We start from the raw sequence: 72089 nt of genomic DNA on the forward strand, positions 1-72089 counted from the left end.
ATGCACCCCCAACAACTCAATGCTTTGATTACTCAGCTAATAATTGAAAATAGCTACATTTAACCAGGTGTGGTGGTTTAATCTCAGTGCTTGTGAGGCAGAGGTAGACAGATCTCTGTAAGTTTCAGAACAGCCTAGTCTATGTAGAGTTCTAGGACAGCCAGGGTTACATAGAGAGACTCTGTCTCAAAACAAAACAAAATATAACAAACCAGTTAAACAAACAAAAAAAGCTAAAATGGCTACATTTATTAGAACAAAGTATTGAAATGACTTGAGTTTTTCACATTTTCCTTCAAATGGAATTTCAAGCTACAAGAAGCGAAGAAGCAGATAAAAGATTAGATTGAGGGTACTGTGGACAGGTTGACAACCTGCAATGGTTTAGAAGCTGATGCCCTTCATAGCAGCACTCACTTTAACTTAAGAGATTCTAAAGACTGGTTGCAGGCCTTGGCCTTTCCATGTTGTTCTGAGCTTTGGATCTTAATCAGAGTCTCCTAGGCAAATAAAAATGCCCAAAAGAAAAAAAGAATCTATTGACTCTGGAATACTGAAATCATTGCAAGGTTTTATTTAAGGTATGGGAATTGGTTTGACATTATTTTTTATCTGTTGGAACATTTAGATTGCTTGAGAATTAATTCACGTTTTTGACATAGATTTCATTAACTTGGCCTAAAACTCAGTCTTTCTGCCTCAGGTCCCAAGGGCTTGGATTAGAGATATGTACTATCACAGTGCCTTCAAGAAGAAATCTCTGTGTCTGTTTTTGCATCCCTGTGCAGAGAGGGTTGATAGGGTGTATGGTGGCAGGAGTGAAGAGATGGGTGTTAGGGCTCCTGGAGCCATATGTTCTGCTCTGGTACATACTGCAAACATAAATTCTGATGAAGACTGGCAGGGAAAAACCAGCATTACTGTTTGTATAAAGAAGTAAAGATGAATTTAGAGTGTGATGGCTTTATACTTTTTTTTAAAAAATTTTTTGTGTGTTTGGTCTGCATGCATGTCTGTGAACCATGTGCATGCACAAAGGCAAGGGAGGCATCAAATCCCATAGAACTGGAGGTACAGATAGTTGTAAACCTCATCTTGGTGCTGGGAATTGAATCTGAGCCCTCTAGAAGAGCAGCCAGTGAGCCATCTCTTCAGCCCTGATGCTTAGTTTTAAATGCCAACTTGTCACAACCTAGAATCATCTGAGGGCTTCAGTTGAGGACTCTTCTAGATCAGGTTGGTTAGTGAGGCTTTGTCTTGATTGGTTGATGTGGGAAGACCCAGCCAGCCATTGTGGACAGCACTCGTATGAATGGTTAAGAACAGAGAGGGCTGAATACTGGGCAACAGCAAGCAGGCGGCAGGCAGCATGGGTTAATTCAGTTTTCTTTGTTCTCAGCTGTGGATTTGATATAACTAGCTGCTAGTGATGTGAGTTTCTCCCTTGTCTTCCCCTTGGGGATGGACTATAACCTGCAATTGTAAGCTGAATAAACCATTGCTCTCCTAAGCAGCTTTCGGTCAGGGTGTTTTATCACAGCATAGGCAGGAAATTAGAACAAAGGGCAGGTGAAGGTTTCCAGGTTATCTTTGCAGGAAAGTCAACAAGGCAAACAAAAATATGCTTAAAGGAGATTAAGAACAATTACAAACTACAAAGGAAGTCACCTTTAATCAGGGAACTCCATTTTGTCTGAGTAAAACAGCTACCACCTTTATCAGCTGTTATGTGCTTCCAAGGGTCCATTCCATGAGCTTGTGGACTGCTGACATTCTATCACAGAAGGGTACACAACAGGAGTTATTGGGTCCTTGCCTGCATACTTAGCCATTTGTGGGCAACTTTCCCCTAATTGCACTCTGGTGGGGAGTGTATCCGTGAGGTGAGGTGTTAGCATATATTGGTTGGAAGGCTATTGGAAAGGCCTCCATTTGGGCAGCCATGATCCATGATGAATGCAGACCTTCCCAGTGCAGCTGCTATAGAGGCACTCACATTCTTGCCCCTTAACCCCTTACCCATGCTCAGTAAGCAAGCCTAATAAACTCATGGTTCCTCATGGTGAACTGTATTCTGTCAGATCTTACAGAATGAGTCAGGCTGACCCTCATTGTTAAGGAACAGTCTGTGTTGTGATCTCACAGCTCTCATTTTATACTCAGCTTCCCTGTGTTCCGTCTCACATTCCCCTTCTCTCATGGTACCTATCTCACATCCTCACTCTTGATGTTCCTTTATCTATGTTCTGTCACACATCCCTCTCTAATGGAGGCTACTTCACATTCTTACTCTTGATGTTCCTCTCCAGGCTTTAAATGGAAACTGCTTCTGCAGTGGCTCTCGCCTGTGCGTCAGGACCCCACGCACCATCAGAAACCAGATATTTACATTATGATTCATAACAGTAGCAAAATTACAGTTATGAAGTAGCAATAGACATAATTTTATGACTGGGGGATCACCAAAATATAAGGAACTGTATTAATGGGCCACAGCATTAGGAAGGTTGAGAACCACTGCTCTAGAGGCTCAAACTCAAGTCATCAGGCTTGGCAGCAAGCACCTTCACCTCTTATGCCATCTCACTGCTCTGATAACTTTTGACAGCTGTATCCAACCCAGGACCAAATACTCTAAAGGAGGCAGACGAAAAGTCCCTCATGGCCCTTTCTACTGCAAAGGTGAGTCCTGTCCTTTGATTTCATGAGACCATGAAATTTGCACTTTCTGGTTCTGGACCATCCATGGGTAACATGATGGTTTCTAGCGGCGCTCTTACCCTGGGAGGAAAAGTCATGAAACACGGCAGAATCCACTAACAAGAGTTTTATTAAGTCAAGGAGAAAAGGATAGATGTGATCAGGCCTGCAGAAGGACACGTGTGAGAAGGGGGCGGGGGAACATGGGACCTGGTTTTAATGGCCGGCTTGCACCTGCACACACAGGCCCACGTGGCTACTCTACGCATGCATATAGATCATGTGATCACACCGGCGCCATTATGTGACCACGCAACCATGGGGCATGGGTTATGTAGGATGTATGACCCAAAAATGACTAGACGGAAATTACTAAGTGTTCCGCAGGGCATGCGACCATGGGCACGTGGTTGGAATTACTATCATCCCGGACTCTTTGTTTTCAGATGAATGGGTATGGGGCATTGTTTTTCCCAAAAAACTGCTTCCAGCTGACTTGGTGGTCATCGGTTGGCCCTTGGGAGGGATAGGGAAGGGAGCTTCTGAAGTCCTGGGATGGTGAGCTGTCTGTTATCTGCTGCCATGGAGTTGTCCATCCTTTCTGGCTCAGAACTCTTTGGCTGACAGGATACTGGTGAGACAGAAAAGGCTTAGGAAAAAGAATCATTATTTTTATTTTCTTTGAAGTGTTCCCAGACCAGGGGAGTTGGCACTTATCTGAAGTAGATCCAGCCTGTCCAGATGAATTTAAACTGGTTTCTGTAGCTTGGGAAAAAATTTGAACATGTTAAGAAGCAGCCATGAGAAAACTAGTGACCATTGTGGTGTTTTAGTACTCTGCTTAATTTTTACCTGAGATAAGCTTTATTAGTGGTAGTTTACTTAAGGCATCTGTTTCTTTTATTAGTTTAGCATTCAGGAGACACAGGTGGTCAATTGCTGAGAGTATTCAACAGCGATACACTGTTACATTAGAGTCTGTTTTTGCAGAGCCCAGACACTTTTGGGTCTGGGGGTATAAATACCTTTTGATTATTACTGTTTTTTGTTTTTTCCTTACTACCTGGATATGTCTGATGGTACTTTTGCCTCTGGCTCTGTGGTGGCCCTAATTAGGAAAGGCAAGCTTATGGGGTGATACCTCGTTCCTCTGGAATTGGTGACAAGGCAGTGGATCGTGATGTCCTCTGGAGCTTGAGAGAACAGGGCCCTGTCTGTGTTCCTGTATATAAAGAGAGATTTTTCTGGGATGGAGGTGAGATAAAAGGTTTCAGATGAGACAGGTGGACCCAGTGAGGGAAGCCCTCAAGTTTAGCAGCTGTGGGGGTTACAAGAATTATCTTGAAGGGTCCCTGCCATTTAGGGGAAAGGGGTAAAAGGTGCTGGCCTGGAGGGGAAAGAAGAACCTGATCCCCAATGTGGATTGGGGGTGAGCAAGGATTGTCATATGGCCTAGGTAAGGAATGGTCTGCAAAGCTCCATAGGATAGACCTTAGGTGACATAGCAGGGGAGTTAACAGGCTATCTGGAACAGTTGGAGGGTTGGATAGAAGACCTGTTGTTAGAACCGGCCTTCCACACATTAGTTCAAATGGAGAAATTGAAAGAGGCTTTTTAGGAAGAGCCCTGAGCCTGAAAAGAGCTAGAGGCAATAATCTTACCCAGTTTAGTAAGAATAGATTTTTAAAGACCGGTTGGTACGCTCCACCTTTCCTAAGGACTGAGGTTGGTATGAGATATGAAAATGCCAAGGAATGTTAAGAGCCTTAGCTAGTGTCTGGGAAACCTGGGAGGTGAACTCCGGACCATTGTCAGACTGAAGAGAAGCAGGAATACCAAACCGAGGAATAATTTCTTGGAGAAGGAGATCTGCAACTGTCTGAGCCTGCTTATTAGAAATAGGGTATGCCTCCACCCAATTTGAAAATGAGTCCACCATCACAAGGAGATATTTAATTTTCCTGACAGTGGGCATATGGGTAAAATTGAGCTGCCAGTCAGTCCCTGGAAGGGAACCTCTAGTCTGGTGGGTGGGAAAAGGCTGAGTTCTGTACTTGGTATTGGGATCTGTAAGTCCTCAGAGGTGGGCTGTAGGTGGGCTTTTACAAATTGAGACAGAGCAAGACTGTTAGGGTGAAAGAACTGGTGTAGATAGAACAGAATTTGTCTAGTGTCAGGGGTTCCCTGTGAGGATGTGAGCTGCACTGTATGGATTCCCTGTGGGTGAGGTGAGACTTGGCCCTGGAGGGCTGCTGTTCTGGCTGCCTGGTCAGCCCAGTTGTTTCCCTTAGAGATGATGGAGCTATTGATCTGATGAGACCAGCAGTGGACAATTCCTATAGCCTTGGGGAAGTAGGAAGCCTCCAGCATGGCCATTATTTGGCCTGAGTTAGATATGGATCCCCCTTTTGCTATGAGGAGGCCATGCTCTCTCCAAATAGCAGCATGGGACAGGAGAATATGAAAAGCATATTTGGAGTCTGTGTAAACATTTAGAGATTGCCCCTGTGCCAATTGGCATGGGTGAGAGCTAGTAGCTCAGCCTGTTGGTTAGTGATGTGTGCAGGTAATGCCTGTGCTTCTATTACCTCAGTATCTGACACTATGGCATAACCTGCTTTATGGGTCCCTTCATGTAAAAAGGAGCTGCCATCTGTGTTCCAGGTATAAGTAGCCTGAGGCAATGTGCCCTCCTATATGTGTGAAGGGTGAGTAACAGTTCCTCTAAGGTTTCAGTGCAGGAATGAGAAAGAGAATAGTCAGCATTAGGTTGAGGGAGGAGGCTTGAAATATTAAGGGGTGGACAGGTCTGGAAAGTAAGTGTGGCATCTTCTAGTAATGCCACCTGGAGAGAAAGAACCCAGTAAGGAGGTAAAGTTTGTAAGCCTTTATAATTAAGAGATGGGACAGGTTATGGTGAGAGAAGACAGTAAGAGGTGACCCAAAGTTTAGCTTCTTTGATTCCTGAATAAGGTAAAGTCTAGCTTCTTTGACAGGTATGCAAAGTAGGGTCACAGCTGATGCCCTAGGGTTCCCAGGGCAAATCCCTCCTCCTCTGCTACATAGAGGGAGAAAGGACAGGTTAGGTCTGGGAGGTGAAGCCCTGGGGCCTGGAGAAGAGCCTGTTGGAGCTTCTGGAAAGGTTTAGTAACAGGGTGAAGGAGGGGCTCGTGTGGGGAGCCCTGAGCTGCCTCGTATAAGGGGTGAGCAAGGAGAGAAAAAGATGGAACCCAAGACTGTAGGAAGCCAGCTATTCTTAGGAAAGACAGAATCTCCTGTTTAGTAGACTAGTCTCCTGTTTAGTAGGGACTGCAAGAGACTTTATTAGGTGCTTTCTATCTACAATAATAGCCTTGTGGGTTGGAGTAATGGGTTAGACCCAAATAGGTGACCTGAGGAGTGGACAGCTGAACTTTAGAAGGGAATACCCTATAACCTTAGCTGGATAAGAAATTTAGGAGAGCAGAGGTGTTAGTTTGGCTAACCTGTAAGGATGGGCTACAGAGTAAAATATCATCTACATACTGTATTAGTTTAGAGCCAGGGAGAGACAGAGAAAGTAGGTCAGAGGCCAGAGCTTGACCAAATAGGTGTGGACTGTCCCTGAATCCTTGTGGCAGACAGGTCACCTGTGTGAACTGATGAGTGTCAGGGTCAGTTCAGGTGAAAGCAAAGATATTTTGAGATTGAGGACTGAGAGGAATAGAAAAGAAGGCATCCTTGAGGTCTAGAACTGAGAATTGAGAGGTTCCTGAAGGGACAGTGGACAGGAGAGTATAAGGGTTAGGCACTATCGGATGGAGGGGGACCACTGCAGAATTGATGAGCCGGAGGTCTTGAACCAGGCGATAGGTTCCATTAGACATTTTAACTGCAAGTATGGGGATATTAAAAGGCAAAGAGGTTGGGTGGAGCAGCTTTTTCCTGAGAGGGTCAGAAATGATAGGCTTAGGTCCTCTTAGGCTCTGGAGTGAGAGAGGGTACTGAGCTTGGGTAATATATCTGGTAGGGTCCTGTAACTGGATAGTAATAGGCTGATGGTGCCTAGCGATAGAAGGGTTCTGGGTGTCCCAGACTTTTGGATCTACCTGAGAGGCTGGCAAGGGAAAGGAACTGTTAGAGTCAGTAGGGTGGGTGGCTAGGAGAAGAAGAAGAGCTGCTGGCAAGTCTGGTATGAGGCGAATGTGTGGAGCAAATGAAATGGAACCTCCTACCTTAGCTAGAAAATCCCTTCCCATTAGAGGCACAGGGCAGGTTGGCACCACTAAATGTGTGTGTGAGAGGGATGCCTCTGAAAATACAATTAAGTGGTGGGGTCTGATGAGGTAGATAAGGCTGTCCCCCAACCTAGACAATAGGTAAACGAGGAGAAGTAGGGCCCCCAAACTGTCTCAAGACAGAATAGGTAGCTCTGGTGTCCAGAAGGAAGGAGATGGCATGACCAGATATTATTATTGCTACCCTGTGTGATATGGGAGTGGCTGGGGTGGGACCCAGGCAGTGTCAGTCATCACTGAAATCAAAGCCTAGAAAGTTAGCCGGAGGGTGGTCTTCATCTGGCGTTCCTATGCTGCTAGGTGCATTAGGACAGTCAGCTGACCAATGACCCTTTTGGCAACATTTTAGGCAAGGCCCTATGGGTGCCCCCACTGGGGTTGTGGTGCAAGCCCTGGCCCAGTGGCTATCTTTTCCTGCACTTGAAACAGGGACCCAGCGGCTTTTAGGGAGCCGGTTGGACAGCATGGGCCAGCATCTGGCAGTTTCTTTTTTTGGGCTTTTTCATCTCTTCCATGGTACACCTTAAATGTCACCGCTAACACTTCTGTCTGTGGGGTCAGAGGGCCTTTCTCCAAGTGTTTAAGTTTTGCCCTTATGTCGGGGAAGCTCTGTGAGACAAAGTGTGGGTCATTAGGAGCTGCCTGCCCTTTGGGCTTTCAGGATCTAAGCTAGTATATTGAAGGAGGGCCTTAGTGAGCCATTCTAAGAAATGAGACAGATTTTTGTCCTTATCTTGAATTATCATTTTTAGTTTTTCATAGTTTACTGGTTTTAGGGAAGCCTTACAGAGGCCTGCCCAGAGACAGGTAATAAACCTATCCCTGGCTAGAGACCCGTCCTGGGTGTTATAATCCCAATGTGGGTCCTGATTAGGAACTGCCTCAGCCCCTAGAGGGTGTGCAGGGTTAGTTTGGTGAACCTCATCGGCATGCGTCCTAGCCTGCTCCCAAACCCACCTGCGCTCCTCAGGAAGTAGATTATTAGCAAGTATCATATATATGTCATGAAAGTTGAGACTATAAGATTGAGTAATATATTGAAATTGTTTCATAAAGGAAGCAGAATTAGAGGTATAAGAACCCAGTTTCTTTTCTGAGAGAGTTCTGAGAGAGAATGGGACATGGACTTTAACCAGTCCATCCACTCTGGCCATCTCTTGCAAAGAGAGTATGGTTGGTGGGTTTGAATGTCTAGGGTCAGACCCTTTAGCAGTCGGAGAGCGGGTAGCAGGAGGCGAAAAGGTTGGAGCCAGAGCTGGGCCTTTGGAAATGGCTGCTGTTGAAGAGGAGGAGGAAGCCAGAGGAGGAGCCAAACAGACAGGCACCCTGGGAGCAGGAGTGGGAGCGGAAGGTCAGATAGGCAGAGGTTCATTTGTAAGATCTAGAGCTAGAGGTTTTGGAGTCAGAGAATCCTCAGGTTCAGGTTGCATAGCTAAGAGCATATGAGCAGGAGAGAAAGAGTCCAGAAGGGATGGCTTAGAACTTACATAGAAAAAAAGCTATAATGTAGGGCAACTCTTCTTATTTGCCTGTTAGCTGGCAGAAGTTAGATAATTTCCATAAAATATCGGGGTCTAAGGCGGCCAATTTTTTGTTATTTTCTAAGGCATATTTAGGCCATCTGTACAGAGATGGACAAGCTTAGGAATCTTTAAGCAAGGCATTAAGCTGAGAGGTTTTAAAGCTTCCAGAAGACATCCTACGGGAGAGGTGGGACTGATGGGATTGGAAGCCTTATTTCCCATGTCTGCAGCAGAGAGGCAAAAAATAAAAAAATAAAAAACCAAACATGATCCCAAGCCAAGGCCCCAGGCGTCCCCAAGTCCAGGGATGGATCTGTACCAGGCACAAACCACCAGACGACTAGTCAGACGTAAGGCAGGGGCCTAAGGCATGTGAAGGCAAAGACTCCCCGGGAGTCTGACAGCACTGCTTCATCAAGCCAGAAAAATGTGTCGGCCTTACACAGCCTGAAGACACACCCGAAGACAGGGGTCCGACTGCGAGAATTATATCTCAAACTGCAGACGTCGGAGATGGCTAGAAATTTTAGCTTGGGATAGGGACCGACTATAGCCATAGTCAGGGGGTACCCCCAGTCTTAAGAACACTAGTGGGGTGCCAGACATTCAATGGTCATCCCCATGGATCCAGGAGACTGTTTACGCTGGCTGAAAAGTGGGGGACTCACCAAGTCGAAGTAGCCAGTGTTGTGTGTAGGATCCCATGGCTAGGCAAATGGACTGTGGGCTGTCATGGACAGAGCAGACTCCTGGGTACAGGTTCCCAGACACAAAGCATCCGACAGTGGCTGTTGTGCATGGCACCAATGATGGTTTCTAGCGGCGCTCTTACCCTGCGAGGAAAAGTCATAAAACACGACAGAATCCACTAACAAGAGTTTTATTAAGACAAGGAGAAAGGGATAGATGTGATCAGGCCTGTGGAAGGACATGTGTGAGAAGGGGGCGGGGGAACATGGGGCCTGCCTTTTAAGGGCCAGTTCGCACCTGTACACATAGGCCCACGTGGCTACTCCACGCATGCGCATAGATCATGTGGTCACACCCACGTGGTTATGTGACCATGCAGCCATGGGGCAAGGGTTACGTAGGACGTATGACCCGGAATGACTAGGCGGAAATGACTAAGTGTTCCACAGGGCAGGGCATGGGACCATGGGGGCGTGGTTGGAATTCCTATCCTATCTATCTTTGAGACATAACTGTATTTTGTGGTATAAGCTGGTCCCATAGTTAGATCCTTCTGGTTCATGCTTCTGAATACTAAGATTAAGACATGAACTGAACCACCAAGACTGGCTCCTTGTAAATTTTTTTTTTTTTTTTAATATTTATTTTGTATGTGCCAGAGGACAACTTTGTAGAGTTGGTCCTCTCTTTCTACCATATGGGTTGTATGGATCAAACTTAATCAGTCTTGCTGGCAAGTGCTGTTAATGAGCCATTTCACTGGCTTGAATCTAGTAGTCATTGTCTCCATTCCTCTCCAGGTCTCAGTTGGTTATTCATTCATTTACTCATTCACTCATTTATTTTACATTTTCTCCATATTAATTTTGCTTTTTTGGTGTGGTGTTGGGTATTGAAGCCAAGAGTCTCACACATGCTCTACCACTCTACATCTCTGGCAGATACTCTTTATTGATCAATTACTGAACAGGATTTGATACCAAGAGCTAATGAATGTTGTCATGTGGTTGTAGCATACCTAACAAATCTTCCTTCAAGCCACAACTTTCTAGAAACATAAAGCTGGAATATATTTTGGTTCCCTCCATCTATTTGTTACATGTACCTCCTTGTAGAATTGCTCCTTTTCTTTCTTCTTGTTTTTTTTTTTAATTTTTTTTGGTTTTTCGAGACAGAGTTTCTCTGTGTAGCCCTGGCCTGGCTGTCCTGGAACTTGGCCTGTAGCTGGCCTCAAACTCACAGAAATTCACTTCCCTCTGCTTCCCGAGTGCTGGGATTAAAGGCATGCACCACCATACCCAGCTAGAATCGTTCCTCTTAACACCTTTTACACTGTAATAAATGAGGACAGTTAAATGCTAGCTTTTAAGACTATTATTGGGGAAGGAATAGAACACCAAGGAATTCAGAAGTAAGACATTAATGTGAGGGGTGTAAGCTGATGTGTTAGAGGATCATGAAACATCCTGATGAGGGGCCTGGCCTTTACAGAAGGCCCTGGAGAGCGAAAGACTATTAATTGCAGCTGTAATTTTTAAAATAACAAGAAAGTGGCAACTGACTATTTCTCAAAAGAGGCATTAAGTCTGGTTTATTACTAAGATGTTGTACAACAAAAATAACCTTTATCTACCAACATGGTAAGTTTCAAACTCCAAAGTCAATTATAAATCGGAATATACAATATATATAATACAGTGCATATCAGATAAAAATGTTGACACAAAACCCTTAACAGCCTATGAATAAACATGACACCAAGAATACAGAAACATGAAAAAGACTGAAAGTCTCATAGCAGTTTTAAGATAAATGACTGGTGCTCGCGCGCTTTGGCAGCACACATACTAAAATTGGAAAGATAATAGTGACCGGCATGGAGTGTGGATCAAGGTTGACATAAGACACAAAAATCTTTGAAGTAAACATTCAGATGTCTACAGAAGGAAGTAGAAAAAGTTTTTTTTTGCTTTTTAAGATCATGTAGCACAGCTGGTCTAAAACAGGATCCTCTTGCCTCAGCCTGTATAGTACTGAGATTACAGGTATGCATCATCACACCAGGCTATGGAAAATTTTTTCGAAAAAGGGCCAGGAAATAAATATCTTGGGTTCTGTAGACCAAGTAGCAAAATTTAATCCAAATATTTGTTTTCAACTTTTTAAATACATAAAAACTAAACTTAGCTTGTATAAAACATGGTCCACATGCCAGCTTGCTCAGTGTTGATCAGAATACAGTCTACCTCTGGGTACGCTGCACTGTAGTAATCACATCCACGTGAGGCCCACTGAGACAAAACTGGACTTTTAATTGTACATATTCTTAGCTAAAACTGTCACTCTCAAGGTACAATGATATTACAAAGATAAACAGAGTGGTTGTACACTGCTGTGGCTGTGCTCCTATCACACACAGGGCTCTGGGTTCTGTCTTCAGCACTGAAAAAAAAAGAGTGGCTGGAAAAATAAACCTGGATGGGAGAGTGGGATGCATATTAGAGCTGCCAGTGTGACTGAAGGGAAATGCAGGAAATCATGGAGATGTGGGTAACATCTGAGATGAACACTAGAAGGCCCTTCTGAGAAATTTTAGAAATCTATTGTTTGCAGTGGGATTTATTCCTGGGCCTTGCCCATATGAAGCAAGTGTTCTACTGCTGAGCCCCAAAATGAAATGTCTTGATTTGGGGCCTAATGGCTGCAGGTGGGAAGACTTGGTAAGACAAATCCGATGTGAAGGGAGGGAAAAGTTGACAGGGACAACAGAAGAGAAAACAGCTAAGGTGGGAGTGGTAAAGGCCAGAGAGGAAGATAATCAAGATGATTTGACAGTTAAGAGCAGAAAGAAAACATAATGGCCACCAATATACATGGCCATACTTCATTGTTCTTAAAAAATGGACCACTTATAGTGATTTAAGTTTAAAGAAATTTATACACTCCTATAGACGTTCAACTTTCTGAACTGGACTATTTACATTTTGTACAAGATCAAAACCAGAAACCCTTACTATTCACATATTTATACTTGTGGACTTCTGACAACATGAAGAGTTAGCCTGAGGTCCATGACATGTTGATTCTGAAGAATGATGTTACACACACTGAGAGTTCACAACAGTTATCTTGTCCCAGAACCAAAACCATCAGTTCTCTTAATCATGATTCCATATATATTTTACCCAAAGAACCAGTATGACAGTAGAATAAGGGATTCTCAGCAACTTATGGTATGTCTTACTGTGATGTCAAGGATTTATGAAAGATTTATATCCTATCTTTACTTCTTGTCAACTCTGTAATTCCCCCTGCTTAAGGAAAAAAGTAAAGATGCTAGAGAAATTTTAGATGTTGGTAGCAGTTCACACAATTACAAAGTATAGATCCACGGGACATCCTAATAAGAGATGGTTCTGCCCACTGCACACTGGCTCACAGGGTCTATTAGGCAAAGAGAAGGATCATCTTCAACAGCACCCAACAAAAGGAGTTACTGTGTTTGCTTTGTACTTCTTTTAGGACGTCTCATATCCTTTTTCTGCTTGAAAATAGGAGAATTTAAGAAACACAAGTCTGTGAAAGGGTCCCCTCTTCTTAGTTTCCTGTAGGTAAAAAAGAAATTTTAGGCATGATTATAAATAGATCAGCATTAATTCAGCACAGGATTATCCTAAAAATATGCCAGTCTTAATCCTCAAATATGATCCATTCATGACTAAAGTCCTTCTTCAGCCCTCCCATAAGAGTTGTTATAGATGAGTCCACACAGTACTTACGAAGCGAGGGTTGGCTCTTTATAGTTTGTGATGGTGGTGCACCTGCGCTTAGGCAGAGGCACTGCTGGGCTGTCTTCGTTCCTTTTTGGAGATAGAGAAAGTTTCCTGATTTTCACTACAGGGTGCAGCAAGATATTGGTGACATCCTTTAGGCTACGACCAGGTGACTCTTGATTCTTGGGTGGGATACCTATGATACAGCGTTTATTAAATATGGACCCAAGGGATTAAAAACCACAGAAATAAAACTATGATCAATTATGTATTTTAAATACACAAAATACCTGGCACTTCATGATCTATGTTTTAAAAACTTGCTCTTGCTTTTTCTTCCTTTCAAGCCAGATAATGTAAAAACTATGGCAGATATAAAGAACTGCTAGCTACAACAGAAATGTTTACTAAAACTTAACCTTTTCCCCCAAAGGCTTAGATGTTATGAGTTGGTTTAAAGTATGAAATTGCATTTTAGTCACACTTTAATACTTAGAATCATCAAGCTTCCAGTCTCATTCTTCAACACCAAAGTTGTAACACTGTTGGAGGCCCACTGACCACAAAGGTCCTTCAATTCATTCCATTAAACATACAAGAACTTTCAATCAGTCCGTGAAGACCAGGATATAATGTGTTCCCACTGGTGCTAATGTTACAAAAATCAGATGTCTCCAACACCAGAAACATCTGATCCCTCTATCCCTGAGATCCAGGTATCTCTTCTACCATAAACACCTAGGTCCTCTAGCTCTCATCTACATCTATATTGGAAGGCAAGTACCCATGTATAGTGAGAACACGGAAAGATAATCTTTTCCAACAGTTTTTTAAGTACAGAGTACTCTCCTGTCACCATAAATATATACAACCATCCAGTATTAATAGTGTAGACTATCTCCAAGCAACAGGATTAGACCAGCTGTTATATTCTAGAATGCTTCCCAAAACATAAGTGTTTATAAACTCCTAGGGGAACTTATAAAAATACTCCAATTCTAACTCAAGGAACAGGACAGAACTTGTGATTATGGCTGTTTTCATGCAATGCAGCTGGTAGAAGTCTGGGTTCAAACTATTTCAGTGTTTGTGTTTGTTCTTTTTGAAACATTGTTTTCAAAAGAACAAGAAAGTGGTAAGAAGAGTTCATTAAGCTCCATGTTACTCAACTTCAATAATTATCAACAGTTTTCCAATCCTGCTCAATTTATTCTATCATTAAAATATTTTTATTTAAAGTAGAGCAAACAGATTTATTAAGAAAAAGAGAAACAGCTACTGAAAGCAGAGGGAATACCCATCATACATAGTTTAAAAATAGATTCTTGCAAGCTACACTGTCCAGCTGTTCAACTAGGAAACTGATTCATTGTTTTAGGCTTTAATATCCCAAGTTAAGCAAATCAAGCATGCTGACTGAGCTGTTAGAATGTGACAACATTCTGACTCTGACAGCACGGAGCTATTACCACAGGAATCAAACTTCCAAAGGAGTCTTTGTGAATAGGTGCAGGCTGATGACTAACACTGAACCATTTTTGATAAAATAAAAGCAGGGTTTCTGAGCTAAAGTTTTTAGCAAATGAGAAAAGAACTTCTTCCTCTCATAAGCTCACCTTCAGCTAGAAAAATAAGCCATGGTTCCTGTTAAATTAAATATATAGCAAATCCATTAAAATGAGAAGTTTTTTGTTGTTGTTGTTGTTTTGTTTTGTTTTGTTTTTTCATTTTCCAGGTGATCACAAGTGTAAAGAAGATCTTTTAATTCAATCCAACCACAACCTGTCCTCTCCTCAACCTGCTCAAGTCTCCTCTATTGACAGGATTCAGACTCTAAGAAGTAATACTCCTGTAAGAGTCCTATTTGCTTCTAAGTCAGAATAACACAGCCATGTTTCCATTTTCTGCCCCTACTATTTAATCAGTCTATAACTTCCCATACAGAGAACACAGATGGGAAGTATCTAGACTCCCCCCAGAGTAACAGATGGCAGGTACAGTATCTAACAGTACATCAGCATAAGCACTGCTTACCGGTAGTAGTTCTGGTTGGTGGCGCCTTCTCTCTATCTTTTTCATCCGTGTACTGGAGTCCTCTTTTAGGCCGAGGCCTGGTGATTCTGTTTGACTCTCTGGTGTGGTCTTGCAAGTGCTTGTAAGGAGGCAGGTAGAGGTCATCAGACTCATCCTCAGAGGCACTCAGTTCGAAAGTACTCTCTTCCAAGTCCCTGCTGTTGATTTTTCCATTGCAGCCATTGCTCATTTTTTGTCGGAAAGGGGAGAGGTGAACACACTCTTCGAGATTAAAATCATAAGCGTCGCTGGAACTAATAGACCCATTCAGTTTTGTGGGGTGTAAAGTCTGCTTATCTTTGCTTTTGTTGCCCTTACACCTCAATGAGGGTTTTGATTTGCATCTCTGGCTGGCTCTTCTTTTTCGTGCACATTTATGCATACTTTTCATTTGTTCAGGTTTAGATGGTAAAATGACTTCTTTAGTTTTAGCATTCTTTTCTGGGCACGTCAGTCTAGGGGATAAGTTAATTTGGTCCTTGTTCCATAGACAAATATTTTGTTCTACATTTTCAAGTTTGTGCAGAGTTACAGTTGGGTCTCTACACCCACTTCTTCTAACTTCCAAAGACTGTCCCACCCAATGACTGGCTTCACAATCCTCCAAAGCAGTGGAGCAACTTACATTACTAAAATCTTTCTTTAAGTGGCGACGGAAAGACACAGTTCTAGGTAAGACATCATTAGTAGACTCGACTTTACCTGAATCAAAATCACTCCCCAGTGTGTCTGGAGAAACAGTAGGACTTGGTTCTGAACATTTAAGAAACAAATTAGGGAAACAGTGTTATGCTTCAGAAATTTGCATTCCAAGATCATTAGAAGTTACAGTAGTTATTCAGTAGTTTCCCTATATTTACTATAAGTAAATAAAAACATAGAAACATTGAAAAAGCTCAATAACACCATCTATTTACTCATCATTGAATAACCAACAGCTTACATCAGCATTTAAAAATACTGTGGGAATGAAAAGTCATGTGTGGTAGCTCATACTTGGGAGGCAGATGCAAGAGGATCAAGCAAGGTCCAGCATGTGGCACATAGCTGTAGGACTGCCTGGGCCACAGAATGAGACACTGTCTCAGAATAACACAAGAACTGAAGTGTGGTGTCAGCCTTTAATCCCAGCACTCAGAAGGCAGAGGATCTCTGAGTTCAAAGCCAGGTCTACATATATGAGACCTTGTCTCAAAAAACAAAACAACCCCCGCCCCAACATAAGCAAATACATACTCATTATGTATATAAGAGGGGTTTTATGTGCCTCTGGTTCAAATGTTTAAAGAAAAAGGAATAGCTTCTCTGTTTAATCTGTGAGCACAGAGAAGAAGAGAACTTCAAATTCTGAAGTGAGAAAATATACCATGAAAGTATAAGTTAAATTATTTTTTGAAAGTGACTAAGATTTGGATAATTGCTAAGTAGGCCTTTCAGATAAATATCATCTGTATTTATAGGAATAGCAGGGGTTTCACCTGGTTTTGCTAACTCAAATTCCATCCATTTTGTGAAGCTTAGTACAAAGTAGTATGGTCCTGGGTGTCAAAGTTCCCTCTCAATCACTTCTGGTAAGATGCTTTACTTTCTTTGAGGCTACAGAAAATGGATTACATTCCTAGGCTACAACAGGCTTAACTAAGACAATCTATGTAAAATGCTACAGCATATAGCAGTTGACTGCAACTACAGATACAACCAAAATTTCTCCTTATAGTCTTGGCACAATGAATAGGTATGTTGCTATTGTTTTTCCTGACAGGGTCTCAACTATGTACTCTGATGGCCTTGAAATCTTGACTCCACTGCCTCACTGTGCTGGCTAGTTTTATGTCATCTTGACACAAGCTACAGTCAGCTGAGAGGAGGGAGCCTCAACTGAAAAATGCCTCCATAAGATCATGCTTTAACATGTAGGGCATTTTCTTAATTAGTGCTTGATGTGGGAGGGCCCAACCATTGTGTGTGTGGCCATCCCTGGGCTGGTGGTCCTGGGTTCAATAAGAAAGCAGGCTGAGCAAGCTATGAGGAGCAAGCCAGTAAGCAGCATTCCTCCATGACCTCTGCATTAGCTCCTGCCCTGTTTGAGTTCCTGACCTGTGTTTGATGATGAACTGTTACATGGAACTGTGAATGAAATAAACCCTTTCCTCCCCAAACTGCTTTTGGTTATGGTGTTTCATCACAGTAATAGTAACCCTAACTAGGACACTCATCCTCCTGAGTGCTGGGAATACAGGTATAAGCTACCACTCATGCTTTGGATGGATTATTTTAATCCTCTATCAGTCTATGTAAAGTAAAGTTACTCTGAGCAGAAAAACAGGCAGACTTGAAAATTAAAAAGGAAGAAAATAAAAAATTTCATTAGGTTACTTATTCACAATGATCAATATTTTTAGATTTTCTACCCAACTTACCTTTGGTTTGGAATAGCCAGTCATTTTCTTCAAGAGCAATTTGCCTTAAAGAATAACAATGAAAAACAGAAATCTCAGCAATTATGTAAACAGAAAACCCCAAATTCAATATTTTCCCAGGCTATAAGCTTGTTATATCATTTCACAATTCCAGTCCAAATCCACATACTTTGTTCCTTATCTCAGAAAACCAAATGCTGCTTACATGAGGTCTGGTCTTTAGTCTAACCTCACATCACAGAAGGAACAGTCAATCCAAACTGCCTCAAAGTTTTTAAGAATGAAGTTTGTCACTCAGCTCTTCAGGACCTGACATCACTAGGGGGACTATCATTTGGTGGTGATCCATGCTTTAATGGTATCAACTATAGATTCTCCTGCTCCCTTTGTTTTCTTTAAAACTTGTATTCTTTCCTTGCTTCATTAACAAAGTTTTCTTCCACTCAAAACCTGTTATTGACAATTTGCAATTTTAATCTTTGTAAAAGTTTTCCACTTTTTTTTCTTTTATTTTTTTTTTGGTTTTTTCCGAGACAGGGTTTCTTAGTGAAGCAGTCCTAGCTGTCCTCTCTATCTCACAGAGATCCGCCTGGCTCTGCCTCCCAAGTGCTGGGATTAAAGGTGTGTGCCCCCCCCACCCCCCCCCCGACATCCAGCAAAAGTTTTCCACTATAGGTTTGGTAATAGAGTAGAGGGAGCTATTATTTTGAACTTTAATAAAAATCTGATTACCTCACCTCATCTAACTTCATTTGTCAGATCTTAAGATCCAACCGTTTTAAAACTACTGAAGTTTAATAGTGACCTGAGGGGCTAGAAAGTTATAGTATTTATGGCTCCTTCTATAAGAAAGGGACAGACGTGAGAGGACTACAAAGCACTGTCTATGGCAGTCAGTCCACTCTTGAGGCTAACTGCCAAGATCTGGAAGCATTGTTTGTCCTCACAGCTGGGGGAGGAGTGGCTCCTGGCACAGTGGTGCAGGCCAAGAGGCCAAGAACACTGCAACATCATTGCACATGGCAGTCGCAACTCAGTACCAGTACTGCCAAGGCTGAGATCTAGGCAGAGTGAAACCTTTTTCTGTAGCCTTTCTAGTTTTTTGTTTTTTTACAAGCCAAGGCTTAGCCATGTAGCCCAGGCCATCTTTGAATGATTCTTCTCCCGTATCTGCCTCCCAAGTTTTGGATCTATAGCTATATATGTTTAGTCAAACTCACTAAATGGTGTAATTAAGAGCTGGTTAGTTCATGCTGGCAAAGAGAAAATCAATTTTCTCCAATGAAGTTTCACTGAGTATATCAACTATACTCAAAGTCAGGCCCCATGCTCAGGAGTAGTTGGCCAACACAAAACAGACTCAGTGGTATTTCTGTAGACTTCTTATTTTGCTTTGTTTGGGCATTTTTTTTGTCTTATTGGTCTTTTGACTGTTCTGATTTTCATTTTTGCATTTCTTGTTTTTTTTCCTCTCTTGAGAGAATGAACATAGAGTTGATTGAGAGTGAGGACCTAGGAGTTGGGGGAGGGGTAAATGATCAAAATATATTGCATGAAAAAAATTTTAATGAAAAAGAGTTGGGTATTTTGGTATATATAATTAAATCCCAATAGTTCATGAAAGAACTTAAAACATACATAATCAAAGAGAAGGGAAAGAGGGCATCTGGATCAGAACTGATCAATCAAACAGAGGTATTAAAATGTGATAGTTCACACTCCCCTCTCCTGATAAATTAGACAGATTTTAGGCCTGGAAAAAATATTAGTTTTAATAATGACTCCTTACCAGAATGAAAACATGACATTAAAAAATAATAAATAAATAAATAAATAAATAAATAAATCCGACTGAAAGAAAACAGTTAAAATCCTTGGTGAGTTTCTCTTAGTCATTAAAGCAACTAAACAGTAGAAAAAGAAAGTTCTAATGTTCCACACACAACAGTATTTTAATATTAAATTCTCTTAAGTATATTCCCAGTAGAAAAAGCCTCAGACTGTAAACACAAATGATGTCAATTTCCTTTTACAAATGGATCAGTAGTAATAAAAATAATAATGAACTTGGCACTAACTGTAAGGTCTTCACAGACAAGTCCCCGATGGTGTTGTCACTACTGGAGACCACTTCTGAGGGACATCCTTTCTGGTTCTGTTAATATATTAAATCAAAAGAAAACGCTATTATAATCATTTACTGCTATGAAGTATGTATATGCACTCTGCATTATGAATGTATTGCTTAATAAACATATATGCCTGCAACAATAATATACACTTGCTGACAGTCTACAGCACTGCCATGCAGTTTCAGGAGCTAGGATTCCAGGAGCTGAAACATCACACACTGCCACTGCCCTCTTATAGCTTACATTCTAGTCTATATCACACACTGCCTTTTAAATCTTATATTCTAGTGTACATCATATACTTCTTTCTAAGAGATTATATTCTAGTATACATCCCACTCTGCCTCTTAAAGCTTACATTCTAGTGTATAGAAAGAAATTTTAAAAAGGGTCTAGAAAGATAGCTCACAGGTAAGATCCCTTGCCATGCAAGCCTCAATCTCCCCTGGATCTGTGGAACCCATGGTGGAAGGAAAGAATCAGCACCTGAAAGCTGTCCTCAATCTTTACATGCACACTGTGGTAGCACATGTGCCCCTCCTCCCAATAAAGAGAGAGACATGTGTCTGATTTCCACACAATTAAAAGTGCTATGAAGGCGATCAGAGTGAATCAAGAGTAACTAAGCTGGAGAGCTCTATTACACAGTGACTCTGACCTGAAATATAAGAACTAATCAGCTATTGAGCAGGAGGAAGAAAAAGCAGTGTAAACAGCAAATACAAAAGTTGTGAAACAGGAAAAGTCATAGCTGTGTTTAAGAGAATAGGCCAATATAGTTGAAACACAGGAATTGAGAACGCAGGAGGTGTGCATACACTAGCCAGCTAGCAAAGAGCCTTGAGAGCTATGACTGTGATGGAAACGTTAGTCTAAGTGTGATGGAAACTCACTTAAATATTAAGTAAGGGAGTAAAAAGATCAGTCTGGCCAACACGAAGCATGGCTTGAGAGGGATCTAGAATGGAAAAAATTTGGAGGTCATCATAGCAAATGAAGATATGAAACTAGGTAGGACAGGGGCTGTGGCTGTGATGGTAAAGCCTGTGGGGTGGCCCCATTACTAAAACATGCATAATTCAAGGAATCTATGATATTTTCAGAGTTAAGCAACCTGCCATGGAGTTCCTGTCAAGGGTTCCATCATTCTTAACATTTAGCAGATGAGAACACTTGGAAAGAAAATTCCAACCATGTGCAAGGATTGAAGATGGGGGAGATAACGGAGTAGGTTTGGCTGGAATGAATGAGTGAGCAGGCTACTTTACTGAGATGAGTAGCAGTTAACTGGAGAAAGATCTGGGCACAGCAGTGTATTTATCTCAGCACTCTGGTGCTGAGGCAGGAGGAAAATCAATGAGATGCTAGCCAGGTTTCAGATTGAGTTCTGGGCTAGCTTGAGCTATATAGAGACCATGACCCAAACCACAATAAAAATAAATAAGTAAATAAATAGAAAAAGAATTATGGAAGAAGGCAGAAGTACACAATATGCTTGAGAATTGGAAAGTGAGGAGTTGTGCTTTGTATAAAGTCTGTTTGAGATGCTTTCTAAAATCAAGTAGCTCTGAGAGTGTATATTTGCATCTTTGTTTAAGCTTTGATATACAAATTTGAAAGTCACCAGAAGACAATTATATAACCATGGGGGGATTTCACGTCTGCCTAGGGCAACTGGTATTCACCAATAAAGAAGCTGCCAACACAGGAGACTAACATGGAACAGCAAGGAAGTAGGAAGAAAACTTAGGGTGGGTATGATGGCAAGAAAATTAAGAGATCAATGTTTTCAAGTAAAGAGACTTCTCTTGCATATCACTGCAAAGTTAAGAAACAAGGGCAAGCTGGGTAGTGGTGGCACACGCTTTTAATCCCAGCATTCGGGAGGCAGAGGTAGGCAGATTTCTGAGTTCAAGGCCACACTGGTCTACAGAGTGAGTTCCAGGACAGGCTCCAAAAATACAGAGAAACCCTGTCTCAAAAAACAAACAAAACAAGGGCAAACCAAACCTGGCAGCATGCAAGCTTTGGTGATCTAGACATAGCAATAGAGAATGGTAAGGACAGAAGCTATGTAAATAGTTTAAATGAGACAGGGTTTTACTATACAAACCAGGCTGGCCTTGAACTCACATAGATAGAGGGATTAAAGGTGTGAACACCACATCTGGCTTTTTTTTTTTTTCTTTCTCTGTTTTTTTTTTTTTTTTTTAAGTTGTGTTGTGAGGAGGAAACAAAGGGATGGAAACTTGACCAGGAGTGGTTTCATCTTGAAGGCAAAAGATAACTACAGACACTGTACAGCTAGCTGTACTAATCCAATAGAGAGACAGGGAGGAAAACAGATACTGAGGATCCACATTCTCATGAAGGTGAGATGAGATATGACGCTGAGGGGCGGGGTGTGGGGGGAGAGCTTTTAACCAGAGCAGGAGAAAATAGGGAAAGTACAAGCACACAGAGCAGGTTTGCACATTTCTGTTAGAAAAGTGAGTCGCAGATGGAACACTAAGAAGAAGAGTTCCTCATCAAATTTAATTGACTTTTGAATTTAATGAACACATACTGGTTTTATTTTTATTTTACATTTTTTATTTATTCCATATGTGTATGTATCTGTTGAATGTATACACATGTGGCCAGAAAGGGCAACAGATCCCTTCTAGCTGGAGTTTCAGGCGTTTGTGGAACATCGGCTTGTGTGGGGAGGGATCTTAACTCAACATACATTGATTTAATAACAAACAGGATAAAACTGCTGATGAAAATGAGCTCTTATGAAAGAAAGTTTTCAATTTGATATCAAATAGCTAACTTTGAAGGTAGTAACATTATTCAAGATAAAAGAGAAAAGAATATTTAGTTGTATAGTAGCAATATAATTGAAAAGATTAATTATAGGGCTAGAGACAGCTCAGTGGCTAGGAGCCAAGCACTCACTGCTTGGTCTGCAGCCCCCATATTGGTTGGCTCATAACTGCCTGATCTGAAGCCTCTGAGCTCTATGGGCACCTGCACTCATGTGTATACCCCCCCTCCACATACATAATTAAAAGTAAATCTTAAAAATATAAGAATTTGCCGGGCGGTGGAGGCGCATGCCTTTAATTCCAGCACTCAGGAGGCAGAGGCAGGTGGATCTCTGTGAGTTCGAGGCCAGCCTGGTCTACAGAGCGAGATCCAGACAGGCACCAAAACTACACAGAGAAACCCTATCTCAGAGGAAAAAAAAAGATTATAAAACACAGGAACTACTAGGAAATGTTAGTGAGCAAGTTATGTGGGTCCCAATGACTGGACTCAGTTAGCCAAGCTTTCATCAACAAGTGACTAACATCTTTACCCAGTGTCTCTGTCTCCAAATCTTCACTTTTTTTTCAAAATTAATTTTGCAGCATTGGGGATGAACGAACTCAGGACCTTATGCACTATAGACAAGTGTTCTTCCCTTAAGCTACAGACCCAGCCAAGAAAAACTTCATTTTTTGTTTTGTTTTGTTTTGTTTTTTTGAGATAGGGTTCTCTGTGTAGCTTTGCGCCTTTCCTGGAACTCACTCTGTAGTCCAGTCTAGCCTCGAACTCACAAAGATCCACCTGCTTCTGCCTCCCAAGTGCTGGGATTAAAGGTGTGCGCCACCACCGCCTGGCAAGAAAACCTTCTTATACTAAAACATCTTTTTTTTTTTTTTTTTTTAACTAAAACATCTTAAGCTGAGCATGGTGGCCCACACATTTAACCCTAGCACTTGTACGGCTGAGGCAAGTGTATCTCTGTGAGTTTGGGGCCAGGCTAGTCTACACAAGGAGTTCGAGGCCAGCCTGGTCTACTTATCAAGACCTTGTCACAAACAAACAAACATACAAACAAATAAATGAAAAAACACTTTAAGCTCTCCACTACTGAGAAATCAACCTTAAACAATGAAAAACAAGTATAGAGTGGTTCAGAACAAGTGATACACATAGATAATATGACAGAAAACAAAACAAAACAAATGCTTTCTTTTAAATGCTAAGAACATATCAGTAACTAGTAACAACATACTTAACTGAAAAGCATTGATAGCAGGCATTAAAGAGCCTACAATAATAGAATTTTCTCCCTACTGTTTGGGGTTTATGCCACTGAGTAACCACTAAATATTACTTCTTGTAATTTCAGCAAAAACTCTGGAAAGTAGGGGGCTGGAGATCTGGCTCAGCAGTAAGAGTGTGTGGTGCTCTTTGGAAGAACCCAGGTCTGGTTCCCAGCACCCATTTCAAGGGGCCTAAAACTACCTGTAACTACAGCTCCAGGAGGATCTAACGCCTCTGGCCTCTATGTGCATCCACACTAACATACATATGCCCAGATACACACAGACACATATGATTAAAAACAAAAAGAATTGTTATTTAAAAACACTGGAAAACATCAGGGAGACTCAGATGCCAATAGGCAGCCTCTAGTAAAGTGACGGAATAAGAGGAAAAAGGACTTAAAATGTTGAAGGAAAACAATCTTTAAAATGTAATCTAAATGTTAAAAATCTCTTTCAGAGATAAGGACTCACTGTATAGCTCAGATTAGCCTTTAACTTTGAGTCTTTCTGACTTAGCATTTGGAATTCTGGAATCACAAGCTCACAGGTGTGCACGACACCCAGGAAGAAATACACCTGCTAGAAAGGCAATTATTTTTCTATACTGTCTACTATGTACATATTATATGTAAGGGTACACATATGTATGTCACATGTCTATATAACACCTGAAAGTTGTCCTTTAAACTTCATACACACACACACACACACACACACACACCTGAATAAATGTAATAAATTATTTTTTAAAAAGGGATTCTCCGCCGGGCGGTGGTGGCTCACGCCTTTAATCCCAGCACTCGGGAGGCAGAGCCAGGCGGATCTCTGTGAGTTCGAGGCCAGCCTGGGCTACCAAGTGAGTTCCAGGAAAAGGCGCAAAGCTACACAGAGAAACCCTGTCTCGAAAAACCAAAAAAAAAAAAAAAAAAAAAAAAGGGATTCTCCAAAGAGAACTTAGAATACTTTCCATATCTAAAATAAAGTCTTATAAAGCTGCACTTCATACAGCAAAACTGCACAGAAAAGTTTTGTAATGAACATACCTGATCAGTTTCTTCACTTTGTTGGGAAGTTAGCTTCTGTTTCACAGTATATAGCTGACATGCAAGGTAGTAACATTCTCTTCTCAGCTGTAGGATGATATCTTGGGCTTCTCTCACTTTGGATTTTTCATTTTCCAAAGCCAAAACTAACAACCTGTTGTTATCTTGGTAATTTTTCAGCAGTGTAGAAGTGTTAGCTATAAGATAAAAATTTCAATTAAACCTAGAAGGTAAAATGGGCTAGAGAGATAGATGGCTCAATGGATAGGCGTGCTTGCTAAGCAACCAATGAGGCTCAGAGTTCAAATCCCCAGAGCCCATATAAAGAGCCAGGTGTGGCCATGCACACAGGTAACCATATCACTGTGTGTGGAGGCAGAAAGGAAGATAAGGCGTTGGAGGGTGTGGAGACAGGAGGATCTCTGGTGCTTGACTGGCTGCCAGTCTAGTTCCTGGTTCAGTAAGAGACCCTTTGCAGGGGAATAGAACAGAGAGTAATAGCAGGGCTCCTCCAGCAACACCCCTGTTCCCTCCCCCCCCCCCCCCGAAGAATGCACACATGTCACACTAACACACAAAATAAGAATGCTATAAAAAGACATCACAGAAATCTCTTACTGGGTACTTGGCATGGTGCAACAATAAAGGACTTGCGTTTGCCAATCTCTGCCAAGTTTTTATTCCTTTTCTCTTTCATTCGCTTCTTAATGTCTTCAAGACTATCTTGAAAGGACTTTTTCTGACACCTTTCCTTAACCATTTTGTCTATGAATTAAAAAAAAAATTAACATTTCTCAGATATTTTCAAATATAAAATTTAGAAATGAAAACACAGGCTTTTCAAAAAAGAAGGAATTAAGTAAAGACTAAATTGTAAACTCTTACTTCAAAAGAGGCAATTTTGATTTTTTAGCTTTAAAATATTAATAGTCAGGTGGTGTGGCATAATCCAAGCTGCTAAGGCTAAGGCACTCGATCATAAATTCATGCTTGAGTTACATAGTAAAACTCATTTCAAAAACAAATCAACAAAAATAAAAATAGACGTTAGAATCAAGCCCATCATAAGAAAAAAAATCCTATAAAATGTCATTCATGTTTCTGACATGATCTTATCTTCTGCCATTTCATAGGAAAGTAGTAAATGATTCCAGAAAATGTTAACTATTCACTTTCTAGTAAATCCTCATTGCAGGTGTACAATGTTCTATGGGAACTGCTTATATTATTCTGGGGCAGGGTATTGCAATGTGACCCAGTCTGGTTTTGAACTTAAGAGCTCTGATGTTCTCAGCCTCCTGAGTACCTGGGACATGTGTGAGCCACACACTTGGTGTACTTTTCTTACAATGTTTATGGCAAACCTTTAGTGTTTAGGATTACAGTATTAGTATATGTATACCAGTATTAGTATATGTATACCTGGGTTTCTGTTTGGCATCTTTTCTCTAATTATTAATTCAGGGCAGAGAAAGCATATACTCATATTAAAACATCAATGTGCTTCAAGCAAAACAGACATGCTTCAGCATGGTAGGCTACTTTTCGTTAAGTTTGTATCCTAGACTACAACTTCCAGATCTCACAACTGCAAACTGTTGCCACCTACAGTGTGTACACATAATTTTCACCACAATGGACTATCTTCATTCATCTCTTAGTTAAGTGTTGTCTTGAGTATTTTCTCCCGGACTTATTTTCCTCCATGCATACCGGGGGCTTTAAATACGTACTGTAGATCTCATCTTAACACTTTATTTCTACCAATTTATGTACGACAGATTGAAGGGAGAGTGTAACTACTTTTTTAAAGTACGAATGGGTTGCGTAAGACAGCCAGGCTATCACTACCAAGTTTTTAAAATTTGCATGGGAGATGTCAGAGTGCAAGACAGATTGAGTAACTGTTGGAGTCAAAGTAAATTAAAGCTTGTATGCGTGCGCGCTCAGGGAATTAAACCAGGAGCTTGTGCATGCTAGGCAAAATTCTGTCAGCGAGCCACATCACCTGCCCTTATTATATACTTTAAAAACAAAGCCCTATCTAAAGTTTTCTACCATAACTAAGCAAGCTAAAGTCGTACAAGATGTGTGCTAGAGCAAAAGCCCTGCCTACTGCGGGCTGCGCACTCCCTCGAGCCGAAGGCCTCTTCCCGTCGGGTATCCCCGGCGCTCACCACCCGTCCCTCACCGTACCTTGGCCGCTCAAGTCCCGGCGAGCTTGTTCGGCCTCCTGCTTGGCCAAGCAGGCTACAACCACCGCGGCCACATTTGAAATCCTTCGTTGCGATCGTCTATTGGCTGGCCGGAGGCCGTCACGCGATGCGCCTCTCCCGGAAACACAGAGCCCCGCCCCTGAGCGGTATCATGTGACGTGCCTGCGCGCGCAGCTTTGGCTGGGGTGGGGCGGAGGGGAAGGGGTGGGGCCACGCTGGCCTTGAGGCCTTTGCTCCGCGCAGGCTGTCGAGAGGCGGAGTCACCCGGAGCTTTGAGGTTCGATCTTGGAAGCGTTCATAACTTCCGATTTTAGGCCGGGGTGTTGACGCAGATCTGAGAGCCCAGCCCTGTGGAGACTGCGCAGGACAATGACGACTTCGAGGCAAACCTGAATTGGAGCGCTAAAGACTGAAACAGACCCCGGTATAGCTTGTCGGTGCGCCCCTGCCCTCGCCGCTCTCGTGCTCGGGGACGCCTCCTTGTGGCAAACGTCCAGCCAGCATGCCGCACACCAGTTAAGGGCAGATGTGAGAGATGGGCTGCCTCGGGAAAACGCAGGAGAGTTCTGCAAATTGATTCAAGGAAGAAACTCCAAGTGACAGCCTGATCCCGTCCCAAACATTTACTGAGGAGATTTACAACCGACTGCAGCCTACCTCCAGGACAGACATTAAAGTGCAGCAGCATTGACTGGAGCAGAGGATTGAGTTTACATAAGAAGTTAAGGAATGTTGGCTCAGGGCCAGGATCGGTTTTTAAAAGGGCTTTCTGGAGAACAATCTAAATGTCTTTATAAGTTCCTGAGAATAGTTAAGGAATTGGGTTTAGGCATGCTGGGAAAAGTGCAGCATGGCCACACATCAGTAGATGTAGTATGTTATTCTTGATCAGGAGACACAAAGAAAATGGGAGGGAGGAGGAATGTGGCAGCAGGGAACCCCACAGCAAGAAATTGGAAGCCTCAACAGTTGGGTAATCTGCTTCATAAGTCATATCCTTATTAGTAACCAAACAGAACTCTAGTTAAACCAAGAAGAGCCATCATAATTCTGAACAAAGTACCGGAGGCTTCAATTAAAACCAGTAATGTGAATAATTAGCATTGACATGTGGTCACATTCATCTGTCATATCACTTCTCAGTTCCCTGCTGAAATGATAGGAAATGTAGCACCAACTGTGAATCTATGGCCTTTGAAGGTATTTAAATCTACCCAGCCATTTTCCAACTGTCAGCAAACTTAGAAGTTCTGATGTCACAGGAAGTTACCAGGATGTCTGAAACACATTAGAGCTGAACTTGGCCTGATAATGACTGGCACATGGGAGGCAATAAGCAAGCAAGTATTGAGGGATTGAGATGAAGGAAATAAACAGTTTCGAAGTTCACTTGTGATAAACAAGATGATTATGCAGGTACTCTTAGTGTAGGACATCTTGATCTGTAAGAATCACCTAGGGAGCACATTCCTGGAATGTTAGCTTAGGAGATTCTAATTCACCTTTTCTGCTGTTTCAGGTAGCTGTTGGTGCTGGTGATCTAACACTGGGCCTTGAGTATGTGAGGCAAGCACTCCACTATTGTTTGATGTTGGGTCATGGGTGCCGTAGCAGAGAGAGCTCACCAAGATGCTAAGCCTTCATTTACTAAAGGAGCAGAGGGGTACAGCCTTCTTGGAAAAGGCTGACACCTGGTTAGCTCACTCTAGTAACTTTATTCAAACTATTACAAGCTTAATTGGGTCTGGGAAAGTTTCCAGTTACCAAAGTCATCTTGCTCTTGCTGCCCATGAGAGAAGACAATCCATACAAATCTCAGTCCTTTTTGATTATGGCTTGCCAGGTCTGCCAGGAGTGTCTTAGGGCCAAGGTCAGTGCAGCTGCAAGGTCTTACGTAGTACCAAGTGCAGACTCTCCAGAGAAACGATTCTTCAAGGTTTAAACAGTCTCATAACAATTTCTCAGCCTCTACTGGTTAACCTAAACATAGCAAAGGCTTAGCTGAAACATTACTCTCAAAGCCATACACACACACACATTTTACTTAAAGCCAGACATAAAGGTTTTCCTTTACATACCACTCCACTCCACCATGGAGCTACATCCTTAGCCAAGGTATCTGATGTTTTCAAATAGGTAATTCTGATGAAGGGTGTCCATTGACTACTGTTTAGGCAAAGCTAAAAATCAGGAACTAGCAACTTCAGGGACAAGGGCTTATCTAACTTTTTTATAGTAATTAACTTTATCTTGGTCTCAGGGCTTTGTGTATGCTGAATAAGCACCCTATGACTAGTTTATGTATGCAGCTCTTGTTTGTTTGTTTCCTTTTCTGATACTAGTGATTGAGCCTAGAGCCTCACAAAACTGGGTGGGCACTCTATCATTGAACTATGTCTCCAACTAAACTAGTACATTGTGTAAACTGCTTCATTACTGCTCCATGCTTCAGTTACTTTACCTGTAAATTGGGGGCAGGAGTGAAAGTATCCCAGCCTTCTAGGCCTGAGGAATAGTCAACGAATTCATTAGTGTGAGCTGCCTAGTCTGTCACTGTTGCTGAAAATTTTCCTGTGTCCTGGCCTGCCGGTGGTCAGGACAAATCTCTCCCACTCGAATCCCCCAAGTAAACACACAGAGGCTTATATTAATTATAACTGCATGACCATGGCTCAAGCCTTTTGCTAGCTAGCTCTTAAATCTTATATTAGCCCATAACTGTTAATCTATGTATCACCACATGTTCCGTGGCTTTACCTGCATCCCATTACATGTTGCTCCTTGGGAAGCTTACTGGCGTTTCTCCCAGCCTTCTTCCTCTCTCTCTCTCCTTGAATTTCCCGCCTGCCTCTAAGCTGCCTTGCCATAGGCCAAACAGCTTTATCTATCAACCACTCAGAGCAACACATATTCACAGCATAGAGAAAAGCATTCCCCCATCATGCCACTGGCACAGAGACAAGTTTTGTCTTTCCTCAGGTGAAAGACCCCCTGATGGCAGTCTTCCCTCAGGAGAGACCCTCGCCCAAGGAGCACACCGAAACCACGAATCAGATGCAAACTGCAAGAGGCTTTATTCAGGAACACGGGTACCCGGGGCGACACAGTCTCTCAAGAAGCTCAAGGGACTGGCGCGCCCACGGGCTGGAGCAGAGGGTTTTTATAGGGTCGGGCAGCCGAAGCTCGGGCAAGAAGCCTGGTTACAGGGTTTTGATTGGATGATGCAAATGAGGCCAGGTTCTGATTGGATGATTCAAATGAGGCCAGGTTCAAACCCAGGTCAGCTCGTGGTTTCTCCCCGAGCTCGCCACGCCTAGCTCCTGTCTAGGGTACAGGGTGTTCTTCTGACCTTTTAGTTCCTCGCTCTGGGGCCAGGTGGCTAACCATGAATGTTCTGTTTATCCCATGTCCGTTAACTGAACTCCTCAGTACCTCTCAGGCTTTATTCAAAAACAGCTGAGCTAAGCTATGTTAGGCGGGGAGGCTGGGGGTCTTTCACAGGTACTTATTTTTCTTTCCCTGGTAGGAATGAGTTTGGGTTATAGTTGACTCACTCCTTGCCCTTGGGTTCTTGAGGCAGGGCCTTAATATAAGTGAGGCTGGCTTTGAACTTGTGGTTCTTCTGCCTTAATCTTCTAAGCAAGTGTCACCAAACCTACCATCTCTCACCTCCAGCATTTAACACAACTTATTTGAGCAAGAAAAGGTAGGTCATAGAGCCAGGCAGTATTCTGCACCAAAGACAGTTCAGAATACCCCTCTTTAGTCTCTTTGTTTTGAGACAGCATCTTGATTATGTAGCCCTGTAACCCAAATTGACTCTCAGTGTACAATGTTCCTATTTTAACTTGCTAAGTGGTAGAATTACAGTCGTTTGCTGTCATGCAACATGGATCTCTTTTTTAGTTGTTTTCTGTTTTGTTTTGTTTTATTTTTGAGACGGGGTCTTGTGTAGCCCAAGATGACCTCTAATTCCTCATGTTGTAGAGAAGTCTCTCTAGGTACCTATGACTGTCTTGGATCACACTATATAGGCTAAGCTGGCCTCAAACTCATACAAATCCACTTGCCTCTGCCTCCTGAGTGCTGGGATTAAAGGTGTGCACCACAACTCGAAGTGACCTTTAATTTCTGATTTTTCTGTCTCTTCCCTCTGAGAGCTAGATTACAAGTGTGCATCACCATGCCCATCCCTTTACTAAAAATAAAAATAAATAAATAAAAATTTTTGTCTGCTATTCAACAATCAAGAAATGGGCTACCCCCCTCCACCCCTGATTAATGTTGAGGCAGAGTTTCTACACAGTCTGAGCAGACTTCAAACTCATGATCTTTCTGTTTTAGCTTCCTGAGTGTTGACATTATGGGTATGCATCATCATGCTTGGCTTAAAAGTGGTTTTTTTTTTTTTTTTTTTTTTTGTGTGTGTGTTTTTAGATAGGATCTTTCTGTGTAGCCTTGACTGTCCTGCTTTGTAGACCAGGCTGTCCTGGAATTTACCTGCCTCTGCCTCTCGAGTGCTGGGACTAAGGGCTTGTGTCACTTGCCACCCAGCATTAAAAAGTCTTTTTTTTTTTTAAAGGAAAATTCATTTGGAAATGTGGATGTGATTCAAAGGTTGAGAGCTCTTGTTGCTCTTGCAGAGAACCTGAGTTCAGTTCCTAGCACATAAGTCAGGCTGCTCACAACCACCTGTAACTCCAGCTCCAGGAAATATGATGCCCTCTTCATGGGCACCTGAGTATACCTGTGTATGGCATGTGATATACACTCAGACAAAATGTGTACATATATGAATACATAAATAAAAAGAAAAAACCTAAAAGATTCTTTAATAATTATCATGTAATGTGATGTACATTCATGTAATAGCATATAAATGTTGGAAACTGAGTGACCAAAAGTTTTAAGAAATATGTCAGAACCAAACTGCAACAAAGTTTCAAAGTGTTTTGCAATTAGGTTTTGGTACCCACTTATGTTGGCTTAGTCCTTTCTTTCACTCAGCAGTAGCAAGCTGTGGAGAACCTACTCAAGTGTACAGTAAATAAACAGTCTTCAGGAAGGTACCACTTTCAGATTGCTTGTAGGTCCCATTTGTGTGTTTTAGAAGTGTATATTAATCCCTTCAAACTCTTAACTTATTAGAACTCAGGAACCTTGCTTTATACTTTTATTTAGATGGCTGCATTTTTCAGCCTAGTGCCAAAAATGTAAACACTTAATTGAATTATATGGTCTGCTGCTGACATTTTGCTTTGTTTGTTAATTTTTTTTTTTTTGAGACAGGGTCTCATTATGTAGCCTTGGCTGACCTGAACTAGCTATAGACCTCGACCAACCAGTAGAGCTGATTGGCCTGAAACTCAGAGATCCTACTACCTCTGCCTTCTGTGTGCTGGAATTAAAGGATTGAGCAACCACACTGGGCTCCTATTTTGGCTTAAATGTGAAATCTCCCCCATAGCCTGTGTGCTTGAATACTTTGTCTCTACATGGTAATACTGTTTTAGGAGGTGGGGCCTAACTGGAGGAAGTAGGACAGTGGGGGATGGCTGTGTGAGTGACAGACCAGTACTGCTTCAGGTCTGAGCTGTCTGTGCTTCCTAGTCAGTGCCATGTACAAACAATTACTGCATGCTCCCACTGCCACAGACCCAGTCTCTCACAAGTCTTTCCTGCCATGATGAACTGACAACTTCTGAACCATGAGCTGAAATAAGTCTTTCCTCCCTAAGTTACTTCTGCTATGTATTCTATCACAGCAACATAAAAATACATAATATACTAATAAGAGCATGCTCTGTGCCAGGGTATGCTTGGGCTTATTGTGTATTAGCTTTTTTTAAATCTTCTTTATATGTCTATGATGTTCATTGTTAAGAAACTAGGTTTTTCAGATGAAAGAACTGATCTGTAGTATGGTCAATATGTTAAGTGTGAAGCCAGGTATTTGACATGCTGAGTACAGGTCTGTGTATTTACGCAACATGATATAGATATATTTATACATAAATGGGTGTGTTTGTGTGTTTATTTAATTGGGATGGTGCTTTGCTTGCATGTATGTATGTGCAACATGTCTGGTGCCTGCAGACTCAGAAGAAGGCATCAACCCCCATGGGATGGGATTTATGGATGGTTGGAAAGCCAACATGTGAGTGCTTGGAACTGAACTTGGGTTCTTTACAAGAACAGCAAGTGCTCTTTACTGTGGTCCATCTTAACAGACCTAGTGGGTGTTTTCTCTTAAATGTGGTATTTCTTTTTTTGAAGGAGATTGGGTGGATGAGGAGGTGGAAAGGGTGTAGGAGGAGGTGGGGGAGGGGAAACCATGATTAGAAGATATCGTATGAAAAATGTATTACTCAAATCAAAAGAGCTCTTATGCTTATGTGCCTAAGAAAAGCTTGCATGTTAAAACCAAGGGAAATACATGTACTCTTACATGACAAATAATTTTAAATTTACTCTTTAGAAAACACTCTCACAGGTAAAGGAAACATGTTCAGTGGTTTATTAGAGAAAATCATACATACTATTTTTATTGGGTTAGGGTTACAGTTATGGTTGCTATTATTAGGGATAGTGTAACTGTTAGTGTTTTACTATAGGCATAAGGCTGGGTTAGGGTTAGGGATATGGTTATGGTTAAGTTTAGGATGGGCTTCTATAGGCATTGCTGAATTCAGTTTAAAAATAAGTGGCCAGTTTTCCTACAAAAGATATTAAGTGGTTTCCATCAAAAAAAAAAAAAAAAAAAAAAACCCAAAAAACTCTGCATGCATGCCTAAAGTAACAAGTTCATTTAAAAAATCTACTGAAAAACACAGTATTCTTTGGAGAGTGAGAAGTTTGAGTTCCCTCTTTAGAATACACACACATAAGTGAAGGAACTATATTTTTTTGTCAGCTTAACAGCTGCACATGAATTTACTGATATTTTAATTTTTGTTTATGGCCCCATAGCACCTCAGTCAGTGCCCTTATAGCCACTCAGGCCATAGCCTGCTGAGGTTTCTGGTTTCACGGCCCTGGTTCTGCTTTGGACATGAGATGTAGGTTTAAATTAGGTCTCTGTTATTCTATTTATCAATTAATACTCAAGAATCAAAGGCTGGGGTGAAAACCTGCTAGCTCAGAGAGGCTGAGTAGCAATTAGGTCGCCTTGCTGTTTTGCCGGAGACACCACAAGAACTGCATCTCTTCCCTTGTCCCAGAACCAAGAGGAAGCCCAAACTCTAGTATCCACCCTTTTTTCCTGTGTGTCCTTTTTTTTTTGGGGGGGGGGTTCAAGACAGGGTTTCTCTGTGTAGCTTTGTGCCTCTCCTGGAACTCTCTTTGTAGACCAGGCTAGCCTCGAACTCACAGAGATCCGCCTGCCTCTGCTTCCTGAGTGCTGGGAATAAAGGCATGCACCACCACTGCCTGGCTCCTGTGTGTCCTTTCTGTTCAAATTATTGTCTTCTTTATGGGCAATTCTGCTCAGCTAGTCCCTGGTTCCACCCCTTAATCCAAGGTTTAACTTTATTGGCAAGTCTCAGGAGTGTCAGAATGCAATCAAAATATCCTACATTTCCCCTTTTGTCTAAATAAAAAAGGGAAGACTTTAATTCTAACATAGTAAAACTATGTACAGTATTTTTGTCGAATACAAGAAGAAAGCCCTGCCAAATCCTCATCTACTGGCCCCTCACTGTATTCCACTTGCACTGCTATATTGAGAATATCAAAAAGACAGATTTTTTTCTATCAGTTATTACTTGTTTCCTGTAAGAATTAAGTGAAAGTAGAAACATGGTCTGGGTTATTACAGTGCATTTAGAAGATCTAAATGATGGACATATACAACTCAGCAACAGATGATCCCATCCAAAACAGGCAAAGAACTTCAAATAATCTCCAAAGCAGACAAGTGGTCAATAAATACTTGAAGAGATCATTAGAGAAATAAAAATCAAAAACATGAGACACAATTTAGCTCCCATTAATGTGACTATTGACAAGCACCTTTGCAGGAAGAGACAGGCAGATTTCTGGGAGTTCAAGGACAGCATGGTATATACAGCAAATTCAAGGCTAGCTAAGTCAACATAATGAGACCCTGGACAGTTTTATGTCAACTTGACATAAGCTCAATTATGAAAATGCCCCCGTAAGATTGGGTTGTAGGCAAGCCTATATTTTCTTAATATGGGCTATTTGGCTATTAGCACACAGAAGCTGTGTTCCAGAGGCAGCCAAGTTGGAACACATGTGCACACGCACCAAAGAATTAATTTTAAAATGATATATAAATACTCAATATTTTAGATCAATATAGCACCTATCCCAAGAGTTATACACCAACAAGGCATCCTAAATATCTTACAAAGAAAATTTTACACACTATACCATTTATCTATTTTCAATATATATCATAAGTCCAAGCATCTACCACCACCACTACCCAATTAGTTTCCCACTAGTATACATACAGATACAAACTTGGATATGCTAGTCCATGGAAGTTGTCTTGTTTGAGGCAGTCACTGCTTCCTAGCAAGTATCCTTTCTGTACTCTTAGGATTTGTTTTCTTCAAGGAGGCCAAGGACTGTTCTTAAATGTAGATCTTGTCCTCTGCTTAGTCTCCCAATTCTGTTCTCTTCAATTTTAAAAACAAAATCTGAAGGGTTCTTCTCCTTCTCTATCATTTCCAATGTGGAAATCAACATAGATGTTACCACTGGAACATAAATTTGGTAATATGAGGGATGAGTAGAGCTATGTATAGCAATACAGCTTTAACCTCAGAACTACTGATATTCTGGGCTAGTCCATTCTTTGCTATTTTGAGTTGAGTATTTTTTGGGGACTTCCTATGAGATTGTAAAGACCATGTCCCACTAAGAAACTATTTATTTGAAAATAGTTAGTGGACTTCATAAAAAATAAAAATAAATAAAAAAATATTTCAGAATAGAAGTAAAGGTGATTCTTATATACAATGTCTCCAATAAAAACATATCCTATGGTCGAACCTGTATAGATCTCTATTATGTATCTGCCATAACATTGTCATTAGTAAATTAAATTAAAATTGTTGTATGCCGATTAATTAGTCTAGAAGATGGTCTACAAAGTGAGTTCCAGGACAATCAGGGCTACACAGAGAAACCCTGTCTCAAAAACAAAACAAAATAAAACAAAACAAAACAAAAGTTAATCTAGAAGATTATTAAATATTTTCTTAGTTTAAAAGACAGCTATTTTTTCAGTTTTAAAAAATACTATAGTGGAAATATCACTTGTTTTCAGAAAATTTAAATTCAGTCTTACAACTAATTAGCTAAATATCATTGGCAAGTTATAACATCTCACAAGTTTATAGATAAAGTCAAAGAAACACTCTTTCCCCTCATGGGATAATTTTTCACAAATTCTAAATCACTAAAACAAAATTTAGTACTTATTATCATTTAAATTTTAAACACTTCTTGCCTTTATTTTAATGAAGAGAAACTAATGAGATTCCTAAGTACAAGCACTTCACCAATGGGCTACATTCCTAACCCTTCTTTTATTTTTAAAATACACTGTAGGATAGGGTCTCATTAAATTTCCCAGGCTATCCTTGCATTTGCTTTATAATTGAACTGGAAATCCTCCTGCCTCAGAATACTAAGTAGCCTTTGTCACCAGACCCAGCTTCCATGTTCTTTCTAATTTTCTCTCTGACCACACTTTTTTATAAAATAATTTTTTTTAATTGTGTGAAATTGGCATTTGTATTCAATCAAGTCTCTTTAAGTTCTTTTGTCTTTCTAATAGGTGAACTACAACAAGAAACTAATATGTCAGTTTCCTTAGAGACTCAACACAGCTTCTCAGAGAAGGGGTAATAGCTTACTGTTTTTCTCCAGGTGGCTAAACTACCTGGGGAAACCTCAGATTCAAAGATCACAGTTTATCACTGCTCCCCAGATTCAAGTCTTCTTACTTGGCAGAAATCATAATCAGAGTTAGGAATTTAAGATTATAAACTTTGTCCACCTTACTTACATATAATGGATTGTTGGGTATATATTATATTTTAGCAAATCTGAACAAAAGTTTTCCTAAGCTATTTTACTAGGCTCCTGACTTTCTGTCCTCATGTTGTGTATGTATTCATGAACCTTTGATGGTCTGACAGGAGACAGCACAATGGAATCACTCAGATTTTCAAGGAAGATGGGAAATCATCTTCCAAATACCAGGAAAACTTTTGTAGTTTGTATTCATTCTATTAATACTGCCTTTTACAGTTGAATTAAATGATAGAACATACCAAATAACCTTATGTGAACTTTTTGATCTTCTTCAAAGAAAAAAAGCCAAAATACATACAGCATTGAACTGAATTATTAAAAATAAATGTATAAAGAATAATACACAAGAGTTCTACTTCACCAGTGCAAATTCTTAAACCTGGAAAACAAATAAAAATCATTTCTGTGTTTAAGTCAAATCTTTACATATAAACATTACCTCTCTATTTTTGTGGGGTACTGCTAAAATAATTTGATACTTTCTAACATTTAGTCAACCTCCAAATAAGTTACATAAATATTTTTCCAATCTCACCAGTGCCCTCAAAGTTGGTCTCAGTACAGTGTTTCTTCAAGACACAAAAGAGAACTCAAGGCATTGCAACCTAAATGATATTTCATAGCTTACTATTTCAAAGCTACAAAATTCTTCAGAACTGATTTTTTTAATTGGTACAAGAAATAGAGATGTAGCTTGGTGGGTAGAGGGCCCCCAAGTGTGCCAGATGGATTTGATTCCTTAGCACAGAATAGAGGCACTTAGGGCCTGTAATATAAGGCCTTTCATTTTTTTCTTTTTTTTTTAATTAAGAAATTTTTTATTCATTTAACATATATACCACATATCTCCCTCTTGCCTCCTCCCACCACCCCTAGCCTCCCTCCCTAACCCCACCCCTATTCCTTCCTCAGACATGGTAAGGCCTCCCATGTGGAGTCAGCAGGGCCTGGTACCTTTAGTTGAGGCAGGTCCAAGCCCCTCCCTCTGCATCAAGGCTGTGCAAGGTACATAGGTAGTAGACTCCAAAAAGCCAGTTCATGCACCAAAGCCCTGTCATTTAAGAGGTGGAAGCTGGAGAATCAAGACTTCAGACTAGGCCTTAGCTATCTGGAGGCCCACCCAGGGCTATAATAGACAGAAGTAGGGTTCCTTCAGTTTAAACCAGTGAAACTGAAGTGCTGTGGGATGTTCTGTATGTTAAATGTGTTGCTCTAATTGGTTAATAAATAAAACACTGATTGGCCAGTAGCCAGGCAGGAAGTATAGGTGGGACAAGCAGAGAAGAGAATTCTGGGAACAGGAAGGCTGAGTTAGAGAGACACTGCCAGCCGCCGCCATGACAAGTGAGATGTAAGGTACCGGTAAGCCATGAGCCACGTGGCAACTTATAGACTAATAAAAATGGGTTAATTGAAGATATAAGAACTAGATAACAAGAAGCCTGCTTCAGCCATACAGTTTGTAAGCAATATAAGTCTCTGTGTGCTTACTTGATTGGGTCTGAGCGACTGCAGGACTGGCGGATGAGAGAGATTTGTCCTGACCCTGGGCCAGGCAGGACTGGAGAAAACTCTAGCTACACTGAAGGATATCACATATAATTGAAATAACTTTCAGGATAATTTTCTAACAAAAGATTATTAGAGATATCTTTTTTAACCAAGGACAGATGGTCCTGTACAAATCAGGTGTAGAATATAAAGCAAAGTTTACCTATATAGAATCATGTTCCTCCACAAAGTAATTTTGAATTAACTGTATTGTCAAGGGAGCGTTGTCTATGCTACATTCTTCAACTAGCTGAAGTTTATATTCAGTCATTTTTAGCAAGTCATAATAAAAGCAAAAAAAAAAAAACTGTCTTAGGATTTCTATTGCTGTGACAAAAAAAAAATGACCAAAAAGCAAGTTGGGGAGGAAAGGGTTTATTTGGCTTACTTTCCGTATTGCTGTTCAATAGTGAAGGAAGTCGGGACAGGAACTCATACAGGGCAGGAACCTGGAGGCAGGAGCTAATAGAGAGTTTATGGAAGAGTTGTGTTTACGGGTTTGCTTCTCATGGCTTGCTCAGCCTGCTTTCTTATAGAACCCAGGACTACCAGCCCTGAGATGATACCATCCACCTTGGGCTAGACTCACCTCCATTGATTACTAATTGAAAAAGTGCCTTACACCTAGATCTCATGGAGGCATTTCCTCAACTGAGACTCATTTCTCTCTGATCATAAAACCATCAAGTACAGTAACTAAATTTGAACATGTCCCACAAAAGATTACCACATATTTTGCTGGCTTATGATATCAATAGGGCTTTATAGATGTTGTATAGAATTAAAACATGAAAGCTGGGTATAGTGGTGTTTGCCTTTAATCTCACATCTTTGTATGGGAGACAGAAGAAGGCAGATATCTGTGAGTTGAGGCCATCCTGGTTTAAATAGTGAATTCTGGGCCAATAAAGGCTACATAAAGAGACAGACCCTGTCTCAATTAAGTAAATAAATAAAAAATAAAAGCCATGTTGAATGTGAAGTAAACCAAATAAGGGTTTTCCTCAGAAACCTGAAAATGGCTGACTTTCAAATCAGAATGAAGACTTCCATACCCCCAACAAGAAGGTAAAGTTTAACTGGAAGGCTAGAGATATGTGTATCTAAGTCAAGCTGTAGCCTCACCCTTTATTATTTCTTCCCTGCAGTCTGATCCTATTATTTTTATAGGGATGGGCATTTTTCTTGCCTGTAAGTTGGTGTATTGGGATCTTGCCAGGTGCCCTTAGAGGACAGATGTGGGGATTAGGGCTCATGGGACTGGAGATTCAACAACTCATTCATCAAACAGAAATCAAGAAAGAGAGAGAAAGGGAGAGAGATTTCCTTAAGTAAATGAAAATGAAAACACAACTACACAACTCTTTGCACACAGTAGAGTCAGTCTGATGAGGAAATTTATATCTCCAATTGCCTACCTTAAAAAAATAAGAGCACAAATAATTGACTTCAGTACACAATTCAAAAATTAGGACAAATACAAACAAATCAAACACAAACCAACCAAAGCTGAAATATAAAATGCAGAAAAATTCTTTATTGAAATCCACCATGTCTTCATGATAAAAATTCTGCAGATAATAGGACTAGAGAGAACATGTTTCTATAAATAAAAGCTAGAATCTTTGGGGTTTTTGTTGGTTGGTTTTAAAATTTTTATTTATTTAATTTTATTTTTGAGACAAGGTTTCTCTTTGTGTATCCCTGACTGTCCTGGAACTCGGTTTGTAGACCAGGCTGGCCTCAAACTCATAGAAACCTGATTGCTTCTGCCACCTGAGTGCTGGAATTAAAGTTATGTAGGTAGACCTACATAAAGCTATGTCACAAACTCACCAAAGAACAAAGGAATGAACTCATGAACAAACAGACACAAGGTACCAATTCAACAGATGAAATCTAAAGATTGAGTTTTGGTGACTTCTTCTGGCAAATTAGTCTTTATGTATTTTTAATGAGGAAATGAGATGGTTCACAATGGGCCAAGCATGCTATCTACCTTCTGTCTTTTTTTTTTTGTCAAATGTCACTGGTCAATTAAAAATAAGGACAACCTTAGAATGATTTATAGGTGTCTACTAACCAGAGACTGTTTCGACTTGCCTCCCTTCTGTCAATTGGAGTGAGAAGACTGTGATAAAACAAAAGAAAAAGGTATGGGTGTGCAGCCATATTTATGTCTGGAGGAAGCCCGGGGTTACAGGAATGTTCTTTTTTTTTAAAAAAAAATAGATGGTGTAACCCTAGAAGTCATCTTGTTATGTAAGATGAAGTCAAAGAGGCTACAGAGAAACCAAAGTATAGAAGAAGAGCAATGACTGTTAGAGAGCAGGGTGGGGTGGAGGCTAAGAAGATATCTCAGCAGTTAAAAGCACTTGATATTCTTCTAGAGGATCTGGGTTTGGTTCTCACGACCCACAGAGAGGCTAGCAGCCACCTGTACTTCAATTCCAGGACAAACAATGATATAATCTGGACTCTGCCCACACCTGGCAAGCACATGGTACAACTACTCATACCATCAGGCAGAACACTCATAGACATAAAATAATAAAATAAAACTGAGGGGAGTGGAGGGAGAGAGGAAGAGAGGGAGAGAGGAAAAGAGGGAGAGAGGAAAAGAAGGAGAGAGGGAGGCAGAGAGAGAAAGAACAGAAGGGGTTTCAAACAAGTTGCAAAAATAATTCCTTAGGCAGGAAACCTGGGGTTCCTCTTTACTCAACTAGAGCTACAAAATGTGAGAATCATGTAGCCAATCAGAATTACCTGCAACCAGATAGTACAAAAATACTTTCATTTACATAGAAAGAATTGCTTGATGGGAAATGGTAAGCAAAGTTGCTCAGCATAAACATAAGAGAACTTTTTCTAAGTAGATATACAGGGAACAGGAACCAGGAAAATTTGGAACAAGTTTTTTTTTTTTTTTCAAAGTGTATCTCTTCCAATCTTTAATAACAATGATAAATATTTATAACTTAGTTTGAAATTCTATTCTACAAATAACACTGGTCTCAAAGATATGGAAGGGACAGAATTGTAGATGAATTTCTAAATAGTTTTATTAAATAAGAAACACAGAGCCAAATACAGAGGAGCAAGCCATAGAGATCAGAGCAATAGCCGCCAACTAACCATAGCTCACCACATCGCCATAGCTTCCCAAGAGATCTTCTTCCTGTCTAACCTGTACCTTTATTGCTTTCCTGTTCTACCTTCTCATTAGCTCTAAGCCCAGCTGCATCACTTCCTCATCACTGTCTATCTATACAGACCTCCAGGTCTCTATGGTTGGTACTGGGATTAAAGGCATGTGTCACCATGCTTGACTGTGTCCTTGAACACACAGAGACTCTGCTTGCCATGTGATCAGATTAAGGGCATGTGCTACCACTGCGTGACTTCTGTTTATGGCTGACTATGACCTCTGATCACCAGGCAAACTTTATTAATTAACATACAAGTAAAATATCACCACATTTCCCTTTTTTTCTAATAAAAATAAAAAATAATAAAAAGTTATAACTAATATAAGAAAAACTATATACAAAAGTACAATAACTATATACAATATATACAAACAATAAATACATCAACAATTTCTAGTCCATTTGCATTTGTCAAACTCAGAGAAAATATTCCATTATCTATCCTATTTTGGTAAATCCAAAATGTACCTGATTTACTTTCTATCCTAACTTGTATTACCAGCAGAAAACTACCTTATAATGTCTTTCAAATTTATACAGTTTACACCTCTTTAGTGAGTTTCTTTTCTGAAATTCTTAACAAGGAAAACTATATAACTATCTAATCTTCAACTAACTATAACTATCTAATCTTCAACTCCCCCAGAGACCCTAGAAGGAAATAATATTACCTAATAAAACAGGAAGTTCAAGCAAGCAGCTTCCAAAATAATGAGTTGACAGAAACAGCCAGAAGCCTGGACAGTCACCCGAGGTTTCTGTGCAATGTTGGGGCATCATCTTCAGCCTATAAGCTTAGCGTATCTGACAGATTCATTTGTGAAGTAGGATGTACACAGGCCTACAGCTCAACCTCACATTCGATGTAAGCATTCCATGTACTAGATAAACCTGAATTCCACTAGTGTCCTGTCGTGATTCAGGATTTTAATTCTGGAAATTGTTGATGTTTTTTAATTCAGCTGTCCATTCTTCTTGGCTTGTGGATGGCTTCATCTCAGCATCCCATTCTTCCCTGCATCCCATTCTTCTCAGCCTGTGGGTGGCTTCATCTCTTATTAAATGCCAGTCTATCATTGAGAGGTTAGACTCAATCAGCCTAGTTACTCTTTTAAGAATAACTATTTCAGCTACTGTTCCACTGCAACCAGAAGCCATCGGTCAATTGCCTGTTTAGCTGCCTTCAAAGAAAGAGGCACTGTACCTTTTCCAGATTGCAAAGCCACTCAGTAATGATGTCATATTGTCCAGGCCTCAGAGGATGCCTGTTGCTGAAGCCACAACCACACTTGTCTTGATTAGGATCGGTAGTCCTTTGTTTTACGTCCGGTCTGTCTTTTTGTCCTGTTTGTCAGCAGTTGATGCAAGGGCATTTTGTTGCCCAGTGGCTAACTTTTACCACAATGAAAGTTAACTCCATGTGCAGTTTCTTCAATGTCCATATCTTCTCTGAAGTAGATTGGTGCTGCCAGGAGCCAACATGTCTCACAGTCACAAAAAAAGAAAAAAATTCTAAATTATTAAAACATTTTAAATGCCATATTCTGTAGATCTCTGAAGGGTTTGAAATGACCTGTCTATCTAATATATCTCTACTCGACCTTCAAAACTTACCTAATATGACTACAAGTTCGAGTGTAATGTCTAACTACTAACTTTCATTTCTTTGTATCCTAATAGTTGGTAATAATAACATTCAAGGATTAGCAAATTACATTACATTGTTAAATGAACTAAGTATAATATCCTGAACAAGATTAGAAAAATACATACAGCATTTTCTAACAATATCAATCTCAATATGTATAATTTGTATACAATATATAACAATCCAATCCAATGTAAAGTATTTTAAACTTGTAATTGTCTTTTAAAAGTAGATTCAATAATCTACCTTTTTATCTATATCATATCTATATCCTCTCTTTTCTTTTTCTTTTCAGAGCAGATTTAATAATCTACCCTCTATTCTATAGTTTCTATATATCTTTTTTTCCAAACCAGAACCTTAAATCTAATCTCCTTTGTTTAGCCCTTTTCCTAACCATTAACAACAACGACAACTTGTTCAACCCTCCTAAACAATGAAAATTATCCCAAACCCAAAACCCATAGAAAGATAAAAAACCACCCACCCTACCCCACCTCTTTGGGAATGTGGGCATCGTGTTCTTAAAATTGCTTCCTGCTGGTTGTGGGCAAAGACATCTTTAGGGGATTCTGAAAAAAATTTTTGGTTAATTGTCAAGATCTAGAAAAGGTAGCTTTGTTGTCAAGTCTCTGCATGATGCCAAATTTCAGGGCTTATCTCAAGTCCTTGTTCAAGTAGTCTGTGAAACTGGATCATCTCAGCTAACCATCTCAAAATTGATCTGAGCAGTTTTAAGTCCAAAGCTGATCTTTGGGTGATGTTTGTCAGCTTAGTGGTATTATTATTGTCCATGTGGAATCATTGTTGTAGGGCCCCATCATCTTTCTGGAGACTTCACATTCAATGTTTGGCCTGGTTGTGATTTCCTGCAGAAACCTGATAGAGAATTGAACACAAAAACATGAATAGGCAGCTAATTGAAGCCTTTTTTTTTTCTAGAATTAGTTAGTACTCTATATGACCATTAATATCATAACAAAAGTTTAAAAAAAATATATATATATTAATGTTATAAATTTTGATATAAAATTCATACCTTAAGAAAAGTTCAAAGAATCAAAATAGAACCAAAGAATTTGAGATTAGTAGCAATAGAATAGTCACTTAATTTTTATTCATTTTCTTCTGTCCCATATCAGAAGATGGCTCTTTCTTCTGGCATGATAGAGATTTTGCATTTTCCTTTTAACAACATGCTTGAGTTTAAAGAAGTAGAGAGCCATTCTCCAACTCCAAAGTCAGCTTTAATTTTTAATTGAACTGGGACAACCAAAGGCCATTTGTGTTACGTGTCTGTAGAGAAAATAGAAACAAACATTTTGAAAGACTTAAGAAATTTTATAGATGATATACCAATAGGCCAATTTACTCTTTTTCTTGGGACATTTTTCTCTAGATGATTTGTCCTTTTTCTTCAGATGTCTCATGTGCCCAGTGTTCTTCAGATTCCTTAGCCTTCATTCTCCTGAAAGACAAAAACAAAAACCTTTCCCCAAGACTAACTTTGGGGAGGCTCCCTTTAGGCAAGTTATATATGATTAAATGAAAATACATTTGTTAGTGGTATAAGTTAGCTTAAATTGGATGGTTGATGAACTATCACCTCTTCTAAGAGATCTCTCTTGTTCAAATAGAACCTTAATCAATTTTGATGGTATCCACAGCTTATCTTCTCCTGTAGAAAAAAAAAGCAAAACCTCATCTCCAACATAGCACATATCCTGGTTTCCATTCTGAGGTCAGCACATCCTTAAAGTATATAGGCTGATTTAATTCTGTAGTTTTTTTCTACTATCCAATGTTTCTCTGCAGATGTTGTTCCTTTCTCATTGGCACTGTGATATTTCAAAGTTAATAGAGCACTATGTAATCTATTTCTGGGTTTTTTTGTTACCCCTTTCTGTTTATTTAGCATATCCTTTAGAGTTCTATTTGATCTTTCTATTACTGCTTGGCCTGTAGGATTATGCAGTATACCTGTAATATGCTTTATATTGTAATAAGCAAAAAAAAAAACTGTTTCATTTTGACAGAGACATATGCTGGAGCATTGTCAGTTTTAATTTGTGCAGGTATACCCATGACAGCCATAACTTCTAGCAAATGAGTGATTACAGAATCAGCTTTTCCAGACCTCAAAGCAGTTGCCCATTGAAATCCTGAATAAGTATCGATGGTATGGTATACATATTTCAAGTTTCCAAATTCTGCAAAGTGAAACACATCCATCGGCCAGATTTCATTCCTCTGAGTACCCTTTGGGTTACATCCTGCTGATAATGGCGTTTGATTGTAGAAGGAACAAGTAGGACATTTCCTTACAATTTCCTTGGCTTGTTGCCAGGTTACGGAAAAATCCTTTTTTAAACCTTTACTATTGACATGATGTTTTTTTTTTTATGAAATTCTGCAGCCTCCAGCACATTTCCTATCAATAATTTATCAATCTCACCATTGCCTTGTGCTAAAGGGCATGGCAGACCAGTATGGGATCGGATGTGAGTTAAATATAAGGTATGATTCCTGCTCCTGATTATATCTTGTAACTGAATAAATAGTGAAGTTAATTCTGACTCATTAGGGATAAATTCTGCAGTCTCTATATATAATACCACTCTTTCAGCATACTGAAAGTCAGTAACTATGTTGAGAGGTTCTGAAAAATCCATTAATACCAGCAGAATAGCATACAATTCTAATTTTTGAAATGAATTATAAGGACTTTGAATGACTTTACTTAAATTTTCTGATTTGTAACCCGCCTTTCCTTGTTTTTTTGCATCTGTATAAAATGTACGAACTCCAGATATGGGTGTTCCCCATAAAGTGCGAGGCAAAATCAAATCAGCTCTCTTTATAAGATCAATTCTGTTGCTTTTGGGATATTTGCTGTTAATCTCTCCCAAAAAAATTATTGCAAGCTTTCTGCCAAGGTTCACTTTCTGCTCATAATTTTTCAATGTCCTCCTTAGGGAAAGGTATGACAATTTATGCTGGATCTATTTCTGCTAATTGACAAAGTCTCAATTTTCTTTTTAAAAACAAGTCAGAGATCTTTTCCACATAAGTTTTTAATTTTTTACTCTTTATTTGGTAGAAATATCCATTTAAATATAATATCTTCCCTCTGCATTAAAATTTCTATAGGAGAATGCCTAGAGTGTAAAATAACCAAAATGCAATCAAGCTTTGGATCCACGTGATCCACATGGCCTTCCTGTACTTTCTTTTCTACCACAGCCAATTCTTTCTCAGTTTCAGGTGATAATTCTCTTGGACTATTTAAGTCCTTGTCACCTTCTAAGGTTTTGAACAAATTTCTCAGTTCATCATTTTTTAACCCAACAATAGTTCATAGATGGGAAGTATCTCTGAATAATCTTTGAAAGTCATTAAGAGTCTATAATCAATCTCTCCTAATTTGAACTTTTTAAGGTCTAATTTTTTGTAGACCTGTTTTATGCCCTAAATAATTAATATAATCTCCTCTTTGTATCTTTTCAGAAACAATTTGTAATCCCCAGCAAGGCAAAATTTTCTTTACTTCTTCAAACATTCTTTCTAATGTATCTGCATTTGTGTCAGTTCATAAAATATTGTCCATATAATGATAAATTATAGATTTAGAAAATTTTTTATGTATTACTTCCAATGACTGTTGTACAAAATATTTGCACATGGTTGGGCTATTCAACATCCCCTATGGGAGAACTCTCCATTGATATCTTTTAACCAGTTGAGAATTATTATAAGTAGGCACTGTGAAGGGAAATCTTTCTTTGTCTTTTTCTTGAAAGGGTATTGAAAAAAAACCAGTCTTTTAAATGGATAACTATAAGAGGCCATCTTTAGGTAACAGAGTAGGCAAAGGAATTCCAGACTGTAGAGAGCCCATTGGCTGAATTACTTTGTTAACTGCTCTTAAGTCTGTTAGCATTCTCCATTTACCAGATTTCTTTTTAATAACAAATACAGGAGAATTCCAAGGGCTGGTTGATTCTTCAGTATGCTGTGCATTTAATTGTTCTTGTACCAGCTCTTCTGAAGCCTGCAGTTTCTCTGTTGTTAAAGGTCATTGCTGAATCCATACAAGCTTGTCTATTAACCATTTTAAATGTAGAGCTGTTGGTGTCTTTTTTGGAAGATCAGCAGTTGTTGTGCCCTGTTCTTGTACAATCTGGATGGCTGGTGACCACTTGTTAGAATAATACCTTCTAATATTTCTCTCAGAAACATGTGTTAGTTTATGATTTGTTTCTGAGGCTGGAGAAATGTTAATCTGAGTATTCCATTGTTGTAATAGATTATGGCCCCATAAGTTCATAGCTATATTAGTCCCATATCGCTTTATTTTTTCCTCTCTGTCCTTTTTTTGAGACATCTTGCACTCTGTTTCACTTGAGATAATGTTCCTATCCCTAACAGCTGAACATTTACCTCCTGAAGAGGACAATTTGGATGCCAAGATTCTGGTGCAATGATTTCTATGTCTGCATCTATGTCTACAAGACCCTCAATGAGAATATCATTTACTCATATTTTTAAATTTTGGTCTTTGTTCATTTGTAGAAGTTTGCCAAAAAATTTGCTTTATGTTTTCTCCTGAATTTTCTATTCTCTCTGCCTCAGTTCTTCTATCACCCTAAGCAGCCTGGTTTATTCCAACAGGCATTTGGTTATTTAATTGCTCTGAGTAGGGGTTTCTTCTATGATGGCAGGAAAAGTCTGAACTGAATTTGGTGTGGGGGCCTGCATGAGGCCCCTCTGGGAGTTTCCCAGGACAGAGGCAAAGGATTACCTTGTCTGTCCCTTGTTGGTCTACGTTCATTGGTTCAATGTTTACCACACCTTCTGCATAATCCAGAAGTGAGGAGCATTCTGTTGCCTTTGTTCCTTGACTAAACATTCTTTCTAGGAACACCCTGTCTACACTCCCTTTTCAAATGACCTTATTTTCCACACCCGAAACATCTGACATTTTTCCTCAAACCTTTTGAAAGTCCTTCTCCTATCTAACATATTAATGTGTTCCTGATCCAATCCTCCAAGGGTGTTGATCTTGCTTTAATGGCTTGATTTTTCTTTTGCATGCTGCATTCAAATTCTCAAAAGCCAAAGATTCAATTATTGTCTGTTTAGCTTCTGAATTTGGTATCATTCTATTTACTGCTGAAGACAGACTTTGTAAGAAATCTGTGAAGGATTCTGTTGAGCCCTGTATAACTTTTGTGAACAATTCAAATTTCTTTTCTGCTTCCTCAATCCTGTTCCATGCATCCATGACTGCCATGTTGCATAGAATTAAGGTTTGGGTATCATATAAACATTGTCTTTTTGAATCAGCATATTGGCCTTCTCCAAGAAGCTGATCCTGGAAAATTTCAACACCTCTAGCTCTACATTGATTTTCTATTGTCTTAGCCTTGTCTCTAAACCAAGTGCACCACTGCAATTGTGCTCAGGGTTCCAGGACAGCTGTTACTAATTCTTTCCAGTCCTGAGGAATAATTCTATGACAAGTTGACTAGGAGTTTAACATTTGCTTTACAAATGGAGAATGCATGCCATAGGATACTATAGTTTCCTTAAATCTTACATTTCTACTGGAGTCCAGTTAGCTTGTACACACCCTTGAGCAGGTAGTTCCTGTATGGCTACCAGATAAATTACATTTGATTGTTCAAAAACTGGCTGTCTCTCTGTTGATGTTGATGCCTAAGAAGATCCAGATTGCCATTGATGAACTCCTTTTTAAAAGAGTGATGGTTGCCAAGAAAAATGCCCATATGTCCAAACATTCTGAGCTGGCCGACAAGAACATGCCCAGTCTTCATGTAATGAAGGTCATGCAGTCTCCAAAGACTTGCAGCTATGTGAAGGAGCAGTTTTCCTGGAAACATTTTAAAAAATCTTTTATTTGTATTAGAAGAAAAGTAGCAATGGACAGGGCCTCTCCTTTCTATTCTTTTTTTTTTTAAGTTCTTTATTAAATCTTTGGGGGTTTCACATCATGCACCCAAATTCTGTTCCCCTCCCGGTCAACTCATGCCCCACTCATCCCTGCTACATCTCCCCATGAAAGAAAGCAAAACAAAGTAAGCAAGCAAAGAAACAAAAGCAAGAACAAAAACAAAAACAAAAAATGCAATAAACCATAACAGAACAAAAACCACACCAAAAACAGAAAAATCTTGGCTTCCCCTTCTCTCCTGACTCTCTATCACCTCTTCATCCATCTTGATGGCATTGGAGGCTCCAGTGTTTCATATAGTATACCTTTTGTCCCATCAGCTTGACTGGTAACTGTTCATTGTAATGAGTCATTAGTCTGGTTCAAGGCTTCTGGATTTTGGTACATCATCCTCACAGGGTCCTTATCAGAGCTCTTCTGGGGTATTTTGTGTCTTGGAGATCTTGTAGGTATTGTTCTGCAGGACCAGTCCCTTCATGAACTCTAGCAGGACCTAGATGCGGTAGATACTAGGGTGAGTCCACCCAAGGCCCAATTGTGGGCCTGGGTATTAGCCAGGCAGGTCAGATAGAGCCACTAGAGCCACCTGCTTCAGTGTGGTGGTGAAATCAGGTCTCCTACATGCATGCCTTCAGGGTAGGTAGGGGTGGGGGTACTCTCTCCCTAGTGCAGGGTGGGCTTGCTTGCTGTAGTGGCCCAGGAGGCTAAGCTAACTTTCCCAGGGCAGTGACAGGAAGAACTGGCTCAGTATAGCTCTCTGATTTCATCTCAAATGATTCCTAAGGCCTTCTGAGTTGACACTGGCAACAGACACCAACACAGACCCTAGCTGCTTTTGGACTATGGACCCAGATATGGTCCTTGGCAGCAGCTTAGGTCCAGACAACATCCTGGCTTTAGGTGGAAGGAATGGCTACCCAGATAGGAATTCTGGAAACATTTCTATTAGTACCTTACAAACAAAGGCATCCAGGATCTCTGAGATAACCTACCTACCTCTGCTTACTTCTGGAGATAGTGCCTCCCACCCTGTGCCATAACTTTTCTGAAACTAGCAGATCCAGAGGGTGAACAACCTGCAAGTTCACAAGAGGGGAGGCAGACAGAGACACCTACAGACACACAGAAGTGCTGTGTCCCCAGTGCTGATAAAAAAGCTGAGGCTAGGGCTGGCTCAGCAATTGAGTTCCAGTTTAGAAGCAGCTTTGGACATGAATGTGGTCAACCACTTCAGTGACATTGAAAATTATGTTGTGTTGAATAAAGTTTAAAGAAAAAAATATTGTCATGGGGCCCTATTCTATCAAACAGTGTTATACTATGGGATAATGCTTTTGTACACTGGTTTAATAAAACACTGATTTGCCAGTAGCCAGGTAGGAAGTATGGGCAGAATAAGCAGACAAGGAGAATTCTGGGAAGAGGAAGGCTGAGTCAGGAGATGCCAGCCTGCTGTCCAGGGAGCAGCATGTAATGGCACACAGGTAAAGCCACAGAACATGTGGCGACATATAGATTAACAGAAATGGGCTGAATTTAAATGTAAGGGCTAGTCAATAGTAAGCCTGAGCTAATGACCAAGCAGTTTAATTAATATAAGCCTCTGTGTGTTTGCTTGGGTCTGAGAGCCTGCAGACTGGGTGGGACACAGGAAAACTTTCAGCTACAATGTTATAGTGAAGGCTTTTTTTTGATACTTACTAGTATAAAGGCATAAGAATAAAAAAGACAGAGGTAAATTATTTTTATCTGAAGATAGTACGATAACATTTATGAAAAACCTCAAGGATGTCAATGAAAAAGTCATTATCAACATTAGGGAAAGTTTTCAAGCTGATTGACCATTAATTATTAGGCATGAATTGTAGAAAAAAATCAAAGCAAAACATATGCTAATGAATACTGAACAAAAAGACTGCATGGATTTTTATTTTAACTTATTTTTGTTATTACTCACTGTGTATGTGTGTTCCAACATTTTGTACAGATATGTAAAAGCATGTATGTCTCTATAACATGAACAAAGTAAAACTTTTCATGGGATAAAAAGAAATGACAGGAGAGGTGAGAAAAGGGAGGATGATAGCATTGTGTGTGTCCATGCATGTGTGTGTGTCTCTCTGTGTGTGTCTGTGTATGTGTGTGTATATGTCTGTGGGTATGTATGTGTGTCTGTGTGTTTGTGTCTGTGTGTATGTCTGTATGTATGTCTGTGTGTCTCTGTGTGTATGTGTGCATCTCTGTGTGTCTGTGTGTATGTATGTCTGTGTGTGTGTCTGTGTCTGTGGGTATGTATGTGTGTCTGTGTGTCTATGTGTGTGTGTGTGTGTGTGTGTATGTCTGTGTGTGTGTCTGTGTAACTGTGTGTGTGTCTGTGGGGGGTATATGCCTAACATATAGTATATACTTATATGAAAATTACACACACACACACACACTCACACTTGTGGAATAGCAGCAAGGCACTTCACAAACTTGATGCAAAAGTATGATGATCCAAGTTCAATCCTTGGGACCCCTGATGGAAGCTAAGAATTGAAAATTTTGTCACATATGTGCACACACCACAATACGCATCCGGTAACGAATACAAACTTTGAAAATTAATAAGCACTTTAAGGTGGAGGCACAAGCATTAGGAATTAGAGTTGAGATCCCCCACCCCAATATTCACTTGCCTCCAAACACTCCATATCCCAGATTGGGCTAGCGATGATGTATCCTATTAAGAGTATGGTCAACTAAAAACATTTTTAAAAAGTGTGTAGGTATGTATGGCAGAGGCCACAACAAACCTGAGGTTAAACAATATCAAATTGCTGGTCTTTTAGTTTAATAATATTTGCATAAACATCCAACAAAATTTTATGGATAACTAAAAATAACAGAACCTTGTAAATATTAGTTTGGTCTATAATTCAAAATGGATTTCATATTGCTTGTGGAAAAAAAGAAGCCCAGAAGGTGGGAGAGTATGTTCCTGGGGAGTGTTTTTGAGGGTCTGTCTCCGCTGGGTGTTTCCTGTCTCACACTCTGTGATCCTCTCTGCTTTGGCATGAACTGCTCTGCTCTGTCTCACTGTGCACTACTCACCATGATCGACTAGGACCTCCAAAACCACAGCCCAAGTGAACTCTTCCTCTTTTAATTTGTCACAGCTGGACCATGTGGAGGAGGTGGGAGGAAAGGAGGGAACACCGCTATGCTGGCTCTGCCTCCATTGCTCCTGATCAAGGTGGCTCAGGGTCTAGCGGCCCTGCAACCCTTGGACAACTTGTTCTGCTCGAAGAGAGGAAAGTCCCAGGAAGGCCCAGCTGACAGTCTGCTGCAGGGTAGGGCAGGCAGAATGCTGTGAGAAAGAGAAACCAGAACTGTAGAAAGCACAGGCCTTGCTGGACATCTGTGCAGTCGGCTCAGAGGGTTCTTGCAACCCCTGCCTGGGCTACCCACACTCAGCTCCATCCTTCGGTGTATTCTCCTTTTCTGTTCTTACTGCGGCAGCTGCAGCTCACTGAGCAAGAGTGGGACACAGAACTGAGTAAGTGTGTGATCAACACCTGAATGCGTTCTGTTCCACATCCATGGTGTCTATGCCAAGATTTCATGTGTTACACTTGTGAACTCAGTAAGATCAAATTTCTTTCAGCCAGCTTGGGGTAGTTCAGTGACAGAGAGTCCAATCAATATGCTGAAAGTGTTGAGCTTATGTCTAGAGAGAAGATGGTAAAGAACAGTAACAAGATAAAGCAAACCAGACAAATATGTTAAAACCAGTAGCAAATACAACATCACCAATTGCAAACTGGTGGAAAAGGCAATTTAGAAGTGCTGTGATAATACAATTAATTGTTAGGAAGAAGAATAGAAGAAAACAGGGAGGAATGGAAAAATAAAAAATGATAAAGAGTGCTGGAGCATAGACTCAATAGTTAAGAGCACTTCTTGCTCTTCCAGAGACCCAGGATTTTATTTTCCACACTCACATAGCAGCTCCCAACCATCTGTAACTCTAGCCCCACTGAAATCCAATGCTCCCTTCTGACCTCCAAGGTCACCAGATACACACATAGTGCATAGACATACATGAAAGCAAAACACTCATACACATAAAGTAACAAAATAAATAAACCTAAAAAAATTGTGTAGAGAAAAAAGAATTAATGTCTGAATTAAGGCATGTATAGTGAAAATGGGCTGGGAGTGCCATACGTGAAGGAGGAAAACACTTGACTGTTTGTCATATGAATTTGTCTGAGTTTGTAGAGGCCAATCCCCCACAGGCACTTCTGTCCTGCCCACTCTGCCAGGCACAGCTGCTCCTTCTATGTCCTGTGCATATGCCTAGCAAGGCCAGCAGAGACAGAGACAGATCTCGAGCCAGCAGAGCAGGCAGGGCCACTGTGAGTGCAGACCAGGGCAAGAAGGGCTTTGCTGTGGCTTAAGCAGGAGCTCCTGAGTTGGTGCAGCCACTGCCTCTGTGTTTCAACTATCTTGCTTTGCTTTGAAATCCCAAGCTGTAGTCGAAATCTGGAAGAAGCAATCAGTCTCTTTTGTACAAAACACTTTATCAGGGATCATAGGCTCCTCTGGCTTCCTCAAAGTAAGGGCTGAAGGCATTAGGGGGATCTAATAAGTCATGTATGTAATAAAACAGGAGGCACACTTGGCTCAGCTAAAAGAGTCAGAGCCATTTTAGGTGATTTTAAAACTGTATCTTCAAAAATGAGAAACTTCCTCTTTGTCCTGTGAAGTATCATGAAGTGAAAATAAATCAACAAATGTAGCTACTGTCTTATCCTCAGAGCCTCTTGTCTCTATTAATTTTACTTTTTACTTTTATCTTTTGTCTTCCTGTCTGTTTCTAGTAGACTGGACTTACGGAGGAGTCCATTCAATTACAATTTAATCAACTTTATGCTGTGGGGCTAAGCAATCTCCCATCAAATTCTACATCACAAACACATCAAAACTAGCTTAGGCAACCGTTTAAGGTTTTACCTACATATTCCCATATCTTTAAATTTAGAGGACCATGGGCAGATTTTTTTGAATGAAAGTAATTTTTTTTTTTTTCGAGACAGTTTCTCTGTGTAGCTTTGCCGTTCCTGGAACTCACTCTGTAGGCTGGGGTGGCCTCGAACTCACAGATATCCACCTGCCTCTACCTCCCGAGTGCTGGGATTAAAGGTGTGAGCCACCACCACCCGGCTGAAAGTAAATTATTTTCTGAGTGTTTTAGCAATACCTAACAGGAGCTAGAATGCAGAAGCAAACAAAGCATCTAAAAGGGAAAAATAGTGACAGAAGTTTGCCAAGGCTGTGTGGTGACCAGCTCAGTGCCCCAGGCATAGATAGCAAGCATCTGTTCTCCGTTGTCCAGTTTGCCAGCAGGCTAGAACAAAAGGCTTTGAGCCAAAACTAGAATATAGTACCCAAAAACCTTCAATAAGGAACTCACATGTACTCCCAGCACTCACAGAATATAGTACCAGAATATAATGGAATTTTATTCAGCCACAAACTGAAATGAGGAAATTCCTTAGCAGTGCATGGCAAGAGAAAATACATAAGAGAGATGTTCCAAGCTCAGAAAGACAAATGCAACACCTCTCTCTCTCATATAGTTGGTCACTACTTTTTGTTTATGTACATAGTCACTTTAGTTTCTAAACTTTCTGGGAGAAATATCTCAGTCCCTTATCACTGGACAACAATGATCCATCTTGATCTGTCCAAGTGAAGTCAGTTCCCTGTGGAATTATTTTCCTCTCTGAACAGGCATTTGACTCCACAATATGACATGGCTTAGTCAGGCAGTGAATATTTGCTGAATTAGAGGAGAAAAGAGATCTCCCATTTGTGTTGAATGTTGGGAGCACAATTTAAAGGTATTTTGTGGCCCTTACACAAAAGGCAGGGAAGGAGAGGCCTGTAGGGAGGGCAGGTGCCTTTAATGAGCAGCAGTGGGTTGGCTGCTGTCATCTGAGCGTTGCTCCAGGCCTGCTTCCCTGTAGGGGTGGATCAGCCATTTCTTTGGACCTCCTGCTTTGTCAAGGACTGAGGAGGATAACCTATGGAGGACTAGATACCTCTGCTCTTGGCTCCTTGGTACACCTGACTCTCCATGGTCTCTTTCAAACTCTCCTGCTTTCTTCTTTTCTTCTTTGTGTTCATCCTCATCTTTTTTTCTGTCTCTCCAGTGAAAGGAAAGACTTCCCTTAGCAAGGTATCTGGTTTTAGCTGTGCTTGTTCTACCTTAAGACATTTCAAAGTCTGTCTGCCTTTCTATTTTAGCAAAGATGAACATGTTCTGAGAGAGTTGGCTCTTTGCTATGTTGCTGTGTGACTGAGGAGGAGGGCATCAGGACCCTGGGCTGAGCAGCCCTGCACAAAGATATCCTTGATGGTGGAGTTGGAGCTCCCAGGGTAGTTCTCACCTCTCTTTGATGTGGTCTTCTCTTTTCTGGATTCTAGGGATCTCCTGCTAGGGTTTCTTTTTTAAATTATTTTATTTTAACATATTTATATTATTTAAATCAAACTTTTAATTTAAAAATATTTTGATAATATTCTCTTTCCAGATCCGCTTCCCCTCCATATACACCCAACCTTAAGCTCTTTCTTAAAAAAACAAACAAAAAATCAACATAATAAAGCCCCTCAAAACTAAGAAAACAAAACAAAACCACACACACACACACACACACACACACACACCCAAAAAAAAAATAAAACAACAACAACCTCCCTCACAAACTGTAACCAAATAAAAAGCACACAAAAGATTGTGGAGTCCATTATATGTTGGTCAGTGACTCCTGGACCTGAGGTCTGTCCTGGGTGGTTAACATACCCAGCGTCACTCTATTAGGAAAAAATAATTTTTCCTCTCCCAAAATGTGTAAGTACAGTTCAGTTGTTAACCTTTACCCAGTGGCTAGGTTTTCATTAATGAATTCATTCATTCATTCATTCATTTAAAAAAATATAACAAGATAAAACAAAAACAATCACATCAAAATTGGACAAGACAAACCAACAGAAAGAAAAAAGCACAAGAGAATGCACAAGAGTCAGAGACTCACTCATTCATACACTCAGGAATCATATGGAAACACTAAACTGGAAGCCATGACATATATGCAGAGGACCTGGGGCAGACCCATGAAGGCCCTGTGCTTGCTGCTTCAGTCCCTGAGTTTATATGAGCTGTTCTCATGTTGATTTAGAGGGCTTTGTTGTCCTAGTGTCCTCTATCCACTATGGCTTTACGTATTTTGGATATTAGCTCTCTACTAGATATGGAGTTGGTAAAAACTCTAGCTCTTACACTCTTTCTGTCTCCTCCTTTGCCAGATTCCCTGAGATCTCAAGGGAGGGATTTGATGGAGACATCACATTTAGGGCTGAGTATTACAAGTGCTTTCTCTCTCTTCCTCTGTGTATGGGTCTCCCTCTGAATGTGGGTCTCTACATTTGTTCTCATCTGCTGCAAGAGGAAGCTTCTCTAATGATAGCTGAACAAGGCACAGATCTATGAGGATAACATAATATCATTAGGAATAATTTTATCACTACATTTTTTGTTGTTGTTATTCATTATTTTATTTTTAAAGACCAGTAGTATTTAGCTTTACTCTAGATCCCCAGGCTATCTAGGTTCAGGTTCTTGGACACATAAGCAGTGCCAAGTATGTGTTGCATCTTGTGGAGCGGACCTTAAATCAAATCAGTTATTGATTGGTTACTTCCACAAACTTTGTGACACCATTATACTAGCATATCTTGCAGGCAGAAGAACATTGTAGGTCAAAGAGTTTGTGACTGGGCTGCTGTTTACATTTCTCTTTTGGTAACATACAAACTAACTTCCTGTGCCAAAGAAGCTAGGATGTAGGAGTAAACACTTTATGTTGGCCCAGCTCAACTTCTCCATGTTCAATGAATTGTGTAGATGTTGTCTTTAGCAATGGGCCCTTGCTTTCTCTTTGTGGGCAGCACGTATTGTCTTGGAAACAGTGTGGGTTGTTATAGGATTTCCATGGGACCCCTTTGTCCAACAACTCAATTATACATAAACTAATCCTGGTACCATGCTGTGGGATAATGCTTTTGTTCACTGGTTTATTAAAATGCTGATTGGACAGTAGCCAGGCAGGAAGTATAGGTGGGATAAGCAGACAAGGAGAATTCTGGGAAGAGGAAGGCTGAGTCAGGAGATGCCAGCCCACTGTCTATGGAGCAGCATGTAATGGCATGCAGGTAAAGCCCCAGAACACACGGCGACATATAAATTAATAGAAATGGGCTGAGTTTAAGTGTAAGAGATAATCAGTAATAAGCTTGAGCTAATGGCCAAGCAGTTTTAATTAATATAAGCCTCTGTGTGTTTACTTGGATCTGAGGGGCTACTGACCTGGCAGGACACAGGAAAACTTCTGGCTACAAATGGCACCAAAGTGTGGGGCAAGAGTTTCCACCTAAAACCTGAGAAAGCTTTAAAAAAAAAGATTCTAAAATGGAGCAAAAAAAAAAAAAAAAAAAAAAAAACCCAGCTTCCTAATTGTGTCTCTCAGGCCAGCTGCAGCCTGCCAGCTTGACTTACTCTATGGCAGGTTCCCGCCACAGTACACAGAGGTATCTCCAAGCCACACAATGTGGTGTGTGGTGGTTTTAGCCTTTGCTAATAAAGACAAAAAAAAAAAAGGTTTCTGGGCTACATGCTTCATTAACGGAGGCATAGACCCACTGCTTCCAAGAATTGGTGGTACACATGGCTTCCTGAGCCAGAGGTGGCTGTAAAGGTACCACTGCCATGTTGGAAATCTAAGGTGGGCAGAGCAAGCAGCCGAAGCTGCCATTTCAGTCCTAGTAATGCTGCAGTTTATAGCAATAGATTCAGATGGAACAAGACTTTAAATGGTTTACAGTGTGGGTAAAAATGTACATAGGCTTGGAAGAGAGAAGAAAATGAATATAGACAGAAATAGTTTTAAAAAATAAAGTCTTTAAAGAGAAAGTAAAGGATGCCAGGCAGTAGTGGTGCATGCCTTTAATCCCAGCACTCAGGAGGTAGATCTCTGTGAGTTTGAGGCCAGCCTGGGCTACAGAGTGAGTTCCAGGAAAGGCGCAAAGCTACACAGAGAAACGCTGTCTCAAAAAACCAAAAAAAAAAAAAAAAAAAAAGAGAGAGAGAGAGAGAGAGAGAGAGAGAGAGAGAGAGAGAGAGACAGTAAAGGTAATATTAAAAAAATAAGACACATAAAGATGGAAATCACACAGAGAGTCTGGATTATATTGTCTTTGGAATTTTTAACTGCACAAAGACATTTGATTGTAAAGGCTGCTCAGTTAAACCAATACGTATATTTTAAAGGTATCTTGACTTCAAAATTTGGATCTAAGGATATGTTGATTTGGAAAGGATGCTCTGCTTTTGTTTTCACAGGAAGCAAGAGGCTACGGATTTGTTCCAGGTTAAGATGGATCAGAGTTGATCAAGCCAGACCTCCTGAACTTTAACAGATGATACCTATCAACAAAGGTATTCCGAGGACTTGATCATTACCTCAAATTTTCTCAGGATCCCCATAAGACTACCAGTGCCCCCTATCAGCAGGAAGTAGCCTAGAAAACTATGCCCATATTCCCCCCCAAAATAGATTATGGATGTTTGTCTTTGTTTAGGTTTTTGGTTACAAATTGTTATTGGTCATAGTCAATCTCTTTTTAAAAGAAGAAAGGGGGATATGATATAGAAATGTAGGATATAGATATTATAGGATAAAAGGATAGATTATTGAACCTATTTTTTTTTTTTCGAGACAGAGTTTCTCTGTGTAGCTTTGCACCTTTCCTGGGACTCACTTGTTAATCCAGGCTGGCCTCGAACTCACATAGTTCCACCTGGCTCTGCCTCCCGAGTGCTGGGATTAAAGGCGTGCACCACCACCGCCTGGCTGAACCTATTTTTAAAGAGCAATAACATTTAAAATGTTTTACATTGCTATGGATTTTAGTTTATTGGTAAAATTTTAAAGTTAATTTTGTTATATTGTATGTATATTTCTACTCCTATTTAAGGTATTATGTCTGTGCAGCTCATTTGAAATTGTAATGCATAATTAAGAAATACAGATTAATAATTAGTCATCTATGATAGTCAAACTTACAGTCATGTTTTTTTTATATACATAGATATATTTCAATTAGGTAGGTAATCTTCAAACACTTCAAAGACCTACAGAATATGGCATTTAGAATGTATTAAAAACTTAGACTTTCCTGGACAATGAGACATGTCTGCTTCTGGCAGCACCAAATTACTTCAAGGAAGATAATGGGCATTGAAGACATTCCATGTGGAGTTTATCTTCTTCTTGACAAACATAGCCATTTGGGCAAGAAACTGTTCTTGCCTAGACTGCTTGACAAAATGTTGGATTGAGTGGACATGCAGGACCCATAGGAAGGTGACCAAGGCAAAATGATCCTTCAGGTTCCTGCTTTGCAGAAGAAACTGCCAGAAATTCTACAAGACTGAGAGACTAGGCCTATGGGCTGAAGATGGATGCCCCAATGATGCAGAGGAACTTTGGATGACTGTCCAGGCAGGCAGCTATCTCTGTCATTTCCAGAGTTTTGGAAGTTGCCTACAATGCTCTTCCTCTTTACTTAGGTAGTATTACATCCTTCTGAGGTCTTTGATGTAGTTGAAGGCTAGATAGTTATAACTGTGGTTTTCCTTGGTTGTGATAAGAGATAAGGTAGATATGAAACCTTGGACTCACAAATATAGGATAAATAAAATATTTTCTTTAAATTTGCCAAATATAAGTAGACTAGATATTGTAACTGTAATTCTTGCTTCATAACTGTTTTGTTATATGTTATTTTACTATGTTAAATTTAAAGCCTTCCTTTTTGACTAGACAGAAAAGGGGAGGTGTTGTGGGATAACGCTTTTGTACATCTGTTTAATGAAACTCTGATTGGCCAGTAGCCAGGCAGAAAATATAGATGGGATAAGCAGACAAGAAGAATTTTGGGAAGAGAAAGGCTGAGTCAGGAAATGCCAGCCCACCATCCAGGGAACAGCGTGTAATGGCACACAGGTAAAGCCACAGAACATGTGGTGACATATAGATTAACAGAAATGGACTGAGTTTAAGTGTAAGAGCTAGTCAATAGTAAGCCTGAGCTAATGGCTGAGCAGTTTAATTAATATAAGTCTCTGTGTGTTTGGATCTGAGTGGCTGCAGACCAGGTGGTATACAGGAAAACCTCAGCTACAGTATCATAAGCTTTGTTTGGTGACAAGAGATTGGCCAGTTGGGACTCTCTCTCCCTCATTATTTGGCTTATTTATTTTAGGAAGTGTTAGGTTTCCCTTCTACCTCACAATGTCACTTAATTTTGGCTTTCAGTAAACTTGTCACAGCCTCAATCTTGCTGTGATCCCTCAATCCCATGCTGGGTTAAGATGACATTTCTTACTGACCATAATCAGATAACCTTGGCTTGGTAAGTAAACACTTACAGATGGTACCTGGAACATAGACCTGGAATATGGAAATTTAAGAAAAATAAAAAAAGGAAATAGTAAGGTTTAAAAATGGTTAAAGGAAAAGAACTACTGTTTTTGTATGCATGCAAAAATATAATAAGGCAGGAGAGTAATTAACTGGAGGTTAAAAAAATGAGACAGGCAGGGTTGAAGGGACATTTGTTTGCAGAGGTTCTATGAACTTTGTTGCTGGAGGAAAGAGTAAAAGCAGGACATCATCAGTTGATGAATTTCCTGGAGTTTATTAGCAAACTTCAGCCTTCTTTCCCTTCTCTGTATTCCAGTACTTGGTCCCAGTTAGTAAGAGCACTTAAGGTAGAATTAGATGCAAGGGGACCAAAGAAAATTCCTAGTGATGATTTTCAGCTTTGGAAAGACATAAAAACAATAGTAGACAAAAGTGACATAGTTGAATTTAAAAATCAAAATGATCAGGAAAAAGTGGATCTAACACTGGGAATAGATGAAAAATTAGAACATGCAGTTTTATTATCTAGTGTTTCTCTCTGTGATGAAGTTGGCTGTCTTCATTCCTTGTGCTAGTTTTACACATGCACACACACACACACACACACACACACACACACACACTCCAATTTCCTCTGCTCTTAACCTTTATCACTGCAGTACAGTTTCTGATAATATGGAAACTTTTTTTGCTGCTTCGCTTCATCTCTTTCTGAGGATGTTAGGGAGATTTCTTGCCCCTCCTCTCATAAAAGAATTAATTCCTTTAAAGTCATGATACAGGTCTCTTAGGGAAGAGACTTTTTATTGAGTCTGAGAGATGAGAGAGGACATGAAAAGATTTCCTATTTTCCCAGTGAGTAAATCACTCAATCCTAATAACCCAGGGCAGCAAGTTAAAAGTTATATACCCATTTTATTTAAGACTCCTTAGGATCTTAAGTAGGTTGTGCTCAAAATTTTTCATGTGCAGCTTTTCTTTATGATTGTGTATAGCTTGAACTCATATGAACTTTACTCATTTGACCTTTCTTAACCCTCAAAACATAAATTGTCTAATGCTCTGAATAAAGTTGGTTATTGCATCAGACTTTAGTCTGCCTCATTTAGTCTGACTCCATTCTCCCAGGTCCCACTGCCTCTGAAGTTGTGACAAGTGACACCTGAACAGGGACCCGAGATTAGCTATGAAATAAGAGAGTGGGGACCCTCACAGAAGGAGATTAGTGACAACAATGGGGCAGAAACCAGGGAAGGGTTTGCCTTGTGTTGAGTTTGTGCATCATTTTTTAGAGACAGAGGAGCACAATTTCAGATTTAGATTGCTTGCAAGTTGTTTATGAACCCTGGTTTCCAGAAATAGAAACTTTAGATGAAGAAAAGTGGGACAAAGTCCGAAAGAGTATTAAAAAGGCATACAAACAAGGAGAAAAGATCTCTGTTCAATTTTGGCTCAGTTGGGCATTATTCATGACTATTATCAAAATACATAAGGAATATAAAGTAATTATTAATTATGAGAAAGAAGTGGCTAATTTCTTGCATGAATATAAAGTGGATGATCAAACCTTAAGGTCAGGAAAACACAAACTGGGTGTGGTGGTACATATTGAGAGCTGCTGGTAGCAAAAGACCATGGGAATATAAAGCAAGTGAGAACTAATGTTCAAAAGGTCAACCTACAAGAACAAAGGGTTCTGGTAGAGGACTAAGCAATCATGCAAGGTACGTTGGAGGTATTGCCTTTTGAATGAATTGGCTGTTTCTTGTTGTAAACTTCCTATGCAATTATAGCTATGATATCTCCCCATTGCCATGCATTTTCATAAAATGTGTATATGTAATCTCATGATTGCATCTCAATCTCTTGGGCACATACATCTGTGGATAGTCAGGAAGATGACTTTTCATTTAGCTGTATACTTTTGATATATAAAAAATGCACTAGGATATGCTTCATAGCCAGTTCCATTGTCCCATGAGCCTGTAGATGCTTAAAGCCTGCTTTGTTCCTTTTGCTCAAACTAACACAGAAAATAATAATCTCTCCTCAGTCTAACACAAACCGCATGCATTTAGCTCATTTTTACCTTAGTGTAAGTTCAAACTAGACTAAAGGCCTTTGTTAATAGATCATAAGTTTAAAACTTTACAGTTATGCACAAGGTCAGAACATAGGTATCCTACAAGGTTACTAACACTAAACACCCTAAGAAAAGTCTGCCAATTGTTCACTTGCCAAGTCTTCTGATAACAAGCTATGTCTCAGAGTTTGTTGCACTGGGCACTGTGCCCCTTCCTTCTGGAACCTTGCATTAACATGGTAATGGCACTGCTCCTTATCATCTATTCTAGGAATGTGCTATGACCTTCAAAGTTTTGAAACTTTTCTCAAAATTGCAAGGAGTCTCCTGTTAGAAATGTATGGATAGTCAGGCAAGAGAGGAGCTAAGAATGAGAGCTGAAAAGAAGCTATAGATTTAGAGAAGCAGGAGAACTAAGGGAGAACAGCAGTGAGATCAGAGGCAGAGGGCAGCTTACTTTGAACAATGAAGTAGATGAACTGAAAGAGCACTGTGTGTGTCAATTTATTCTTACCCTCAGATAAGTAGTTTCCTAGCTTGTTGTAGATTCTTCCATAGACTCTAGGAGAAAGTTTTGGGGGCAGGACCCTAAAAGCTTTTGTTAGGCACACACCTTTAATTCCAAAACTCAGGAGGCAAGGCAGATGGATCTCTGATTGGAGGCCAACCTGGTCTACAAAGTTAGTTCCAGAACAGCCAAGGCTACACAGAGATCCTGTCTTAAAAAAAAGTTAAAAGAGTCAAAAGAGGTTCCCCCCATTCAGGCAAAAATAAAAAAAAATACCACCAACAGATAACTATGCTGGTGATGGCTCCCTCAGTTCCCTTGCTGGATCCTCCTTTAGATGTGTATCCTCTATTGCCAGAAGATGACCCTGAAGCATGGGGTAAGGAATTTGATAATCAATCTAATCTTGAATTCTCTCCACTTTTTGATGAAGACTTAGGAGAACCTATAAAAAAGCTAACATTATAACCTAGACAAGCTATGGTCTGGCAAGGAAAAGGAATTTGTTTACAAATTCTTCCTCAGCCTCATGAGCTGCACTTGGTATTTCCAGTGTAATTTCAACAAAGTCAAAATGTTTATCAGAGATATGACACATGTATAATGAAAAATTTTAAAAAGGCTTGTGCTTTCTATGAACCTAATAATGCTCCATGTAGCATGAATCTTAGAGAGTCTTATTAATAAAATCAAACCCGGGGCCAGTTGTTGGGGTGAAATGCTGGATGGTCAGAGAGACAGAACAAGCCACAGCTATCTCACCTTGCCAATTCCTCAGCTGGTCCTGTTTCCTCAGACTGGAAGCCTCTGAGTCCTCATCCAGAATGAATCTCAGCTGAACTGTGTTGCTCCAAAGCCTGAAAGCTTAACCAGCCAAATGCCTCCAGTTTCTGGTCCTCATGCCTTATAAACCTTTCTGCTTTCTACTACCACTCCCTGGGATTAAAGGCTGCTTTCTGGGATTAAAGGTGAGTCACCAAGCCTGGCTGTTTCCAATGCGGCTTTGAACTCACAGAGATCCAGAGGGATTTCTGTCTCTGGAATGCTAGGATTAAAGGCGTGTGCTAACATTTTCTAGCCTAAGTATCTTGTGGCTTTTCTGTTCTCTGACCCCAGATAAGTTTATTAAGGTACACAATATTTTGGGGAACACAATACCACCACAGCTCCATATTGTTATGAGTATCTTTTTGGTTAGAGCAATAAGGCACAATAGTTACCATATAATTTTCAGATAACTGCTAAAATGGTTCTTCCCAATTTCTTCAGTGACATATGTGGCTTGCAGATAAAGCCCATGAACAAGTTCAACAATTAGGACCAAGGGTTAATTCTGGAAATGTCTCATACAAAATGCTAGCAGGGACTGGTAGATGGGCATCAACAGATTATTGGTTACATAATATACTTTCTGCAGTTCTTCCACATGTTAGGAACATAGCTATGGCTGCCTGGATAAAATTGATATGGATTTTGAGTCTAGTTATATAAAAATTATACAAGGTCCCTCTGAGAATTATGTTGTTTTCATAGGGAACAAAAATGCTATTGAAAAACAAGGAAATGGGGAACAAAATCAATAGTTATTGTTAAAACAGCTGGCTTTTGATAATGCCAGTGAAGATTGCCAAAGATTAATCAGATCTCACAGAAAGACAGGAAATGTTATGGAATTTCAGAAGTCATGTAGAAATGTGGGAACCTATAAACATAGAGCAAAATTAGCTGCTTTAGAAACCTATGCTGTTCAAAAACAGACATTGGCAAAGTGTTTCAATTGTGGCAGACCTGGCCTCTTGAAGAAACAATACAAATTGCCCTTATGACAAATGAATGCTCAGAATCAAGGAGCTCCTGGGTTATTCCCTAAATGCAAGAAAGGAAAATTAAGGAATCCTGATCTAAATATGATAAGGATGGCAATACATTGTTTAGCAACAATAATAATACCAGCTGACAACAGGGAAATGGATTGGGGGGCCTCCCTCAGGCCCCATAATATTAGAGGATTTAAATCCCAAAACAATAACATTTGTGCCAGCTTCAGATTATAATCAATCTATTCCTTTGTTACAAGCTACTACTCAAGGAAGTGCTAATATTTAAATTCCTTTTCCTAAATATATTGTCATTTTCCCTCTTTTATTTTTTTTAAATTTTTTAAGTTTATTTCCAAGTTATTATCATAACACAGTATACTGGGGACCTATATTGCCTGGAACCATTGGACTGTTATTGGGTTGCAGTAATTTATCTATGAAGAAAATCATAGTTCATACAAGAGTCATTGATGAAGACTACAAAGGAGAAGTTGCAATCATAATCACAGTGTCTACTGACAGGTGATTTAAAGCAGAGCAAAAATGCACAGTTATTATTATTGCCTTATGTAGTCCCTTCATGAAAAAAAATGTGGTCTATGAGGGAGGATATGGTAGTGCAAGATCAACTTGTAGCTTTAAGCACCTCATTGAAGGAAAATGATAAAGCATTATTGGATTTAAAAATGTAGGAAAAGATTTTAAAGGATTGAGTGGTTCTGGAGCTGATATCTCTATTATAGGAGAATGGCCCTTGAATGGCCTGTTATGGAGGTAAATTCAACCCTGATAGAATTGGGAACTATGAGCTTTTGTAGCTAGAGTTTTCCTGCCTTGCTCACAGTCAGGACAAATCTCTCTCACCCGCCAGTCCCACAGTTGCTCAGACCCAACCAAGTAAACACAGAGACTTATATTGCTTACAAATTGTATGGCCATGGCAGGCTTCTTGCTAACCGTCCTTATATCTTAAATTAATCCATTTCTATAAATCTATACCTTGCCACTTGGCTCGTGGCTTACCGGCATCTTCACATGCTGCTTGTCATAGCAGTGGCTGGCAGTGTCTCCCTCAGCCTTCTGCTTCCCAGAATTCTCCTCTCTCATTGTCCCACCTATACTTCCTGCCTGGCCACTGGCCAATCAGTGTTTTATTTATACAGAATGATATCCACAGCAAGCTTTAGTGAGATTAAACAAAGTGCTACAAAATTACAATGCACAGGTCCGTTGGCATAATGACAGTCCTGTAGCCTCATGTCACTCATGTTCCAATTAATCTTTGGGTAGGAGGCTTTCTATGACAAACTAATGCAGATGTCTATATTTCTACCTCTAATGCTGTCTATTTTTCATAAGCTCAAGGCTAATGAAAAGGATGAGATATCAAAAAGAAAAATTACTAGGACATGGAAATCTAGTGAGCCTGTCTGGACACCTAGAGAAAAGTTACAGCCTCTTCACCAGTTAGTCAGAGAACAGTTGGAGAATGAGCACATAGAACTCTCTTTTTCTCCCTGGATTTCTCCTGCTTTTGTAATTAAAAGGAGATTTTATAAATGGCAATTGTTGGTTGACTTATCAAATGTTAATGTCCTGCCAGCATGTGGCCAATGGGAGTGTTAAAGCCTGGTTTACCTATGCTCATAGCTATTTCTAAGATTGGCCTTTAATATTAAGTTTTGAATTTATAAGATTGATTTTATTCTGTACTTACTCATTCTAATGATATGGTGAATTTCCCATTATTTGTTCCCTCACTGAGTCATAAAGAACCTCATCTCTGATATCAATGGACACTCTATTGTTGTCAATTCCTCTCAGCTGAGAGATTTTCATGGACATATGTATATTAATAGAAAATGGTCACATTTTCCAATGTTTTTGGGAATTAAAATTGATTACCAATGATACTAATGTTCACATGATCTTCTGAGCTATGAAACAGTATCTCTATAAAATGGTTAATTTCCATTTTCCACAAAGAAGAGATTGAAGCTCATTCCTTTAATGGATAAACCCATTTTCTCAGTTTCCCATTTAGTTTTTTATATGAACACCAAAGAAATTATATATTATTTTAATGTTCTATAGTATTAATGAGGCATGATGTTGTTAAGCAGAACATGACTTGTTACAGCATTTTTCTCAAGGATAAAGTAGAAACATAGAGGATCTTGAAATGCGTTCCTCAGGAGACCCTAGCTTTAGGAATTTTCTTTCCTGATATGCCCTCCAACTCATTCTGTTCTTCTGAGAGCTTATTAGATGAAAGAAACTGGTCTTAGTCATACCTTATATGATGAAATACATTTCAGATGTGCAATCTGAAATAAATTTTGCAATATAAGTCTATGGTAGAAAGTGTGCGACTCCATTATAGCAAAAAAATCTTTTAAAAAGAATTACAAGAATGAGAATTTTTGAGATGATACCATTTAATCCAAAGAATCTCTCTTGATGGCAATTAGGAAGGCCCAAGTCTGAGCCCGTCTAGATTTCAATGCTACACAGGGTCAGCTAACACAGTTTAGAATTGACAAATTTCTCATTTCCCAATCAGTAAGCCAACTACAGTCAACAGCTCTTGAAAAGCCCCACTCATATATGTTATGGTGTTGAATCTGTTTCTACTCATCATTTGAGTCACTAAGGAAAAAATGCCACTCTGCCCAGTACCTCCATTCCTACATCTATGATCCAAATCATTCTTCTACCCCCTTACTTTGTCTTTGTTGTGGTTTCTGTTGAAATTACAGCTTTTCTGAAACATACCAGGTCTAAGGAAATCAATGTTTAGAGAAAAGGGAATCTTTTCTGAGTCATTTTCTCCTTTTTATGTACAGGTACCAGTGTTAGCATTTAAGCATTACCTGGTCAGCCCCTTGGGAACCTTGCCAGTAAGCAGGCAGTACTTTGGCCTGCTCAGGCTCCTGACAATGTCATCCTACACAGCCTGTTTGCATAGCCCATTTGTGCATGCACTTAGCCCTCTTTAAGAGGTAGGCCCCGCCCACCTTTCTCTCTATCTTTTTCTTCCTCTCTCTTGCTATGAGGTTGAGTCTACAACTTCTCTCTTCCCCATTTCCTGTCTCTTCTCTCTTCCTCTCTTCTTATCTCCACAGGCACACACTGCGTCCCTTTCTTTCCCTTAATAAAATCCTCTACGTTAGTACTGTCTGCATGGTGTGAGTAACTTTCCACCATGCCCCTGGGCTCCAAGCTGCCAAGGCCTCTGCCTGACGTTTTTAAATTATAATATTTGGTGCTGTGACTTGGCGGGCCCTCCTGGCACTTTTTCCTGTCCACCCACAGTCTGAGACATGCCAGTACTGGGAAACCTTCAACAGCATCACTTTTCCAACTAAAGGATGACTGGGTCCCTTCATCCAACATTGGCCCCTCTTCTTCCCCCACACCTCTGGCCATTCCCCACAAGTGAAACTTCATTTCTCGTCTCTCAGATTCATGTGTCCCTTGGGTTTAGTCCCCTTGGGCCCCTGCCTTTTGCATAATGACTCACTGAGCAGCCTGCACCTCTCTCATTTTTTTCTGCCTCATTCATGGGAAATAAGCCTACCAGCAATAAAAGCCTAACATCTCAATCTAAACAGCCGCTGACCAGCACCCCATATCCCGATATTTCATGGGACCTTTGCAACTTCTATCAGTGATCCAATAGATGGAAGGGAGTACACTACTTTCAAGCTTTCTCTTATCTTTACCCAAGCCCCTTTACCCAGGATTCTTGGGCTATGCACTCCTGTTCCTCCCCCTTCTCTGTTCTGCTTGTCAGTCCTGTTCACTCTCCTCTCTCAGCAGCCTGGGAGACCCTTGGCTTGGGCTCTGGCCTGCTGGATGCCTCCCTTATCTTCTGCTCACTGCTTCTGTGCCTGCTGGCATCTGATGCTTCTGCTCAAAATGTCTTATTCTTCTGTTTGTTCTATCTCTGTTCACTCCTTCCCTCTTCACTGCCAGCGCTGCCACTTTGGCCAGGAAATGTTTTTCATTCTTATGTTTTCTTACATGCTGCTTTATACTGTAAACTTTTATGTTAGGATTTTTAAGTTGGTCAACTGACAGTTTTCCTGGGAAAAGTTTTGTTCATCTTTTTGTTAGAATGTATGTGTGAATAATGTGGCCGTAGTATTTTTTAAACTGATCTTGGATGCCTGGGTTTTTGTGTGTTTGTTTTTGACTGGTTTTTGAATGCTTAAGATTGAATGTTCTGTGTGTCTTGCTAACAGCTTGGCTATGCTTGTTAGCTGCTTGGGCTCAGATTTTGTGATGACAGAGAAATTTATTTATGCTATTCTACTTTATTATAAAAAAACTGCTAAGAAATTGGGTATGGTTTAAAGATCTAAAGAACTTACAACTACAGATTTAAACTTCTCTGGAAACACCACATAGTCAGCCATGGTGAGGGTGACCATGTAAGTATGCACCATTTTGGCTAAAGTCAAAGACAGACAGTTCATATGACTTCACGGTAATCTTTGGTGAGGGTGACCACCTGGGCAGTCACCATCTTGACTAGGGTTAAAAAGAGAGTCATGACCTCACCACCATCTTTAGTAAGGGTGACCATATGGAGATGGGTCCACCAGGAGACATCAGGTCTCCAAATTATTTTGGATTGGATAAGTTTCTTTATGATAATTCCCATCCTGTCCTAAATTTAAGGTTTATAAAAGATAAAATTTAAAACAATGCTGGTTTACTGAGATATTAAAGCTGCACCTCTGCATTCATGTATAGGGATGAATCTTGCTGGCAGACAGATTTTGTAACCTAAGGGTAAGTTCTTTGATACTGAAACTAAATTGTTTGCAATGTTAAAACTTGGTTTTGCTTAGGACCATAGCTGAAAACTAGAGACTGAATCTTCTTGCTTTTACTAATATTGGTAAGCTGTAACTAATTGGGCAAACTGTATGCCCAGACTTAACTTACCTATGCTCTCAAAGTTAAGCCTAAACAACATTTGCCTAATTTAGATATGCCTAACATTTTGTTCCCCTGATTCTCAAACACCTTTAGAGATCTGAGAATATGGCATTTAATATAAAAGACATGTCAGCTCCTGGCAGCATCCTGTATCTTCTACAAAAAGATAGATAGTCACAGAAGAACTTCCACTTGGAGGCTTGCTTCTACTGTAACAAAGCCAGCCACTCAGCCAAAAACTGCTTTGTACCTTAAACTGTTGCTGAGATCTTGTCCAGACCATGAATAAGTGGAGCAATGGGGGACTGATTGTCCTATTCTGGCAAGACAGTTAGGCTGATCTCCCCAATTTCTACTCCACAAAAAAAATCTGTGGCTTATCAGCTGAACAAGTGCTGCCTCTGGGACTTGTCCCCAATGACCATGGAGAGACTTGGGACTGCCTAGATAGCTGGAAAGCTGTCTCACACATGCTCATTTACTTATCCTTCTCAGATCTGATGATGTTTGATGACTAGAGTATCAATAGACTTGCCATTTTGACAGCTCTCTCCCCAACCCCAAGGTTACAAGCACCTGGGTAGCTCATTAGCAAATTTCCTGTTAAAAATACAGATAGGTGTTCCTTGTTCACAGACTTCATGGTACAGGATAAATCAGTTTCAAATGTAACTTTGGAGGTTCAAAGTTTTAGCATTGATAAATGCAGTTCTGATAAACGGATAGAGCACTGACAACAAACAGTTTTCAGGAGTCCTTAAATTTCTAGCCTTTTGCTATGACACCAAGATATAAATCTGTTCCAGTTGTTTTACAGACACCTGTAGGTTCTCACACAGGTCCAACCCTCCTGCCAGACTCATGCTAAGGTCAACTTGCAGGGGGTCCTCCAGATACATCAGCCCCTGTACGAGCTCTGATGACTCCAACTAGGCAAATACTGGCAGGTTAACTTCACCCACATGCCCACTTACAAAAACTCCATTATCTCCTAACTTATTGACACTTACAGAATGGATAGAGGCATTTCTCATCTTCAGAGAAACAGCAAATGTGATGGCTCCTGTAGTTCTTGAACACATCACCCCTCAGTTTGGTGTGTCATACCCCAAGCTCCTGGGATTTCACTGCTGGAACCACCTCTCCAGGCTCAAGAGGGCACCTGCTTAGCAACTGGGACCTGGTTTTCCAAGATGTCCCAGTGAAGGGCATATCTGCTTTCATGTCTCACTCATTCACCCTTGCCTTTTCTGTACTAGCAGGGTACTTCTCTGTTCCATTCTTTCTGGAAGTTATCACTCTTCTCCTGGCTTGCCCCCATCATGGGGCCCATGAAAACAATCTGTTTTTTCTCCTAGAAGCCTGCCTTCTCAGCTTCCTCAAAAAACAGATGCCTGAGGCCTCTAGGATGACAGCTGACTGAATGCTTCTTCACTCACACCACCTGCTGTGTGTGACTCCAACTCTAACTTCCCCTTCCCCACTCCATCCCAAGTCAGCAGAGAATAGTCTTGCAAACCTGGCACCCTCATAAAAGCCCAAAAACAAAATTGCCAAGTGCTGGCACTCACTGACTCCCAAAAGCTGTTGGGTCCCTGTTTTAAGTGAGGAAAAGGCCATGGGCTAGCAAATGCCCTGCCAGGCCATCAACAGCCTTGTTAAAAGTGCCACCTAGAAAGCCAATGAATCAGCTGACTGGCCCCAGGTGCCAAGATGCATGGGTACATCAAGCTAAGACCTCCAACAGACCTAGGCTTGGCTACAGACATGGCAGGGAACCCAGAACGCATCAGGGAAGCAATCCGTTTCTTT

General features: G+C 40.2%; 1 protein-coding gene and 1 pseudogene across 1 annotated transcript; one reads left to right on the plus strand and one right to left on the minus strand.

Moving 5' to 3' along the window:
• Positions 1–10752: 10752 nt before the first annotated feature.
• Positions 10753–27054, minus strand: Sgo1 (shugoshin 1). The gene is made up of 8 exons (XM_059281813.1): positions 26910–27054; positions 25332–25478; positions 24714–24910; positions 19535–19611; positions 17457–17500; positions 14998–15789; positions 12970–13159; positions 10753–12795 (listed from the first exon to the last, which is right to left on the minus strand). The coding sequence occupies exons 2-8, from the start codon at positions 25471–25473 to the stop codon at positions 12684–12686; spliced, it is 1554 nt and encodes a 517-aa protein (XP_059137796.1). The 5' UTR covers positions 25474–25478; positions 26910–27054; the 3' UTR covers positions 10753–12683.
• Positions 27055–49116: 22062 nt separating this feature from the next.
• Positions 49117–50619, plus strand: LOC131893801 (small ribosomal subunit protein eS10-like; annotated as a pseudogene).
• The last annotated feature ends 21470 nt before the right edge of the window (positions 50620–72089 follow it).

The sequence above is a fragment of the Peromyscus eremicus genome, chromosome 16_21, assembly GCF_949786415.1.
Source record: "Peromyscus eremicus chromosome 16_21, PerEre_H2_v1, whole genome shotgun sequence".
NCBI classification, from domain to species: Eukaryota; Metazoa; Chordata; class Mammalia; order Rodentia; family Cricetidae; genus Peromyscus; species Peromyscus eremicus.

Bases quoted from the DNA above. Each gene is read 5' to 3' on its own strand.
- Sgo1 (XM_059281813.1), bottom strand. From the start codon at position 25,473: ATGGTTAAGGAAAGGTGTCAGAAAAAGTCCTTTCAAGATAGTCTTGAA. The intron at 17,501-19,534 runs GTTAGTGCCAAG...TTATTCTTTAAG, and splicing joins TTGTCTGTGAAGACCTTACA to GCAAATTGCTCTTGAAGAAA. The intron at 12,796-12,969 runs GTAAGTACTGTG...TTTTACCTACAG, and splicing joins AAAGAGCCAACCCTCGCTTC to GAAACTAAGAAGAGGGGACC.